The sequence below is a fragment of the Aquarana catesbeiana genome, linkage group LG06, assembly GCF_042186555.1.
Source record: "Aquarana catesbeiana isolate 2022-GZ linkage group LG06, ASM4218655v1, whole genome shotgun sequence".
NCBI classification, from domain to species: domain Eukaryota; kingdom Metazoa; phylum Chordata; class Amphibia; order Anura; family Ranidae; genus Aquarana; species Aquarana catesbeiana.
The window spans coordinates 13,624,348-13,696,436 of NC_133329.1; the positions used below are offsets into that span (position 1 = coordinate 13,624,348).

Sequence of the window (72,089 nt, forward strand, 5' to 3'; positions counted from 1 at the left end):
TGGCATTTGACGGGTACAGTGGCTGCATTTGATGGGCACAGTTGCTGCAATTGATGGCACAGTGGCTGCATTTGATGGCACAGGGGCTGAATTTGATGGCACAGTGGCTGCATTTGATGGGAACAGTGGCTGCATTTGATGGGAACAGTGGCTGCATTTGGTGAGCACAGTGGCTGCATTTGGTGGGCACAGTGACTGCAATTGATGGCACAGTGGCAGTGTTTGACTGGCACAGTGGCTGCAAAGGATGGGCACAGTGAGGCTGCAATTGATGATTTTTTTCAGTATTTTTCAGAATTTTTCAGTTTGTTTGCGCTCCCCCCAAAAATTTTGAGCACCAGCCGCGACTGGAATCGGCATGCCCCCTGCACACACCTATGTCAATCATATTATGCTGATAGAAGAGCTACAGGCTAGAGAGCTTGATAAATGGGACTACATTACTATATTGTGGTATATCTGGATGCAAGCTAAGCAACAGGCTCACACTACAAAATATATCCAAGTGTTAGTGTGTATTATCTCTTCTCTTAGGCCTCATCACCTCTTTTCTATTCTTCCCCCTCTGATCTTAAGTTTTTTTTCTTTTTCTATTTATCCTTTGTTTATTCTACTCACTAATGTTACTATGCACCTTTATCTTGGGGCAAAGGCTATTGCACTGATTGTATGCAAATCAAGGACCCCTCTGGGGACTTTGCTTCTACTGAGGAGAGGGAATTTTGTTTTTCTATCTACATCTTACAGTTGGATTGTATCCCCCTACTCCTAATAATTGTGCCCCTACTCATCATATTACTCTTCTAAGGGAAAAGATCCTCTATGAGAAGTTTCAGTGCACTGCTTTTACTAATTTCATATTGGTTTTCATCTACTTTTCACATTCAATACTTGGATTGTCTTTGTAGTTCATTGAAATGTGTTAATAAAAAATATATTCAACCTCACAGTGATAAGACATTGAATCGTTTATTGTTACTTATGGAGATGGGGTGGGGTTAGATACATTTTGTACTTCTTTCCACTCGTTTTTGGATGTAAACTAAATTATTCTTTATAGTTCTTTTTTTTTTTGTCTTCTCTTGTAACTAGTTGTTTTGTGATTGTCTACTACTGAATGATTACTTCTTTTTTTTGTATGTTTTTTTTTTTTTACATGTTCAAAATAAACTAACTAAAAAATATTGTTTTTTTTTTGTTTTGTTTTTTATATTTTTTATATAATAAAAACCCCAGGGGGGCGTGACCTGGCTGCACAGGAAGATGGCTGCTTGAGTGCTTAGCTCCCGCCGTTGCCATTCTTCTACCATCATCACAGGAGGAAAACTAACTCTAAATATCTTCAATCATAATCCTGAAGATGGGGACAGCATCCCGAAACTCTTCCTCGTCAAGGTCCTGCTCTCCCCGCGAACATACAGGGAGTATAGGCCAGAACATCCCGGAGATGTTCAGAACGCAGCGAAGCAACATGGCGCCTTCCCACCACAGTACCTCACAGACATCTGGAACACAAATGTCGGGACCCACACTAGCGCCGCTCCCATCACCTCCTGGGAAGCCGCCATGATGCCCGTGGAGAGCAGGGGAAGGGGAAGCCACCGTGATACCCGTGGAGAGCAGGGAAAGGGAAGCCGCCATGATGCCCGTGGAGAGCAGGGGAAGGGGAAGCCGCCATGATGCCCGTGGAGAGCAGGGGAAGGGGAAGCCGCCATGATGCCCGTGGAGAGCAGGGGAAGGGGAAGCCGCCATGATGCCTATGGAGAGCAGGGGAAGGGGAAGCCACCGTGATACCCATGGAGAGCAGGAAAAGGGAAGCCGCCATGATGCCCGTGGAGAGCAGGGGAAGGGGAAGCCACCGTGATACCCGTGGAGAGCAGGGAAAGGGAAGCCGCCATGATGCCCGTGGAGAGCAGGGGAAGGGGAAGCCGCCATGATGCCCGTGGAGAGCAGGGGAAGGGGAAGCCGCCATGATGCCCGTGGAGAGCAGGGGAAGGGGAAGCCGCCATGATGCCCGTGGAGAGCAGGGGAAGGGGAAGCCGCCATGATGCCTGTGGAGAGCAGGGGAAGGGGAAGCCACCGTGATACCCGTGGAGAGCAGGGAAAGGGAAGCCGCCATGATGCCCGTGGAGAGCAGGGGAAGGGGAAGCCACCGTGATACCCGTGGAGAGCAGGGAAAGGGAAGCCGCCATGATGCCCGTGGAGAGCAGGGGAAGCCGGAGTGATGCCCGGCAGGAGAGTAGGGGAAGTGGAAGCCGCCATGATGCCCGTGGAGAGCAGGGGTAGGGATGACAGCCATAGAGCAGTCGAGTTGTACCAGTGTGAAACCAGCCTTAAGCAGCGCAGATATACACCTTTTTCAATCAGCACTTATCATTGTGGGAACACAATTTGTATTTGCAGCCGTTTAGAGGTCTATTTAAATAAGGTCGCTGTATTTTATATACCACTTTGGCAGCACGCAGCACCATTTTTCATTATGTTAAAGATTTGAATGTTTGTACTTTTGACGTCAGGCAATGAGGAAGGAAAGTGCTGTAAATACAGTTAAAAATTAACAGAAAGCTCTTTGCTCAGATTGGAAAGCCACAAACTAGTAAGAACATTGGGATTTCCTTCTGCTGCAGAGAGAAAAAGGATATCATTCCGGGAGGTAGACATGGATATGGATGAGCTCAGACATGCCATCAATAATTTTAGCTTTGATAGATGTAAAGGGGGCAACCAGGGCTTCAACAGAATCCTCATCCAGCTGTTCGGGTGGCTGGGACATGGAATGTCCTCATTCATTAACACCTGTGTATATATCTGGCAAGATGGTGAATATCAGAGCTGGGCAAAAGCAGAAAGAAATTTTACATGGGAGAGAATAGAACATAAACTCACAAACAACATCACACTGGTGGATAATCGAGGACTGTCAACTATGGACTCCTATGAGATTGGAGAGATCTACGCTCAGCTCGGTAAGTGGGAATGATCTCGATGCTTTCAATGTCTGTGGAACTGAAGACTTGAATAGTTGAATTACAAATACTGAGGGCTGCTAGTTTATTTCCTGTGAAGCTGTACCGTGACTGATAGAAACAGTCACGATACACGGTCCACGGTCCACATGTAATTGATTGCTTACACCTCTAATAAACTCAGTTTCAAAGTATTTTCTATCAGTAATACTCAAGCTAGAAGCCTAAAGCCTAAAAAAAAACAAATAGACATCTGTAAGTATGAGTGTTACTGAAATCTTTCAGTAAATGGCTTGTTCATTCTGTAATCACCTTTGATAATTTGGCACCACTATTAGTATTGATCCAATTATTAGATATCAACATGCTACCTTGAGTGTGGTCCAGTAGCGGCTGGTGGTTTTTTTTGGGGGGGGCAGCACACAACCACCCATAAACCCTCACAACCCCCCCCCCAGAGTGGCACCCCCCCACTGTTTGCTTGTCAGTACAGCACTTACCCCATCTTCGGCGGGTGGAAGGCAGCGTGGTGCAACGGCTCTGTGTCCTCTCCTCCATGGCGGCTTCCAGCTCCTCCCTATCTCCACCTAGGCGTCCATAGGATCGCTTGTCCTTTCAGACAATTGCGTGACCGGTGTCAAAACTGGCTTCCTGATTAGCTGGGAGGAGGATGCCAGATGCATGAATTCCATGGGGGGGGGTTTGAAGCACCTCTAATAGGCTTCAAAATAGGGTGGGCTCGGGGCACAGAACATTGCACTATGAGCCCACCCAGGTGTGTTACAATAGCAAATCAATATTCCCTAGTGAAACACTGATCCTCCTCCGGCTAATCAGGAAGCGGGACTCAAGGAGTGTCCTCTCCTCCATGGCGGCTTCCAGCTCCTCCCTATCTCCACCTAGGCGTCCAATAGGATCGCTTGTCCTTTTAGACAATCGGATGACCGGTGTCAAAACCAGCTTCCTGATCGGCTGGGAGGAGGATCAGTGTTACAACAGTGAATATACATTCGCTGTTGTAACACACCTGGGTGGGATCAGAGCGCGCTCCCTGCTCCCCGAGCCCACCCTATATTGAAGCCTATCAGAGCCTCTGGCTCTAATCGGGGTTTCAAACAAACAGACCCTCTGTATTGGAGTCCATGTGCCGGTGTCCCGGAGGGGGCTGGACGCATGGGGTGGTGGCAATGGACAGGGGGGGGAGGCGCCCGTGTGCCCTTAATGGACGGGCTGCCCCTGGTGCGGTCATAGAAGGGGGAGTGCACTCTCTGCGCCCCGAGCCCACCCTATATTGAAGCCTATCAGAGCCTCTGGCTCTAATCGGGGTTTCAAACAAACAGCCCCTCTGTATTGGAGTCCATGTGCCGGTGTCCCGAAGGGGGATGGACACATGGGGGTGGCAATGGACGGGGGGGGCTCCCGTGCGCCCTTAATGGACGGGCCGCCCCTGGTGCGGTCATAAAAGGGGGAACCTAAAGATAATGAAGTTTAGTTTTTAGTAATCTATAGTAACCTATATTGCTAAAAGTCCACCGTAAGGGGATCTGTGGCATGTATTTTACCTGAGATGCTGAGTGCAGAGAAGATGTTATGTAGTGCCGAGATTCAAATTCAAATTCTATTTTAATCTAAATAAAAAGAGTTCAAATTTAATTTATTCAAATTTCCATCTGCATTAATGTCAATAGAGAAGCTTTCTTGATGGTCAATTACCCTTTGGATGGCTTCTAGTTAATGTGGTTGTACTCTCTCATTGAAGTGACTGGTCTCAGGTGATACACAGAGATGAAACAAAGTCTCCTACATAAGTTGTACCTGTTTATCTGCAGTCTTCTCTTCTTTACATCCATTCTAAGTGCTGAATTGATAACGCTTGTCTGAGAGTTAAGAAAAAAGGGTGCATCGAGCTGAAGTTACACTATGCAGAGCTCAGTGAGGAGAGCTCTGAGAGCTGATTGGAGGGAAGACAACCCCCTCCCCTTTCACACAGCACACAGGAACAGAGCTGAGACTGTCAATCTGCTGGAGGCCCCTCCCCTGTCACCACTTTTCTCATGGTGTCAGGAAAACTTGTAAGAAGTGACTCATACTGATAGCAGAGGAAGGAGGCAGCAGACAGAAATGACACTCTGGATTAAGACAAGTACACACTATAGAGGGATAAGCTTTTCAGATATTTCATGTCTGAGGTTTACAACCACTTTAAGGAATTGTTACCAAAATGGCATTGGGTGTTTTTTTTGCCATAGTTTCAGCAAATTATGGTTATTCAAGATTTTTTAGGCAACAGGACAAAGTGTTGCCTAAATGGTAAATTATAAAATTGAAATGTATTTTAATCTTACATTTATAAAAAAAATTGAATCATAGAAGAGCAATGGCAGAAAAACAAAAACAAGCATTCTATTGAATATGCCCATTTTTTTTAATTTATTCATTATTTTGTTTGTTTTTTTCTGATCATAGATCTACGTTTCTCTCAAGCATATTTACACAATTACTAAAAAAAATTTGTTTGCAAAAGTGCCTCCATACAAATAATTGTATCATAATCTAACATGACAATATATATATATTTTCCCATGCAAAAAAAAGGAGAAAGGCTGGTGCTATGAAAGTCAGCTAAAACATTGTTTTATTATTGCATGTGAACGGCAGTCAAAGAGAAATCCTAACGCATTTCGGCCGTCAGGCCTTAACCACTCCACGCAAATCGCCGTACCTGTACGTTGGTACTTTGATGCTAAATACCGGGGTTATAGCAGCAGCTAGCTTCCATAACCCCGGTATTTTCAGGAACGGCGTGCATTTCTCTTTAGTATAAAAGTGGTCTCTGCGGCGGATTCGCCACAAGATCACTTTTATCGGCGGCGGGAGAGGTGACCACCCCCCTCCCGCTACGCTCCGGTCATCTCTGCGGCTTACCAGAACTGCCGGTAGTGGCGGAGGCGATCACGTCCTCTCTCGTGGATGCCTGGCTGCCGACTAAGGGGAAGATGGCCCCCGCTCGGCTCCATAGCATGGGAGGGTGGAAGCGACGTCAAACGTCACTTTCACCCATAGCTCTTAAAGGAGAATTTTTTAATTTATTTTTTCAAGTGACATTTTTTTTATTGCATTTTAGTGTAAATATGAGATGTGAAGTCTTTTTGACCCCCCAGATCTCATATTTAAGAGGTCCTGTCATGCTTTTTTTCTATTACAAGGGATGTTTACATTCCTTGTAATAGGAATAAAAGTGACCCAATTTTTTTTTTTTTTAAAGACAGTGTCAAAATAAAAAAAAATGTAAAGTCAAATTAATAAGAAAAAAACAACAATAATTTTTTGAAGCGCCCCATCCCGACGGGCTCGCTCGCAGAAGCGAGCGCATACGTGAGTAGTGCCCGCATATGAAAACTGTTCAAACCACACATGTGAGGTATCACCGTGATGGTTAGAGCGAGAGCAATAATTCTAGCCCTAGACCTCCTCTGTGACTCAAAACTGGTAACCTGTAGAAACTTTTAAACATCGCCTATGGAGGGTAAAAGCTTGTCGCCATTCCACGAGCAGGCGCAATTTTGAAGCGTGACATGTTGGGTATGAATTTACTCAGCGTAACATCATCTTTCACCATATAAAAAATTTGGACTAACTTTACTGTTGTATTATTTTTTAATTCAAAAAATTGTATTTTTCCCCCCAAAAAAGTGCGGTTGTAAGACCGCTGCGCAAATATGGTGTGACAGAAAGTATTGCAACAACTGCCATTTTATTCTCTAGGGTGTTAGAATAAAAAATAAATATAAATATATATATATAATGTTTGTAATTTTCTAGCAAAAGAATGATTTTAACTTGTAAACAACAAGTGTAAAAAAGAGGCTCAGTCCTTAAGTGCTTAATCATGGCTCCTGACGGCCGAAACGCGTTGGATTTCTTTTTGACTGCCATTCACATGCAATAATAAAACAATGTTTTAGCTGACTTTCATAGCACCAGCTTTTTTCCTTTTTTTTTTTCATGGACTATATGGAGGTTTACAGAGACTTCACAGGCTGAGTGCTGTGTTCTTGAGGCATTGCACAGGAGGTAGTAGCACGGATGCACCTGTTCCAATATATATATATATATGTGATAGCTACCCTCATGGTATATTCCCATATGTAATATAAACCATTCAAACTAACATTGTGTTATGCCATCATTAGAGAGTGCATAAAATCATTGTAATAATCATACAATCAGGTGAATAAACATATGTGAAAGTAAAACAAAAAAATGGGAGGATGCAATGCAGGGACTAAAACCCATCACATCCCTTAGTAAAAGCACCATACAATAAACACAAACACTAGCTAGGCACACATTTAACCCTTTGATTGCCCCAGATGTTTAACCCCTTCCCTGCCAGTGTCATTAGTACAGTAACAGTGCATATTTTTTAGCACTGATCGCTAGCTATTAGTGTCACTGGTTCCCACAAAGTGTCAAAAAGTGTATGTCAGAACGTTCGCCGCAATATTGCAGTTCCGCTATAAGTCGCTGATCACCCGATCATCTATTACTAGTATAAAAACAAAATAAATAAAAATTCCAAAATCTATCCCAATAGTTCGTAGACACCATAACTTTTGCGCAAACCAATCAATATACGCTTATTGGGATTTTTTTTACCAACAATATCTAGCAGAATACATATTGGCCTAAATTTTATAAAGAAATTCAATTTTATAAATGTGATTTTATTTTTATTGGATTGGTTTTATAGCTATAGCTTTTATAGTTTTTTTATAGCTATAGTTCTTATAGTTTTATAGCTAGAAACTAAAACAAATATTGATTTTGTTTGTTTTTTTAAATTGTCGCTCTTTTTTTGTTTATAGCACAAAAAATAAAAACCCCAGAGGGGGATCAAATACCACTTAAAGAAAGCTCTATTTGTGGAGAAAAAAAGGACAATTTTATTTGGGTACAACGTCGCATGACTATGCAATTGTCAGTTAACCGATTCCACACTGCTGCACATACATTTACTGCAGCAGGGCGGCCCGACTGCGCAAAATCAGGTACAGTAATAAGAAGAGCCAACAAAACTGTAATCCTTGAAGTGTCTTTTATTGGTACATCAGAGTGACAATAAAACAATAAAGCTGACGCGTTTCGTCAATAGCTATTGGCTATTGCCGAAACGCGTCAGTTTTATTGTTTTATTGTCACTCTGATGTACCAATAAAAGACACTTCAAGGATTACAGTTTTGCCGGCTCTCCTTATTACTGTTGCATTGGAGTGTGTTGGGACACATCGAGCCGCGGCACCTGTGAGTGGACAATCAGCAGCCACAACCCGCCGATCGATCTGTGGAGAGACGGATCAGCGGTGTGCCGATGTAAACAAGGCAAACCGCTGATCTGTCAGGGAGGAAAGGAGAGAGCTGGATCACAATCTCTGCTTTGCTCCAGTGCATCCATCCCCCACACAGTTAGAAAGCACCTCCCTAGGAGCACACTTAACACTTTGATCACACCTAGCGTTAACCCCTTCCCTGCCAGTGTCATTTATACAGTGACAGTGCATTTTAGCAGACTGTATTGGTGTCACTGGTCCCCGCAAAGTGTCATTTAGTGTCAGATTTGTCCGCCACAATGTCGCAGTCCCGCTAAAAATCCCAGATCACTGCCAATATTAGTAAAAAATAAATTTAAAAAAATAAAAATGCCATCTCTATCCCCTATTTTGTAGACATGATAACTTTTGCGCAAATCAATCAATATAGGCTTATTGCATTTTTTCTTTAACCAAAAACATGTGGAAGAGTATATATTGGCCTCAATTTATGAATACATTTTTTGTTTTTGTTTTTGTTTTTTTTGGATATGTATTATAGCAGAAAGTAAAAAAAAAATGTATTTATTTTTTTCTAAATTGTTGGTCTTTTTTTGTTTATAGCGCAAAAAAAAAAAAAACGCAGCGGTGATCAAATACTACTAAAAGAAAGCTCCATTTGTGGGAAAAAAAAAGAACGTCAATTTTGTTTGGGTACAGCGTCACACGACCGCAATCGTCAGTTAAAGCGACGCAGTGCTGTATAATGAAAAATGGCCTGGTCAGGAAGGGGGGTAAATCTTTCGGAGGTCGAGTGGTTAAAAGATGCTTTGCTGAAATCAAGCTATGCGCTATGTCCATCAAACAACAGTAAAATATCTCCCCTCCCCACCTTTACATTTTCTAAGGTGATATTTCTTGACCTTTTTCGCATGTGTTGTCTCAAGCCGTGTACACACGGGCGGACTTTTCAGCATCAAACATCCGATGGTCTTTCCGACGGACTTTCGATGGAGTTATGACGGACTTTCGGACGACCGGATTTGCCCACACACGAACGGACTAAAGAGCGTTCGAAAGTCCATTGGTATGAACGTGATGACGTACGAAGGGACTAGAATAAGGAAGTTGATAGCCAGTAGCCAATAGCGGCCCTAGCGTCCTTTTTTGTTTGTCGGACTAGCATACAGACGAGCGGATTTCTCGACCGGACTCGAGTCTGTCGGAAAGATTTGAAACATGTTCCAAATCTAAAGTCCGTCTGATTTTCGACATAAAAAGTCAGCTGAAGGTCCGATGAAGCCCACACACGGTCGGATTGTCCGACTGATTTGTTCCGTCGGACCAGTCCGGCCGAAAAGTCTGACCGTGTGTACACGGCATAAAGCACTTCAAGTATCAAACACCTACACTCAATATAGACAATAGAACACTCATTGGAGGGAAGTGAGGGCAGTTCTATAATAGAGCCAGTAGTGACCATCACAAATGTTCATGAAATAATTTTATTCAAAAATCTAGTTTCTTTATTTTTAGTTTTTTGGATTAGCAAAAAAATAGGTTGCGCTGAAAAGTAAGTTGAACCTGATTTGCTAATCAATGATTTCAATTAATTTGTTCATTAGAATTTTTTTTTAGGACATTCTTTTATAGCTAGTTCTCAAGAGGCCTTACCCTTCCAGGTAATCTGCTCCCGCTGGGGCAAGCAGTGGAATGGACCAAGGGATTCAAACTTGTTAACAGAATTTTAAAGTCAGAGAAATTAGTGAAATACTCGGATTTCATAGTCCCGGTCTATGTGCACAGGTAAGTCAGAGACTCCTCTATTCTTGTTTTTTAGTTAAAATAAAAATAGGATATCTGCTTCCAAAACTTTAGAAAGCCTTACTTTCCAAGGTGTGGTGCGTAGGCGGTTCTTTGGTGGGTATGCTGGACGGACTCCTAGCTATGATGGCTTTGAGGGACTAATGAACCTGACCCAATATGTCTTCTATTGTCCAAGTCCATATCACCACCCCCCCTTCCTCTTCTAATCCTATTTTTGTCTCATTGAGTTTCCCCACCTGCTAATATTGTCAACAAAGGTGCTATTTGGCACTTTGAGCCACTGGCTTTCTGTTATGAACACCTAAGTACCTGAGATACTTTATAGGATAATACTTGAGGCTCAACGGGTGAGATTATCTTCCATGGACTCCTTTGCAAGATAGTGAGACCTGTTTTCTTCAAAAATCCCTGTGTGCGTCCTGATGAAGCTAGACAGCGAAACGCGTTGACGCACAGGGGCTCACTACTATGTATACTATGCATGTTCAATCTTGTCTTGTATTGTGTATAGAGTGTATCATATGCTTTTAACCCTTTATCTCTTTTTTTTTCTCTTCTGTAAAATATTTTGTTATAAATAAAATATATTTTTTATACTTACTACTGTCCATTGGGCTGGTTTATGCCCAATTTTTTCTTTTTGTTGTATCAACTTGTAGTGGTCAGAATGTGATAACCACTGGACTGCCCAGACACATTGCACAACTCATATAACAGGATAGTGAACGTACAATTACAAAAATGGAGGTTGTCTATATGAGGACTGTCTGTATTTCTTCTGTAGCACCCTGTGGTGTTTAGGCAAGGTTGCTAAGTAAATTTAGTTTGCCAGGCAGTAGTTGCCCTGGTTAATTGTTAGTAGATCCACCGATTCCTCTCTAGTTCTGGACTTGCTTCTCTCTTCTGTCGCTAGGTGGCATTATGCTGGTGACATTAAATAGACAAGGGCTTAGCAAGGTCAGGTTACAAATGGATGGGGTATCTCAGCCAATTGGCAGGGGTTTCTTTAGTCCCTTGGCCTGCTGGGAGAGCCTATTTATTTGGGTGGAGTCAGGTGATCAGGGTTTTGTGCCACCTGGACGGCTGTCTGGGTGGACGTGAGGTATGCTGCCCCGGGCCGTTAGGCTGTAAGCCTGAGGCCTGTCCCGGGGACATCTGGCTGCTAGGCTGTCTGAGGGCCTATCCAGAAGCTAGAGAGCAGCACAGGGTTGGGACTGCAGGAATGGAGTCCAACCGAGAGTAAGGGTTCAGCCGGACGGGGAACCAGCTGTGGTCAGAGGAAGAAGGGGAAGCTGTCGCCACTAGGGCCCCATCCACCTTGTTACCAGAGACTATTGTGCGTAAGCTGGAGCCAGTACCAGAGCAGTCTTCTCATCAGCTGGGGTGAAGAGGTGGGAAAACTTCAGCAAGTGACAAACAAGGGACCCAGCGGGACAGCAGAGGTGAGGCTTGAGAAGCATCAGTGAGTGCCAAGCCAGGGAATTAGCGGGTCAGCAGTGGTGACGCTTGAAGAGTATGTGTGAGTGCCAAGCCAGGGACCCAGCAAGGAAGCGGGGGTGATGCTTGAGGAGGATACTGAGTTATGGAAGTGGAAGAGCTCAGGGGATCTGGTGGCGATTGGGTCTGAGTGTCTAATGAGAGACTGGGAGCTCAGTGAGTGAAGACCTACAGTGAGAGACTGTAGCGTGCAAGGAGCACTATTTGTGTCGTCAATAGTTAAATACAAATACCGTTAGTGACTGTTACAAGATTTATTGCCATAGGAAACAGCAGTCCTACCTATACAGAAGTGGTGTCCAGCTGGAGGCCTTCGCCTGTATAGCTGTCTACCTATAGAAGTCTCGGAGTCGGCCAATTGTCATTGCATCTACTTAAGGATGTCCTTCAGGTACCGTTCCAACGACCAGGTCGTTAAACGAAGAGCCACAAGTAATCAATATTTTACGTATTCATAACTACTGTACTGTATTGTGAAAAAAGGTCTCAAAACAAAACTCCAGCTCAATAACATTGTTTTAATTTGCATAAGTGCAGAACAAAAATAGTAGAATACTATTAAGTATAGCGGGTCGTTAGGGTGGGGAGAGCTGGTTGTAAGTTTGAGTGGTCGTTAAATAGGTAATTTGTTAAACGAGGAGTATCTGTATTCTTCAGAAGGTGCTTCCAGTGACCAGCCACCAAGATTAAGTGAATTCAAAACTCACCAAAACAAATGGCTAACACTACAACAGCATATATGCCCAAGCAAACATAGAGGTCTCATAGGAACCACTGTGGCATTGATTTTTGACACCCTAGGCGAAACTTCATTTTGGCTCCACCCCAGACTCCACCCCCTCCACCCCTGCCCGCGTAGACCCCACCTTTTTACTGGAGTGCCCATCAAATGCAGCCTCACCAGCGCCCATCAAATGCAGCCTCACCAGCACCCATCAATGCAGCCTCACCAACGCCCATCAATGCAGCCTCACCAGTGCCCATCAATGCAGCCTCACCAGCGCCGATAAAATGCAGCCTCACCAGTGCCCATCAATACAGCCTCACCAGCGCCCATCAATGCAGCCTCATCAGCGCCCATCAAATGCAGCCTCACCAGCGCCCATCAATGCAGCCTCACCAGCGCCCATCAATGCAGCCTCACCAGCACCCATCAAATTCAGCCTCACCAGCAAACATAGAGGTCTCATAGGAACCACTGTGGCATTGATTTTTGACACCCTAGGCGAAACTTCATTTTGGCTCCACCCCAGACTCCACCCCCTCCACCCCTGCCCGCGTAGACCCCACCTTTTTACTGAAGTGCCCATCAAATGCAGCCTCACCAGCGCCCATCAAATGCAGCCTCACCAGCACCCATCAATGCAGCCTCACCAACGCCCATCAATGCAGCCTCACCAGCGCCCATCAATGCAGCCTCACCAGCGCCGATAAAATGCAGCCTCACCAGTGCCCATCAATGCAGCCTCACCAGCGCCCATCAATGCAGCCTCATCAGCGCCCATCAAATGCAGCCTCACCAGCGCCCATCAATGCAGCCTCACCAGCGCCCATCAATGCAGCCTCACCAGCACCCATCAAATTCAGCCTCACCAGTGCCCATCAAATGCAGCCTCACCAGCGCCCATCAAATGCAGACCTTACCAGCTCCCATCAAATGCAGCCTACCAGTGCCCATCAATGAATGTTTGTATGCTTCCATTCATTTGGGAGTCGGGACACAGACACTATGTGCGAATGGAGTGGCAGGTGCCTGCTGATGCTGAGACTTATGCCACGTACACACGGTCGGACTTTCCGGCATACTTGGTCCGGCGGACCAGAGTCAGCCGAACAATCCGACCATGTGTAGGCTCCGGCGGACTTTTCCGGCGGACTTTTTCCCAAAAGCCCGCTGGACCTAGATTTGAAACACGTTTTAAATCTTTCTGGCGTAAAGTCCGCTCATCTGTGTGCTGGTCCGACGGAAAGCCCGCTCGTGTGTATGCTGGTCCAATAGACCAGATACGACGCAAGGGCAGGGTATTGCATTTTCCTATTGCGGCGAGCGCGGGGCATACCAGGCCCTTAGGTCTGGTATGGATTATAAAGGAAAAACCCCTACACCGAAAAAACGGCGTGGGGTTCCCCCTGAAATCCATACCAGACCCCGATCTGAGCACGCAGCCCGGCCGGTCAGGAAAGGGGGTGGGGACGAGTGAGCGCCCCCCCTCCTGAACCGTACCAGGCCGCATGCCCTCAACATGGGGGGGGTGGGTGCTTTGGGGGAGGGGGCGCCCTGCAGGACTGGACTGGACACGACGCTCTCTCCGGCTGGACTGCTCTCTGAGGGCTCCGTTGTGACTTATATAGGCTGAGACCCCACCCCCTTATGATGTCACAGTCCCTGGGCATGCTGGGACTGTGACGTTTAGGGGGCGTGGTCAACATCACCTGGTGACCATGCCCCCTAAAACGTCACAGTCCCAGCATGCCCAGGGACTGTGACATCATAAGGGGGCGGGGTCTCAGCCTATATAAGTCACAACGGAGCCCTCAGAGAGCAGTACAGCCGGAGAGAGCGTAGTGTCAACATCTGGAGAAGAGAAGAGGGAAGAAGCCCAGAAGTCCGGACCTCCGCTGGCAAGAGAGCTGCCTGAAGACAGCGGAGGAGCCGGCCGAAGAACTGGAACACCGGGAGAAGAGGCCGGAGAAAGCGGAGAAGAACCAACCGGACGCCGGGAGAAGAGGAACCGGAGGGACCCCCAAAGTCAGAAGAAGACCCCCCCCGGAGCTGTTTAATAAATGATTTTAAAAACCTGTGTAGTGTGTTTTATTATTGACACTTTTTCCCTACCCCATACTCATTCACATAGGGTGGGGTGCCGGGATCTGGGGGCCCTCTTATTATAGGGGGCTCCCGGATTCTGATAAGCCCCCCGCCCGCAGACCCCGACAACCAATGGCCAGGGTTGTCGGAAAGAGGCCCTTGTCCTCATCAACATGGGGACAAGGTGCTTTGGGGTGGGGGGGTCCCGCAGGGTGCCCCCTCCCCCAAAGCACTCACCCCCCTTTCCTGACCGGCCGGCTGCGTGTTCGGATCGGGGTCTGGTATGGATTGTAGGGGGGACCCCACGCCGTTTTTTCAGCGTAGGAGCTACCCTTTATAATCCATACTAGACCTAAGGGCCTGGTATGACCCGCGACGGGGCTCGCAAGGTGTCAATCTCGCTGATAAAAGCGGCAAGATTGACTTCCTTTTCTAGCCCTGTTGTACCTGAGTCACGTTCAAAATGAACGGACTTGTCCATGTGTGGGCAAGTCCGTTCATTCTGAAAGTCCGCTGTAACTCCGGCGAAAGTTCGTCGGAAAGTACAGTGGTGTGTGGGCAAGTCCGTTCATTCTGAAAGTCCGCCGTAACTCCGGCGAAAGTTCGTCGGAAAGACGGGCGGACTTAGCCCGCCGGAAAGTACAGTGGTGTGTGGGCAAGTCCGTTCATTCTGAAAGTCCGCCGTAACTCCGGCGAAAGTTCGTCGGAAAGACGGGCGGACTTAGCCCGCCGGAAAGTCTGATCGTGTGTGGGCAAGTCCGTCCGTTTTAAAGTCCAGCGCACCTGGCGGACAAAGTCCGTCAGAAAGTGTGCCAGACCAAGTATGCCAGAAAGTCCGATCGTGTGTACGCGGCATTAGTTGCTTGCTGCAGAGAGAAGAGAGTAGAAACACCAGTGGCCGGGTGCCCTAGGCGGCTGCCTAGTTTGCCTAGTGGTAGCACCGGCCCTGTTGAAATCCCGTGGTGTAGTACGTTTATTATCAAACATATAAAAGCCACAATGCAGTAAAAGACTCTGTATGTGGAATATATGTGAATATATGTGTAATCTTGCTGCTGACCCAGAATCGTACTGCGGCGTGACATCAGCATCGGGGGGTGGAGATTCTACATACCAAGTGAGCGAATGATTTGAATTCTATGTATGAATGTCCTTTATCACTGCTAGCGGTGTCAACGTAAAATTCCAAATGAAAGAAATAGAATATACTGATTGTGGGTGACAGCATGGGCAGGATGTTGAATGTTTGGTCTCTATTGCTGTCGGAGCCCCTGCTGCGTATATTGACCACTCTCACTAGGGCAGAAAGTGATGGCAAATCCATATACAGTTTTCACCAAAACAGGAATAGAGGAGAAATCTTCCAATGTAATGGGGATAATAACAACAGCCATCCAAAGGGAATCCCCCTCACTTTTGAGAGATTTTCCCCTCAGTCCCCCCTATGTCCTCAGGACAGAATATGAAGGATAATCTCACCAATGGGACATAGACAGCAAAAAAAATTAATTTACAGGGAGTTTAACCCTTTCCTAATTTATTGCAAACATATACTTTAATTCATGTTTTGAGAAGGCAACATTGTATGAAAAAATTGTTTATTTCTTTCTCTTTTTCTCTAACCCAACTGTATATCCTATCATAGTGACTGTAGAAATGAATGTCTTCTCCTCTCTTGTTTAGTGCAAGGCGTACCATTTATCCCGAGGAAATGAATGAACTGGAGAATGTTTTTAAAGCAGCCAGAAGGCTGACCGGTAAGCCTAGAACTACAATTCATGGCAGAGTTTTATTCAACGGTCTTTTTTTATTTTAATGTTATATGTCCCTTGTGCTGATTCATCTTTTTTTTAGGGAAAATCTTCCCGGAGTCCATAGCTCCCAACTGTCCCTGATTTGGAGGGACTGTCCCTGATTTTGAGGGACTGTCCCTGATTTGGAGGGACTGTCCCTGATTTGGAGGGATTGTCCCTGATTTGGAGGGATTGTCCCTGATTTTGAGGGACTGTCTCTGATTTGGAGGTACTGTCCCTGATTTTGAGGGGCTGTCCCTGATTTGGAGGTACTGTCCCTGATTTGGAGGGATTGTCCCTGATTTGGAGGGACTGTCCCTGATTTGGAGGGACTGTCCCTGATTTGGAGGGATTGTCCCTGATTTGGAGGGATTGTCCCTGATTTGGAGGGACTGTCTCTGATTTGGAGGTACTGTCCCTGATTTTGAGGGACTGTCCCTGATTTGGAGGTACTGTCCCTGATTTGGAGGGACTGTCCCTGATTTGGAGGTACTGTCCCTGATTTGGAGGTACTGTCCCTGATTTTGAGGGACTGTCCCTGATTTGGAGGTACTGTCCCTGATTTGGTGCAATGTCTCTGATTTGGAGGGATTGTCCTTGATTTGGAGGGACTGTTCCTGATTTGGAGGGACTGTCCCTGATTTGGAGGTACTGTCCCTGATTTGGAGGGGCTGTCCCCGATTTGGAGGGATTGTCCCTGATTTGGAGGGACTGTCCCTGATTTGGAGCTACTGTCCCTGATATGGAGCAATGTCCCTGATTTTGAGGGACTGTCCCTGATTTGGAGGGATTGTCCCTGATTTGGAGGGACTGTCCCTGATATGGAGCAATGTCCCTGATTTTGAGGGATTGTCCCTGATTTGGAGGTACCGTCCCTGATTTGGAGGGGCTGTCCCTGATTTGGAGGGATTGTCCCTGATTTGGAGGGACTGTCCCTGATTTTGAGGGACTGCCCCTGATTTGGAGGGATTGTCCCTGATTTGGAGGGACCGTCCCTGATTTGGTCCCCCTGTCCCTCTTTCCTCCTCATTTGTCCCTCATTATGGTCTGATCTATATAGTTCAAAAACGATATATAGTGTTTTCCAGTGCTAAACCTTTCATCCAATTTCTAGATTGCTGCATTTTTAATTTTCAAAAGTCAATATAAAAGAATAGTAGTGGTAAAAAAAAATAAAATTGTGGGTTCAACTAATCATTTTTTTTGTACAATTCTCCTTTAAGGAGGCGTGGCAGGGGGTGTGTCCTAGGCCTACACACTTTTGCTAATAGGTGTCCCTCATTCCCATCTCAAAAAGTTGGGTGATGTGGTGTACATATGCAGAGCTTGAGCAGACAGTGTGCTAGAGTAGGCAGTGAGGCTGTAGATAGTTACCTACCATGAGCTCCACCAAATCCACCATGTTTAGCTTCTCTTCATGTCTCTCATTCAGGCCCGACATTGCAGTGGAAGTTATGCAACGCCTGACTCCACCCACAGGAGATTACCTTAAACAACCCTTAACCACGACACATGCGAATAAAAAAGTGGCATGAAATGGCTGGTGTTAGCGCTTCAATCATCACGGCACCATGGTTGTTGTGGTGTCAGGATGATTGAAGCTCATTATTACTATAATTACATTGTTATAAAAAATGAAATGGTTCAACTCACCATAATGCAGAATCATTGGGAGCCCCAAGTGTGTCACTTGCCACACATTGCGGATTGTCACTTGCCACTTCACCTGTCACCAAATGCAGATTTTCACTTGCCACGTCCCATGCCACACATTGCAGATTGTCACTTGCCACGTCCCATGCCACACGTTGCAGATTGTCACTTGCCACTTCACCTGTCACCAGATGCAGATTGTCACTTGCCACGTCCCATGCCACACATTGCAGATTGTAACTTGCCACTTCACCTGTCACCAGATGCAGATTGTCACTTGCCACGTCCCATGCCACATGTTGCAGATTGTTACTTGCCACGTCCCATGCCACACGTTGCAGATTGTCACTTGCCACACGTTGCGGATTGTCACTTGCCACGTCCCATGCCACATGTTGCGGATTGTCACTTGCCACGTCCCATGCCACACATTGCAGATTTTCACTTGCCACGCGTTGCGGATTGTCACTTGCCACACGTTGCGGATTGTCACTTGCCACATCCCATGCCACACGTTGCAGATTGTCACTTGCCACTTCACCTGTCACCAGATGCAGATTGTCACTTGCCACATCCCATGCCACACGTTGCAGGTTGTCACTTGCCACACGTTGCAGATTGTCACTTGCCACATCCCATGCCACACGTTGCAGATTGTCACTTGCCACGTCCCATGCCACACATTGCAGATTTTCACTTGCCACGCGTTGCGGATTGTCACTTGCCATACGTTGCGGATTGTCACTTGCCACATCCCATGCCACACGATGCAGATTGTCACTTGCCACGTCCCATGCCACAGGTTGCGGATTGTTACTTGCTATGTCCCATGCCACACATTGCGGATTGTCACTTGCCACGTCCCATGCCACACGTTGCGGATTGTCACTTGCCACGTCCCATGCCACAGGTTACGGATTGTCACTTGCTATGTCCCATGCCACACATTGCGGATTGTCACTTGCCACGTCCCATGCCACATGTTGCAGATTGTCACTTGCCACATCCCATGCCACAGGTTGCGGATTGTCACTTGCTATGTCCCATGCCACACATTGCGGATTGTCACTTGCCACGTCCCATGCCACACGTTGCAGATTGTCACTTGCCACATCCCATGCCACACGTTGCAGATTGTCACTTGCCACTTCACCTGTCACCAGATGCAGATTGTCACTTGCCACGTCCCATGCCACACGTTGCAGATTGTCACTTGCCACACGTTGCAGATTGTCACTTGCCACATCCCATGCCACACGTTGCAGATTGTCACTTGCCACATGTTGCAGATTGTCACTTGCCACGTCCCATGCCACACGTTACAGATTGTCACTTGCCACGTCCCATGCCACACATTGCAGATTTTCACTTGCCACGCGTTGCGGATTGTCACTTGCCATACGTTGCGGATTGTCACTTGCCACATCCCATGCCACACGTTGCAGATTGTCACTTGCCACGTCCCATGCCACAGGTTGCGGATTGTTACTTGCTATGTCCCATGCCACACATTGCGGATTGTCACTTGCCAAGTCCCATGCCACACGTTGCGGATTGTCACTTGCCACGTCCCATGCCACAGGTTACGGATTGTCACTTGCTATGTCCCATGCCACACATTGCGGATTGTCACTTGCCACGTCCCATGCCACACGTTGCAGATTGTCACTTGCCACATCCCATGCCACAGGTTGCGGATTGTCACTTGCTATGTCCCATGCAACACATTGCGGATTGTCACTTGCCACGTCCCATGCCACACGTTGCGGATTGTCACTTGCCACGTCCCATGCCATACATTGCGGATTGTCACTTGCCTGCTATAATTGTCTCTTGCTGTGTCCCAGGGTCAGGCAGCACATTACCAGTCAAGCTGCAGAGAGATGATGTAATCTCTCTGCTGCTGCGGCTGCCTGCACACTGCACAGTGAGGGCAGAACTGAAGGGCGGGTGCCGGGCGGTGAGGGGCTCCCTGATTGGCCAGCAGCCCACTCACACACTGTCACACAGCTGCTCACCAACCGAGCCGCCCGGCCCACCCGCGGAGCTGCCCGCTGTCTTTCAGCCGCCCCTACTCTCAGCCGCGGAGCCGCCCACCGGCTCTCTCACCTGCAGCAACGTCTGCCTGTCCACTCACTCACCTGCATTCTCGGAGGGGGTAATTGCCCCGTTGCCTCCCCCTGGTTTCGCCCCTGCGTCGAGTCCATGGTACCAGCAGATCAGCTTCCTCTGTGTATAATCACAGAAGTAGCGGGCCTCCAGTGGTGTGCATGCTCACCCTAGACCCCGGAAGTGCAGCATCATGTACTAGGTACAGGATCCTGTGCAACAGAGCCACTTTGCCGCAGTATATGTAAGTTATAAAGTAAGTTATAAGGTCAGCAAGTGGTTCAATTGACTTCATCTGCAGATCAAATCTCTTCCCTTTGATCTGTAGATGAAGAAACAGAAAGATACAAAAATAAACAATGTTTCTTTTTATCTTAGTGTTTCAGGGGCTGAGATACGTTGTTGATAAACATTGCCTGGCTGTTTTTTTTTTTGACAGATCCAATTCATGGGACTTCTTTAACACTTCAACTGTCAACAAGGGAACCCCATTCACAGCTGAAAGAGTCATCATTTGTTAAGAACGTGGCAGCCCCACTACTCACCAACCGATAATAGCCAGGCCTTTTTTTTTTTTTTTTACATTTCAGCTGTTAGTGGGGGAATCCCGCTGACAGCTAAAAGAACTGAGCCTGAAAGTATCGGCATCTGTATTGGTACAACCCCAATAACAACCATACTTGTTAGTACGGTAAATACAGTGTATGTACGCTGTAGCTTGAGCATGTGTCTCTACACATTGTCATGCGCACATACATTCTTGAAGGACATGATATGCTTGTATGGACGCAAGTAAATGACCAGTGTTCACGCATTTCATTTCAGGCCCACCGGGTGTACTCTCGTGTATAAAGATTAAAAAATTGTAATTTTAGCAACACTTAAAGAGGAAGTAAAGCCTGAAGAAAAAAAAAACATGCACCCTGCAAGACAAAGGCATAATGAGCTAGTATGCATAGCATACTAGCTCATTATGAATTACTTACCTGAGATCAAAGCCCCCGAAGCGACCCTCGTTCACCTCCTTCGTTGGCGCCATGATACCTGGAGGGACTTGACATGATACCCGGAGTGAGTGGCCGGAGCAGCGATAACGTCACTCAGGCGCATGCTCGCGGGAGCCATCAGTGACGGCGTGCTCGCCTTCACTAACGGCATGCTCAGTGCGCCTGCACCGTTGTCTACGGCGTGAATGCTCCGTAGACATCAGTACAGTCTTTTTTGCAAATATCTCCTAAACCGTGTAGGTTAAGGAGATATTGCAAGCACCTACAGGTAAGCCTTAATCTAGGCTTACCTGTAGGTGAAAGTTTTCCCAGAGGGTATAAAACCACTTTAATTGTATAGAAAACAACTCAAATCTAAATATGATCATTATTCTAAACAATTTGCTATCAATCTTACTGGGAATTCCCAGTCATGTAAACAAAGTAGCCTGGGGATAGATAAAAAGAAAACCATTCATAACCGGTCTGGTATATATTTTAAGGAGGAACTTCACACAAAAAAATGGGAGGTCTCCAAAAAACCCATACCAGACCCTCATCTGAGCATGCAACTGAGCAGGCCAGGAAAGGGGGTGACAAGCATGCGCCCCTCCTTCTGAACTGGCCATATACGGAGGGTTATCTTGCTAGGGGGACCCCCTGACAAAGCACCTTTTTCCTATGTTGATAAAGGGCAAGGACCTCTTCCCCCACAACCCTGACTGGGCAGTTGTGGGAATCTGTGGGCAGGGGGCTTTTTTGATAACATGGGGGTTTTGATAACAATATGGGGGTTACCCAGATAACAGTCTGCCCATGAATAAGGGGTACATAATACCCCCTACTCAATCTCAAAAAGTGAAAAAATAAAGAAGTATGTACACACAGTTTTTACCCATCAATCATGTGGTCTAGTTGTTCAAATCCATGTCAGTCATGATGTCCAAACACCTTGTGACATTTCATGAACATGGGAAAAAATCATATCTCTATGTTTGTTTTTTTCAGGTGTGTGCCCCATCGTTGTCCTCACCCACAAGAGCAGTGGGAATGTCACAGATACAGAGAAGATGTTCCGAGACATGGGTGTGGATAAAATTTTCTTATTTGAAAACTGCACAAGTGAAGATCACGTGAAGACCAGGGGGAGACACGAGGAGGTGCTGAAGTTTCTATATGAAGTCATTAAAGACGTTCAGTTTGCAGTGGAACATCAACCACAGGATCCAGTGAAAGAGTCCATTGAGAGGAAGAATTTTGTAATGAGTTACATAAACAAGTGTGAATTGCAAGCCAAACAGGAGGAGATTGAGGTTCAGAGAGCCTTGGAGAGAGTACGATTAGAGAAAAAAAAGGAGGAGGAGGAGGAGGAAGAGGAGATCAAAAGGCAGAAAGAGAGGGAGAGACAGGACCAGGCTATGGAGGAGGAACTGCAAGCTGAGCAAGAGAGACTTCGAAAGAAAGAGAAAAAAAAGTGGAAGCTTTTTCGGTAATTGTGGTAATTCTGGATTTATTTTGGTACATTGACTTCTTTCAAATGACAAAAAAAAAGCCTACTTCAATTAGCAAAGGAATTTTCCAAATAAAAAATTGTATACTTTTAATTTTTTTTCTAAAGAATGTAAAAAAGTGTAAAATATATGGAAAAATATACATCAAATCTATGTATAATCGAGAGAAATACTGTACGTAACAACAATTATTTAAGAACAATTTTAATGACATAATAATAACAAAATAAATGTAATTCTGAGCTTGTGCATGTGACGGACCCAGTACTCTTGAGGAGTATGTCCGCCGTATATGTGCTTCCCTTGCCCAGTACCAAGCACGGTCCAAGATCCTTCAACCCACCCAGTCACTTGTCGAGACAATAATGTAGGGTGAATAACGGCATAAAACTTTATTGAAGAACAAACACGAGTATATATCTCTGGAGACAATTCCCCCCTCCTTGTTGGCATAGAGACACAGGGAGGGGTAAACTTTACATCCAATAACATCAGGCACAGGTACATTTGAACTTATCAACACATCTATAAACAACATCTGGGCACACAGCCAACTTTGTTAGTGGGAAGGTTACTTGAGGAAACTCTTATGTCCAATGTTAGTGTTCTAAACATAGACAACCTGGCTGGTTCAGGGGTAAAAGGAAATTCTGAGTCCAGTGTGGGTGTATGGTGAGTCTGGTTAGATCAGGCCCGACTGGGTTTTTCAGGTCACCCTGTGCCCCTAATAGACACAGGGTGACTTACACATAAGAGGGGCCTGGGGAGCTCTCTAAGGTAATCGGGGTTCCGAGGGCCTCACCCCCCCACGCCCAAATTGACTTCCATCATGGGGCATATTATGAGGTTCATATCATTGTGTATCTGTGAGCAATATCCTTTTGGTGGCAATGGGATTGATTTACTAAAACTGGATGGTGCAAAATCTGGTGCAACTGTGCGTGGTAGCCAATCGGCTTCTAACTTCAGCTTGTTCAATCAACCACTTCACGTTGACCGTACGCAAACATGCAGCCTCACTGGACTGGGCTTTTATCCGTGGGGCCACATATTTACGTATCTCCCAGTACAGAGTGCGCGCTCCCGGTACAGAGACCGGGGACTCACTGAGAACCCCAGGCTAGAAGAGGAACAGGAACATGAAGAGGAACTTCACCTTTCAGCATGACAATGACCCAAAGCACACATCCAAATCAACAAAGGAATGGCTTCACCAGAAGAAGATTAACGTTTTGGAATGGCCCAGCTAGAGCCCAGACCTGAATCTGATTGAAAATCTGTGGGGTGATCTGAAGAGGGCTGTGCACAGGAGATGTCCTCACATTCTGACAGATTTGGAGTGTTTTTGCAAAGAAGCGTGGGGCAAATATTGTCAAGTCAAGATGTGCCATGCTGATAGACTCATACCGAAAAACACTGAGTGCTGTAATAAAAAGGTGCTTCAGCAAAGTATTAGTGTAAAGGTTTGCACACTTATTCAACCATATTATTATTATTATTATTATTTTTTTTTTTTACTTCCCTCCACCTAAAAGATTTCAGTTTGTTGTACAGTTTATAGGTCACATAAAAGGTGGAAAAAGTTCTGAAATTATTCATCTTTGTCTCCTTTCTTTTACATCACAGAAACCTGACATTTTAACAGGGGTGTGTAGACTTTTTATATCCTCTGTAGGTCAGCATCAGGGATAGTGTTTGGGTCAAGATCATGGTCAAAGGTAAAGGTCAGGGTCAAAGGTCAGTATTTTTCTGGACAGTTTTTTTTTTTTTATTGGTATCAGTGTCAGTGTGTTTTAGGTAGGATAAAAAAGCAAAATGTGCACTTTTGTTTCAGGGCTGTACTACGGGTACAAACAACAACTTTACACATACCCTGTTTCCCCGAAAATAAGACCTAGCGTGATTGTCGGTGATGGCTGCAATATAAGCCCTACTCCCCAAATAAGCCCTAGTTAAAGTCCTTGTAGGTTTTATTTTCAGGTTAGGGCTTATTTTTGGGGAAACAGGGTAGGGCTTATTTGGGGGGTAGGGCTTATATTGCAGCCATCACCGACAACCACGCTAGTGCCGCGTACACACGGTCGGACTTTCCGGCATACTTGGTCCGGCGGACCAGAGTGTGCCGGACAATCCGCCCGTGTGTGGGCGGCGGCGGACTTTTCCGGCGGACTTCTTCCCAAAAGCCCGCCGGACCTAGATTTGAAGAAAGTTTCAAATCTTTCCGTCGGACTCAGTTTCGGGCGGAAAGTCCGCTCGTGTGTGTGCTGGTCCGACGGAAAGCCCGCTCGTGTGTAGGCTGGTCCGACAGACCAAATACGACACGAGGGGATGGTATTGCATCTCGCGCTCGCTGCAATAGGAAAAACAAATCTTCCTATTGCGGCGAGCGCGGGGCATACCAGGCCCTTAGGTCTGGTATGGATTATAAAGGGGAACCCCGCTACGCCGAAAAAACGGCGTGGGGTCCCCCTAAAATCCATACCAGACCCCGATCCGAGCACGCAGCCTGGCCGGTCAGGAAAGAGGGTGGGGACGAGCGAGCGCCCCCCCCCTCCTGAACCGTACCAGGCCGCATGCCCTCAACATGGGGGGTGGGTGCTTTGGGGGAGGGGGGCGCCCTGCGCCCCCCCCCCAAAGCACCTTGTCCCCATGTTGATGAGGACAAGGGCCTCTTCCCGACAACCCTGGCCGTTGGTTGTCGGGGTCTGCGGGCGGGGGCTTATCGGAATCTGGGAGCCCCCTTTAAGATCCCGGCCCCCCACCCTATGTAAGTGAGTATGGGGTACATGGTACCCCTACCCATTTACCTAGGAAAAAAGTGTAAGTAATAAAACACACTACACAGGTTTTTAAAAGATTTTATTAAACAGCTCCGGGGGGGAGGGGATCTTCCTCCGGCTTCAGGGGTCTTCTTCCGGCTTCGGGGGTCCCTCCGCTTCATCTTCTCCCGGCGTCCGGTTGGTTCTTCTCCGCTCTCCGGCCTCTTCTCCCGGTGTCGCAGGTCTTCGGCCGGCCCCTCCACTGTCTTCATGTAGCTCTATTGCCAGCGGAGGTCCGGACTTCTGAGCTTCTTGGCTTCTTGGCTTCTCTTCTCTTCTCTTCCCCCAGATGTTGACACGACGCTCTCTCCGGCTGGACTGGTCTCTGAGGGCTGCGTTGTGACTTATATAGGCGGAGACCCCGCCCCCATATGATGTCACAGTCCCTGGGCATGCTGGGACTGTGACGTTTTAGGGGGCGTGGTCGACCACGCCCCCTAAAACGTCACAGTCCCAGCATGCCCAGGGACTGTGACATCATATGGGGGCGGGGTCTCCGCCTATATAAGTCACAACGCAGCCCTCAGAGACCAGTCCAGCCGGAGAGAGCGTCGTGTCAACATCTGGGGGAAGAGAAGAGAAGCCAAGAAGCCAAGAAGCCCAGAAGTCCGGACCTCCGCTCGCAATAGAGCTACATGAAGACAGCGGAGGGGCCGGCCGAAGACCTGCGACACCGGGAGAAGAGGCCGGAGAGCGGAGAAGAACCAACCGGACGCCGGGAGAAGATGAAGCGGAGGGACCCCCGAAGCCGGAAGAAGACCCCCCCCCCCCCCCGGAGCTGTTTAATAAAATCTTTTAAAAACCTGTGTAGTGTGTTTTATTACTTACACTTTTTTCCTAGGTAAATGGGTAGGGGTACCATGTACCCCATACTCATTTACATAGGGTGGGGGGCCGGGATCTGGGGGCCCCCTTATTAAAGGGGGCTCCCAGATTCCGATAAGCCCCCGCCCGCAGACCCCGACAACCAACGGCCAGGGTTGTCGGGAAGAGGCCCTTGTCCTCATCAACATGGGGACAAGGTGCTTTGGGGGGGGGGGCGCAGGGCGCCCCCCTCCCCCAAAGCACCCACCCCCCATGTTGAGGGCATGCGGCCTGGTACGGTTCAGGAGGGGGGGGGCGCTCGCTCGCCCCCCCCTTTCCTGACCGGCCAGGCTGCGTGCTCGGATCGGGGTCTGGTATGGATTTTAGGGGGACCCCACGCCGGTTTTTCGGCGTAGCGGGGTTCCCCTTTATAATCCATACCAGACCTAAGGGCCTGGTATGCCCCGCGACGGGGCTAGCAAGGTGTCAATCTCGCCGATAAAAGCGGCAAGATTGACATCCTTTTCTAGTCACGTTCAAAATGAACGGACTTGTCCGTGTGTGGGCAAGTCCGTTCATTCTGAAAGTCCGCCGGAACTCCGGCGAAAGTCCGTCGGAAAGACGGGCAGACTTAGCCCGCCGGAAAGTCCCGGCGTGTGTGGGCAAGTCCGTCCGTTTTAAAGTCCGGCGCACCTGGCGGACAAAGTCCGTCGGAAAGTGTGCCGGACCAAGTAGGATAGAAAGTCCGACCGTGTGTACGCGGCATTGGTCTTATTTTTTCGGGGAAACAGGGTATGTGTTATGACGGCGATTCTCAGGAGCAGGAGAAGTTATTTTGGGTTGTTCTTTGCTGGTAGGTTATGGTAGTAGCAAGAAATATCCAGTTAAATTTCAAAAAAATGTTTTTTTTTTTACTATTTTGGGCCAATTTTCTTTAAATAATTAAACAAAAAAAAAAGAAAGAAAACAGGAGATATCCATTACCATTTACCACCAAATGAAATCCTAATTCATCCTGAAAAAAACTCAGTATAATCCACCTGGATACACAAAGTAATTGTGATGATATGTACGGTTTTATTAACACATGTCAAAGTTGCAAAATTGGGGTTAGGCATGCCCTTTCATGCCTAAAGCCTCGTACACACGATCAGATTTTCCGACGGGAATTGTGTGATGACAGGCTGCTGGCAGAAAATCCGACCGTTTGTAGGCTCCATCAGACAATTGTTGGCCAACCTTCCGCGGACAAATGTTTGATGGCAGGCTTGAAAATTTTCTGCGGACAAATGTCTTTTGTCAGATTTTCCGATCGTGAGTACACAAATCCGTCATACAAAAGTCCAAAGTACAAACACGCATGCTCGGAACCAAGGATGAGCCGGAAGCGGTCGGTCTTGTAAACTCACATTCGTAATGCAGAATTAACATTCGTGACGCAAAAAATTATGAAATGTGGAAATGCAGCGCACAATTCTCTTCTTCTTTAATGGGATAATAAAGAAGCTGCTTTGCTGGTGATACTGATGGAGTTATTGCAAACAAAGTTTCAATGGCTTTTTTTCTAGTGATATCAAGAATAATATTATTATGTTTTATTTTTATTTTTTTGGCAAGTTACCACAACACCATTATTATCCCGTAGTTTTTAAGATTATAGATACAACTATGTTGGTGTCCCTTGTTAATTTTACATTGTATTTTTTTAAATGTAACTGCCGACTCCCAAACTGTCATTTGAAGTAAAACACATAGCCAAGTATTATTCTACACACATTTTTTATTGTGCATTAAAAAAAGAAAACAAATAAAATTAGACATGCTATCTGCCAATAGAACTTAACCAAAAAATGCATTCTATGCATCCAAAAATATAGAAAATACACCAAATCAAATCATTATTCAACCAAAAAAATAAAATAAAAGCCTCATGCATGTATGCTGCTTCTTATAGGGGGGCACCAATGCCAAGAGTTGGTGAAAGCACAGGGGTCCATCTGTGTTGCGTTTGTTAAAAATATGATTTTTTTATATTATTCAGACATAAGATACATGGGACAATATTACAATATTGAGTTGGTAAGATTACTTTCAGTTTTTTGGCTTGAGTAGATTTCTCAAACAAATGCTGTTGCATACAATGGGTACGTAGATACCATTGTTGTATTCAGTTGACAGTTTGAATAGGCTATTGTCTCTATTGCTACAGTAAACAAGTAAGAGAGGGTCTCTCAAACTGAAAGAATGACTGTTAGTCGGTTGTTATAGAAACAAGTTTGTAACCAATAACTTTTGTCAACAAACTTGTACAAATAAAAAGGGGTGAGTAGAGACTGGGACACACATCACCATGTTTTAAGATCAGAAGCCACTCATGATAGAAGAAAGGTGCCTGGTGTCCAAGAAGCATCATTGCCAATGGAGATCACAAACATACAGTAACAGAAGATAAGTAACCTTTAAGTGTATTTGTACTGTTATAGACCATAGGCTGTTCATTTGCTAGGCATTTTGCTTGTTATATTATGGGGTACTAGTCCTCCCACTGATACCAATGATGGGGTACTAGTCCTCCCACTGATACCAATGATGGGGTACTAGTCCTCCCACTGATACCAATGATGGGGTACTATTCCTCCCACTGATACCAAAGATGGGGTACTATTCCTCCCACTGATACCAATGATGGGGTACTTGTCCTCCCACTGATATCAATATTGGGGCACTATTCCTCCCACTGATACCAATGATGGGGTACTAGTCCTCCCATTGATACCAATAATGGGGTACTAGTCTTCCCACTGATACCAATGATGGGGTACTAGTCCTCCCACTGATACTAATGATGGGGCACTATTCCTCCCACTGATAACAATGATGGTGTATTATTTCTCCCACTGATACCAATGATGGGGTGCTATTCCTCCCACTGACACCAATGATGGGGTACTAGTTCCCCCACTGATACCAATGATGGGGTACTAGTCCTCCCACTGATACCAATATTGGGGCACTATTCCTCCCACTGATACCAATGATGGGGTACTAGTCCCCCCACTGATACTAATGACGGGGCACTATTCCTCCCACTGATAACAATGATGGTGTATTATTTCTCCCACTGATACCAATGATGGGGTACTAGTCCTACCACTGATACCAATGATGGGGTACTATTCCTCCCACTGATACCAATGATGGGGTACTAGTCCTCCCACTGATACCAATATTGGGGCACTATTCCTCCCACTGATACCAATGATGGGGTACTAGTCCTCCCACTGATAACAATGATGGGGTACTATTCCTTCCACTGATACCGATGATGGGGTACTATTCCTTCTCCTACTGGCCACCAACAACCGCAGCCTTATTTACTCTCACTGATGCTGGGCTTCAGACATTTTATACCCCAATTGAGCACAATCCAGCTCCCCCTAAAGTCTGTAGAACAGTAAACTGGCACTTTGTTTGAGAAGTTTGATGACCCCTGGTATAGGGACTCACTGGATACCCAGCAATAGCACAATGGAAGCAAAGGTATCAAGTGTGCCCTCACACCAGTTAACCAACAGTACAAACAAATGGCAACCACCCCAACCTATAACTGGCCTTTGCAATAAGGAGCACATGGAAGGGTGACGCATGTCAAAAAACAGCATACTTACAAGCTAGCCTTCAACAAACTGAAAAGATACACTTGTGGATTAGTGTTTATGATGCTCCCACTCTCTGAATTCCGGCAGATACGCTTGCTATCCTTCAGCTTTGATCAGTGCACCAATTCTTTACCTGATCACAGCTTTGACATTGTGATTGCAGATTAGCGGTGGGGGAGGGGTGTTTAGGCAAGTAAACATTTATACCTAATGTGGAACGTGGCACTCTGATTTTATAGAGGGTATGCTGGTCTGAAAAGAGCTTCAAGAAGACTAAAAAGGACCTTAACATACTGGGGTCCCCAACATGAGCGTCGCTATCACTGAGCACCAAGAGAACATGCCCGGAATATCTTGTGGGGTTCGTTGGATCCCAACTTTTTTTAATGCTGAAGTGTTAATGCACTGCAGTCACTAGTGCTGGATTCACACCTGAGCATCGCGTTTTAGCGTCAATTTGGCGCTTGACAGCCTATTAACTTTAATAAAAAGAGTTGAAGTTGAAGCTCCACGCCAACGCTAAGAGGTTCAGATACAACTTTATTTCGTTAAAGGTCAGGGGTACAATTCAAAAATTAGCCAACATGTTTTGTGGTCTCTAAGTGCTCCCTTCATCAGGGGTTGACTGAAAACAAAGTGAAAAAAAACAGAAGTGCACTCGGCCTCCAATGATATTTTTTTTTCTGGTGTGAATTCAAAGAACAGGCCTAGTCAGCAGCTTGTTTGGCTTCACTTTGTTGCCAGTCAAGCCCTGATGAATGGGGCACTTAGACTCCCCAAAACATGTTGGCTACTTTTTGATTTGTACCCCTGACCTTTAATGGAATAAAATTGTATTTGGACCTCTTAGCATTGGTGTGGCGCTTCCATTTCAACTCTTTTTACATCACACTACAAGCCATGGAGTCTGTGGAGATCCCCTGGGGTGTAGAAGCCACCTGCCCAGGAACCAGATAATTTACACTAACAGTAATACGTTAAATGGTATTAAAATTTTTTTTAAATACCACACATGTTATATTTACCTGCTCTGTGCAGTGGTTTTGCACAGAGCAGCTTTGATCCTTTTCTTTTTAGGACCCGGCACTCCTGGCTCCTCCCCCTCGAGCAGTGCCCCCAGAGAAAGCCGCTTGCCCTGGGGGACACCGCTGCATGCTCGCTGCCGAGCCGCTGCTCTATGCGTCCATAAAACACATAGAGCCTCGGCTCAGCCTTGCCCCCCCCCTCATTGGCCCACTGGCTGTGCTTGACAGCCTTTAGAACCACTTTAAGATAACAATACCAGTAAAATAAAGCTATGGGACCAGCGCTATCTGTCCACTTTTCTCAACCATTAACTTGAATAGGCAGCCTGTCCCTTTAGAAATGTGCCAAAGAAGCACAAACACCATTTTTTGGCACTGAGCCAAGCACGTTTGGTGATGCGTGTTTTTCACTCTTCTTTTTTTCATGCACAAAACTCACGACAAAATGCACAACTACTACCCATGTTTAGGGTGCCATTAAAAAATAACGGCAGCGTAAGTGTGAAGCACATTTTTGTGCGCTTTTTGCTGCCCGCATTTCCATGTCGCTTTAAGTGTGAATGCACCATAACTTGTTCCGTCTTTCAGATCTCAGATAAAGTAAGTGGGAGAGGAAGACTCCCCTAAGCTCCTCCTTGGATTTGATGTTCAGTGTCACATGACACAACCAAGGGGAGGACTTCCCCTCACTGAGCACTGCCACTGTATTTGATGGTTGTTTGGATTTTAGGGCGGAGCTAGAATATGGGAGTGGGGGTGGGGGGTTGTACTCAGTAGGTGTGGCCATCCACACTGTTACTAGTGAGGCTCTTAACCTGTCTAAAAGGGTTTGGCCCTTGTGATAGATTAAAACAAGATTTTCAGTCTTCACTGGTTAAAGAGGTGTGGTGCTGACACTGAGCCAAGGAACAGTGATAAACTAAAAGAGGGAAGTGCTCAGATGGCATAATAACCCAGTAAATTTGCTGGCATTAGAGGAAGTTTATATATGCGGAAAAGGATTGAAACCTTGATCAATCAATTAAAATTCCTTGAAACACTAGGTGCTGCTATATGGCAATGCCTCTTTTTCCTCTTTTTTGGCACAGACGTTCCCCATAAAACCTCTTGATGGGCCCAGGGGATCATTTGGAACCAAGACCATTTTGAAAGGTGGCGGATATTAAATAACAAGGTTCTACAAAAGCTCCAGAAGAAGCCACGTTTGTGGTGAAACATGTAGAGGCAATCACACTTTTGTACCTTGACCATTGGGTCGTTATGGCCTAAATTTTATAAATTGTTTTATAATGTCTATGTAATAAAATTTTCTTTTTTTTTTTGTAAATTTTGCTTTTGATTGATTTTTCTGCACCTTAAAACTCCAATTTAGTGCTCTTTAGGTATACATTGTTTTGTCATATTTAAAGGAGGTGGTGCATTTATTAGAGTCTCCCAGCTCCAATACCTATTTGATAAATTTCTGTATTTAGAAGGTGTTTACTGGGAGGAGGGGGCATTTTGGTTGTATTCTGCACACTGGTCTTTGTGTTGCATCCTTCTGACCCCTGCACTCTGCGTTATGTACTCCTGACCCCCAGCACAGCTATTATATTATGTAGGTACAAGGACTGTGGCATATTAGTGCCATGTATACAGTAACTTGAATGGGGAGGGAGGAGAGCCCAGCGTCCGGAATAATGCAACTCTAGATGGGAAAATACAATTGTTTATTGAAAGTATATAAAAAGTATAAAATAATTACAGATCAAGCCAACGCTTCTCAGGGGAATGGCCTCCTCCTCCTTTAGGGTTTTTAGTATGTTGTTAACGGAGATGGGTGGGCTCCATGTTGGTACAAGAATTTCTTTTTTATAAAATATATACTAAATATATATACTCGCGCTAATGGTGTAACAGAAATAACAAAAATAAATCGGATTGAAAATGATAGATAATAAAAAAAAAATAATAAATAAAAAATTGAAATAAGATTGCAGCTGCTATACACAAAGTGCTAATCACTTGAAAAACATGAAAAAAATTATTATAAATATAGCGCTCGCAAACAATAAATGTGGAATGAAAAGTAAAAAAATAAAACAGCACAAAGTCCAAAACAGGTGACTTCAAGGTGCTCCAATCCAAAATGAAGAGGAAAAAGGTGCTTCAAAAGATTCAGGTGCACAACACCCCCTTATGTGTCCCCACTCACTAGATCCATATAATCCTCAGCTTTTCAGTCTGGTGGGTCACTTAAGGCTTGGTATGGATGTCTCTAGGATGGTAGATAGGAGAACCGGTCATCCAATCCAGGGTTTACTTGGTGAAGGGTTTCAGCCAGGTACACACGTACACAGAAGTAAAAAAAATGAACTGATATTGAAGTACCATCAAAAAGGGTTTATTCAAAAAAATAGTACTTACAAAAAATAGGATTAAAACAAGCATCAAGCATGGAGCAGATCGTATAAAACCTCAGTTTCAGGCGTGCATTCCAAACGACCAGAACTGAAGTCAGAAATCCCGAAAATAGCGTCAACGTTTCGCCCTACCACAGGGCATCATCATGGACCTAATTTCCGGTTTAGTCAGCTTAAATAGAGGGTGGAGGAGTAAACGCCCCTAGAAACACCCAATCAACATTAGCGCAGTGGCCATATTGTTGGTGGGATAAAAGTGTCGCTCCTAAGGATAAAAAACATCCACAGGAGAGACAAAACATCATTTTTCTGGTTTGATAAAATCAAACAATTTCCAAGGACACCATAGACGTCAATTCTGGTAACTATTGGAACTGGTAAAATATAAACAAAAAATACATTAATGAAAAAAAATGATATACAAAGTATTACAATGAAAACAATAAAAAATAAAAAATAAAATAAAAATTAAAAAATGTTATTGACACTTGACTAAAAATTGGACAGGAAGCAATTGAGATCCAATTCAATGTTCAACCCCAGGGGGCTCATCGTTTTGAGACAATGGATCCACTGGGTCTCATTATGAGAGATGGCTCGCTTAAGATTACCACCTCTCCAATGTCCCTCCACTCTATCAATACCACAGAAAGTAAGGCCACTAGGGTCCCTTCCGTGAAAAAGTCTAAAATGATTGGACAAACTATGATGTTTGTAACCCTTTTTAATCCTATTAACATATTCTCTTAGTCTCACACCAAGTGCTCTAGTGGACCTCCCCACGTACTGCAACCCACATGGACAGGACAAAGGGTAGATGACGTGGGTAGTGCCACATGTGATGAACTTGTTAATTTTGGAGGACTCCCCAGAGGAACCGGATGTTTATTTGGTGGTTTTCCACTTCCTTGGAGGACCAACCACATTGGGTGCCAATTTAAGCCTTAGAGTGGGGGGTTTGGTATAAATGAACTGGGGTTTACTGGGTAGAATCCTGGATAAATCATTGTCTTTGAGCAAAAGGTGCCAGTATTTACAAATGATTTTTTCCACCTGTCTATATTGGCGAGTAAAGCCGGTTATGAAAGCAATCCCAAAATCTTTCTCATTGACCGCCTTTTTTTAAAAAAGATCATCTCGATTCAAGCTTCTAACAGCTGATAAGGTTTTATTCAGTTCATATGGGGTATAGCCTTTCTCAACAAATCTATTAAAGAGAACTTTAGCCTGTATGTCAAAGTCTTAGATTCTGGCGCAATTACACCTGACCTTCACAAATTGACTCTTGGGGATTGTACTAAGCCATCGAGGATGGTGACAACTTCCCAAAGGAATGTAATCATTTCTGTCCACCTCTTTAAAAAAAGTTTTAGTGGACAGTTGATGGTTATCTTTGAAGACTACTAGGTCTAAAAAGTTAATGCTCTGGTCATCAAAAACTGCTGAGAAGGATATTCCATATCTGTTCTCACCAATTTCTGACAAAAACTTTAAAAATGACTCTTTTGATCCTGCCCAAATGACAAAAATGTCATCAATATAACGCTTATAGAACTTGAGCTGAGGTATATTTCCGCTAAAGATGCCATCTTTAGTGGAAATATACCTCAGCTCAAGTTCTATAAGCGTTATATTGATGACATTTTTGTCATTTGGGCAGGATCAAAAGAGTCATTTTTAAAGTTTTTGTCAGAAATTGGTGAAAGCAGATATGGAATATCCTTCTCAGCAGTTTTTCCCAATGACTCATGAAGAGGTTGGCCACTGACGGGGCATATTTAGCCCCCATGGCCACTCCCCTCTTTTGCCCGAAAAACTGTTTATCGTGCCAAAAGAAATTGCGACTCATGGTCAAATCAAGGGCATGAACAAAAAAATCTTTTTGGTTATTTTTTATTTTGGTTTTGTTCAGAGACCATACCACAGCTTCTATAGCATGTTTTTGCTGAATGTTGGTGTACAAAGAATTGACATCAATACTGGCCAAAAGGCGGCCCTCATCCACCTGCACATGCTGTAATAGGATTGGAGCACTTTGAAGTCACCTGTTTTGGACTTTGTGTTGTTTTATTATTTACTTTTCATTCCACATTTATTTATTGTTTGCGAGAGCTATATTTATATTTTTTTTTATGTTTTTCAAGTGATTAGCACTTTGTGTATAGCAGCTGCAATCTTATTTCACCAATGTATTTCTGTTACACCATTTGTGCGAGTATATATGTATTTAGTATATGTTTTTTACATTTTTTCCCTTTTTTGAGTGCACTCAGCAGCTATGGATATTTGCAATTTTGTCACGAAAAGAGTTATTAATGCAGATTAATTTTTCTCATTCACCAATGTCAGCTCTGATCTTAGCCATGATTTAGAGGTTCTTAAAAATGCCTTTACTCTGACTCAGTATGTTAAGGATGGCATCACCCCCAGAAGACTAAGATGGGACTTAGCTCCCAATGACGGTATGATTGGAAAGGAATTAGAAGACGAATGGTTTTCTTTTTTCAATCTTACTGAAAAGAAACTATTAGAACTTTTCATTTCTTGCAAAGATAAGAAATTAAAAAATCTAGAGGCTAATATTAATGCTGTCAAGACTAAACTAGCACCATTTGAAGGGTCAGCAGAATTTAAAGAAAAAATTTAAAATTTACAGGATTTTGAAGTTAAAGTCGACCAAGAAACCCAGAAGAAAAAGTTGAAAAAATATGCGAGGGACACTAGTGATTATAAAGCCAATAAGGTTTACAAATGGCAGGATGTCATGTTGACTGAAGAGGCCACACCTCTGGCTTCAACAGATGACACGGTCACTGTCCCTGTAACACTTTATACTCCACATAATGGGCCAAACCAACAGGGTCAACAAGGTACTGGTATTACTAGACCTCAGGTTGATTATAATGCATATAGTGTGCCCACACATAACCAATATGAACCCCTACAACAGGATGAGTATTATGCTCCCGATACCTATGACCAGCAATATTATGGTAGCAACTGAGGTTGGAATAGCTCCAACTGGGCTCAGCCCCAATCGAGAGGTGGGCCACCTTTGAGATAACAAAGAGAACACCCCGGTGCTGACTATAGGGGGGATTTTCAGAAAAGGGGGTATGGTGGACCCCCAGGCAGGGGGTGAGGATCCGCACACCCCAGAGGGAGGGGCCAACATCCCCAGGTGAATGGAGGAGGAGAATGGAAACCTTGGTATCCCATAGCACCCCCCAGACCCCCAAAGAGGGGAACCATGCAGAGCTTACTGAGAGGTTGCAGAGGAGGTAAAAGGAAAAAGAAAGAGAGAGACCTAATGCAGGGCATTTTCAATTTAAGTGATGCCATTTTTACTTTGGATGAGTTGAAAGTTTTAGAGTTGGGTCTTAAATTTGCCCCGGATAAGGATCTTAATAAATTTGATATTTTTATCGATTTTCAGAAATTTATGAGGAAAGTAAACATCAAGAAACATTACAGTAAAGTTACACCTCATACAGGAAACGAAGCATCAACGTATAGCCATAACAATTTGAGGAATAACTCAGTTTTCAATCCTAGAAATCCCAATAGCCATTTTTTGGAGGTTTTTAAATCCCTGGTCCAACATGACCTAGAGGATTTATCTATCAAACCTAGTAGGTGGAAAACAGATATTGAAAGGGGTAATAAACTACTGGAGAAAAAATAAACAGATTGTCGTTAGAAGTGCAGATAAGGGGGGGGGGTCTTGTTATCCTCAATAAATCTGACTACTTAGCAGAACTTAACAGACTAGTTCATGATGCTGAAACTTATGAAAAATTGGGGGGTAATCCAACCAATAGGTTTAAAGCTAAGCTGAAATGTCTGGTTAAAAGCGCTCAGGATGAAGTATTGTCACTAAGAAGGAGGCAAGATATCTGGTGCCAGATGCTCAGCGGGTACCAGTTATCTACCAATTGCCCAAAATAAATAAGAACCCTGCTAAACCACTGGGTCGACCCACTGTAAGTGGGGTGGACTCTCTGTTTGCCAGAATTGGTGAATATTTGGACCACTTCCTTCAGCCGCTGGCACAGAGTTGTCCAGCCTACCTTAAAGATAGTAGAAACCTTATAGAACTTTTACAGCATGTGCAGGTGGATGAGGGCCACCTTTTGGCCAGTATTGATGTAAATTCTTTGTACACCAACATTCAGCATAAACATGCTATAGAAGCTGTGGTATGGGCTCTGAACAAGACCAAAATGAAAAATAAACAAAAAGATTTTCTTGTTCATGCCCTTGATTTGACCATGAGTCACAATTTCTTTTGGCATGATAAACAGTTTTTCAGGCAAAAGAGGGGAGTGGCCATGGGGGCTAAATATGCCCCGTCAGTGACCAACCTCTTCATGAGTCATTGGGAAAAGGATGCCATCTTTAGTGGAAATATACCTCAGCTCAAGTTCTATAAGCATTATATTGATGACATTTTTGTCATTTGGGCAGGATCAAAAGAGTCGTTTTTAAAGTATTTGTCAGAAATTGGTGAGAACAGATATGGAATATCCTTTTCAGCAGTTTCTGATGAACAGAGCATTCACTTTTTAGACCTAGTAGTCTTCTAAGATAACCATCAACTGTCCACTAAAACTTTTTTTAAAGAGGTGGACAGAAATGATTACATTCCTTTGGGAAGTTGTCACCATCCTCGATGGCTTAGCACAATCCCCAAGAGTCAATATGTGAGGGTCAGGCGCAATTGCGCCAGAATCAAAGACTTCGACATACAGGCTAAAGTTCTCTTTGATAGATTTGTTGAGAAAGGCTATACCTCATATGAACTGAATAAAACCTTATCAGCTGTTAGAAGCTTGAATCGAGATGATCTTTTTAAAAAAAAGGCGGTCAATGAGAAAGATTTTGGGATTGCTTTCATGACCGGCTTTACTCACCAATATAGACAGGTGGAAAAAAATCGTTTGTAAATATTGGCACCTTTTGCTCAAAGACAATGATTTATCCAGGATTCTACCCAGTAAACCCCAGTTCATTTATACCAAACCCCCCACTCTAAGGCTTAAATTGGCACCCAATGTGGTTGATCCTCCAAGGAAGTTGTGTACTTTTTTGGATCAGGTTGTTATTTTCAGCTGTGGGAGATGTGTCATGTGCAGAACATCTAAACACAGGGTAAGGGAAAACCACCAAATTCACAGCCTGTTCCTCTGGGGAGTCCTTCAAAATTAACAAGTTCATCACGTGTGGCACTACCCACGTCACCTACCTTTTTTCCTGTCCATGTGGGTTGCAGTAAGTGGGGAGGTCCACTAGAGCACTTGGTGTGAGTCCAGAGAAGAGAACATGTTAATAGGATTAAAAAGGGTTACAAACATCATAGTTTGTCCAATCATTTTAGACTTTTTCACGGAAGGGACCCTAGTGGCCTTACTTTCTGTGGTATTGATAGAGTGGAGGGACATTGGAGAGGTGGTAATCTTAAGTGAGCCATCTCTCGTAATGAGACCCAGTGCATCCATCGTCTCAAAACGATGAGCCCTCTGGGGTTGAACATTGAATTGGATTTCAATTGCTTCCTTTCCAATTTTTAGTCAAGTGTCAACAATATTTTTTAATTTTTATTTTATTCTTTATTGTTTTCATTGTAATACTTTGTATTTAATTTTTTTCATTATTGTATTTTTTGTTTATATTTTACCAGTTCCAATAGTTACCAGAATTGACGTCTATGGTGTCCTTGGAAATTGTTTGATTTTATCAAACCAGGAAAATGGCGTTTTGTCTCTCCTGTGGATGTTTTTTATCCTTAGGAGCAACACTTTTATACCACCAACAATATGGTCACTGTGCTAATGTTGATTGGGTGTTTCTAGGGGTGTTTACTCCTCCGCCCTCTATTTAAGCTGACTCAGCTAAACTGCAAATTAGGTCCGTGATGATGCCCTGTGGGAGGGCAAAACTTTGACTCTATTTCCGGGATTTCTGACATCAGTTCCGGACGTTTGGAATGCACACCTGAAATGGCGGTTTTATACGATCTGCTCCATGCTTGATACTTTTTTTAATCCTATTTTTTGTAAGTACCCATCTTTTGTTTGAATAAACCCTTTTTGATGGTGCTTCACTATCAGTTCGTTTTTTTACTTCTGGGTATGTGTGTTGTCTGGCTGAAACCCTTCACCTAATAAACCTGGATCTGATGACCAGTTCTCCTATCCACCAACCTAAAGACATCCATACCAAGCCTTAAGTGACCCACCAGACTGAAAAGCTGAGGGTCATGTGGATCTGGTGAGTGGGGACAAATAAGGGGGTGTTGTGCACCTGAATCTTTTGAAGCACCTTTTTCCTCTTCATTTTGGATTGGAGCACCTTGAAGTCACCTGTTTTGGACTTTGTGTTGTTTTATTATTTACTTTTCATTCCACATTTATTTATTGTTTACGAGCGCTATATTTATAATCATTTTTTCAAGAATTTCTGTTGGCACGTGCTAACGGAGATGGTTGAGCTGTGTGGTGGTACCAGAATTTCTTGTAATGGTAGAATGCCGACTTCTGTGATTCTGGTACTAAAAAGGAGCCCACCCACCTTTGTTAGCACATACCAACAGCCCTGAAGAAGGGGGAGGCAGTTCCCCTAAAAAGCATTGGCCCGATCTGTACTTTTTTTAATACTTTCAATAAATGACTGTATTCCTCCATGAAGAGTTGCATAATTTCAGACACTGGGCACTCCTCCCTCCCCATTCAAGTATTCTCTGCTGAAGAGATGGCAGTAAGGTAGCAGCCCAAACCTCAAAAAAAGTGGGACCAGCACCACCATCCACCCACAAAACCACCAAATGACTACTAAATCCGTCCAGCAGCTCAAACTAGTGTATACAGAATGTAAGGTCAGATTTTGTTAAACCATATCCCTTTAAGCCCCTCCCACTTTTGACACAATTTGACCACACCCACCACCGGGCCTTCCTCTCTTCTGGGGTGCCCCAGATATTTAAGAATCCTAGCAATGCCCATGTTCTCTAATTTGATCTGCATGCATCCATCAATGTTGTAGAAGAAATAAAACTCTTACAGATAACATAGTTTTATTTTATTCCATATAATTTCACCATTATACACGGCTTCAAATGTATATTAAATATTTTCATTTCATATTTGTATCTACAGTAAGTTGTGAGCAGAATTTAACCACTTTAAGACCGCCCACCACACATAATATACTGCGACAGGGCAGCTCTATTGTGCAAAATGTCGTACCTGTACCTTTAATGCAATAGATACTGTGGGCGTGCGCGTGCGACTAAATTGTGCCGCGATATTCGATATCCGCCAGCCAGCTGCGATCGCTCCACAGAGAGGCAGAATGGGGATCTGCCTATGTAAACAAGGCGGATTCCCGCTCTGACAGGGAACAACATGAAAATCAGGAACAGCGATCTCTGTGTTGTCTCAGTGAGCCCATCCCCCACACAGTTAGAACACGCAGAGGGAACACATTTAACCCTTTGATAGCCCACCTAGTGTTAACCCCTTCCCTGCCAGTGTCATTTATACATTGATCAGTGCATTTTTATAGCACCAATCAATGTAATAATGTTCACTGGTTCCCAAAAAGTGTCATCTGGGGTCAGATTTGTCCGCCGGAATGTCGCAGTCCCTCTAAAAATCGCAGATCGCCTCCATTACCAGTAAAAACATTAAAAAATAAATAAAAGTCCATAAATCTATCTCCTATTTTGTAGACGTTATAACTTTTGCACAAACCAATCAATATACACTTATTCCAAATTTTTTTACCAAAAATATGTAGCAGAAATTTTATTGGCCTAAACTGAGGAATACATTCATTTTTCTATATATTTTTTGGGGATATTTATTATAGCAGAAAGTAAAAAAAATTGTCGCTCTTTTTTTGTTTATAGCGTAAAAAATAAAAGCCACAGAGGTGATGAAATACCACCAAAAGAAAGCTCTATTTGTCGGAAAAAAAGGACATACATTTTGTCTAGGTACAACGTCGCACGACCGCGCAATTGTCAGTTAAAGCGACGCAGTGCCGTATCGCAAAAAATGGCCTGGTCATTAAAGGGGTAATTCCTTCCGGGGCTGAAGTAGTTAAAGTTGAAAACACAAATTAATTCAGCAGCGGGTTCATTATTATGATGTTAAATGTATTTTTTTTTAAATAAAATGAGTGTACCTGAATTTCACTTGACATCAGCCTCTTGGAAGTCCTGTACAGAAACACTCAGACTAAGAGAGGGAGGGGCAGGATTGAAAGCCAATCAAGGGTGGTGGATACAAATATGCTCACTAGTACACTGATAACAGGAGAGATCAGAGTGAGCAGGGAGATGACTTCAGCAGCCTGGTTCTGCTCTTTCACTGTCCCATCAGCAAGCTGCTTGGACATCAATGTTTTTATTAAGGCTCAAGTTTAGTGAATATTTTTAAAACAATCATGCTGGTGTCTGGTGTGTTAGGGTGAAATCAGCAGGCATTTGCCTCAGGATACCCCCGCAGCAGTGATCTTCCAGTGCCGTGAGGGGTATTATGAGCAGTTGAATTTATGACAGACACTCATCAGGTGATGACTATCCCCACCTTTTTCACCCCCCTGTGCTCCATTCATAGAAGCCCTACTATTGGAGCAGACAGTTCTTTGGAGATGTAGATGATTCCATGAATGTGTATAAGGTTCTGTGGCAATTTAGATGATTCCATGGAGGTGTAGAAGTTTCCATAGTGGTGTGAAAGATTCCATGGAGGTGTAGAAGTTTCCATAGTGGTGTGAAAGATTCCATGGAGGTGTAGAAGCTTCCATAGTGGTGTGAAAGATTCCATGGAGGTGTAGAAGCTTCCATAGTGGTGTGAAAGATTCCATGGAGGTGTAGAAGCTTCCATAGTGGTGTGAAAGATTCCATGGAGGTGTAGAAGCTTCCATAGTGGTGTGAAAGATTCCATGGAGGTGTAGAAGTTTCCATAGTGGTGTGAAAGATTCCATGGAGGTGTAGAAGCTTCCATAGTGGTGTGAAAGATTCCATGGAGGTGTAGACGATCCTATGGAGGTGTTCAGGATTCTGTGGAGGAGAAGATGGTTCTGTGTAGGTAAAAGAAAGGGGGGGGAGCAAAAGGAGCCCACAGGTCGGACTTTAAGGGCACAATGAACAGTGGAGAATGTTACAAAACTATTTCAATATTTATTCATAACAGTACAGATGCCATGACTACCACATTGCCGCCCTTGTCCGAGGGCTTGATCACTATACTGGAGTTCTTGCTAAGGTTGTCTAATGCAATCCTTTGGGCATGACTTAGATTCACATCGGCAGATCTAGAGAAAGCAACTCTCTCGATCTCCTGAGTGGTCTGAGTAAGAAATGCCCAGATATTTGAATTGGTATGCAAAGATGGAAATTGACGAGGAACATCTTGATCTTCTCTCTAACATATTACGTTGGTTTTGTTATATCGACAATGTTATGTTATGGACAGGATCAAATGAAGCTCTGCATCACTTTATATTGATGTTGGAAAACTAATAATTATAACCTTAGGTTCACAATGGAATCTAATGAGAACAGGATTGCATACTTCGACGTTACCCTGAGCATTGAAGATGATGGCACTATCAGTACGTCCCTATACCGTCCGTAAGCCTATGGCAGGGAATACGATTCTGCATACAACTAGTGCACATCCGCATTCATTAGTCCAAAGTATGCCCGTTAGCCAGTACCTACGCCTTAGGAGGAATTGCTCTAGTGAAGTTACCTTTAGGCATGAGGCCAATATTCTCTACAATAGGTTACTTGCCAGGGGCTACAGTAGATCTTGCCTTAAAAAGGCTTTAAAAAAAGCACAGGGTAAGTCTAGGGATACAGTTCTGCTCTCTGAACCTAAGAAAAAAGACTCTAACACGGTTAGATTTATAACCACCTATTCAGACCAACATGAACAAATAAGTCGAATTATGCAGAAACACTGGCACCTTTTGTCAGCTGACCCGATACTTACAAAATATCTAGGGGTCAATCCGGAGATAGCCTTCAGACGCTCGGGGTCTTTCGGGTATCCTCTGGTGCAGAGTCAGTACAAAAAGTCTCAAAATAAACAATGTGATAGACCGGGGCTCTTTCAATGTGGGGCACGTGACTATTGCCACTTGCTCATTGAGGGCCCCTCTGTCCCACTTCCCAATGGATGAATTCACACAATTCGTCATCACATAACCTGTCAAACCAAAGGAATATATATATATATATTATTCTTTGTGGAACCTTCTACATTGATAAAACCATCAGACCCTTCTGGAAAAGGATGAAAGACCACATGTACTATGCTACAGGTGGTCTGCTAAACGCGGCCATTGGTTATCATGTGGCCTTTAAACACAGATCTAACCCTCATGTGTTCAGATTTGCTGCCCTTGATCGGGTCTGTGAAGACCTACGAGGGGGTCATTTTGACCAAAAAGTTTTACAGGAAACCCAATGGGTATATAACCTACAGGCTACATCTTTTCAAGGCCTAAATGCTATGTTGAGTTTCAGACCTTTTCTATAGGCAGGTTTATATGTATTTCCCACATATGTTTTAGGAAACATGTTTTGTGATTTGTTTTGTGTTTTTTGATCAGTGTTTAACCGCCTTTTCATTTTTTTGCCCTTTCTGTCCTCTATAGTGAAATTGTCAAGATACCAACTCAGAATAGGGGTATTGTTTGCGTTTTTGAAAATTAATATATGAGAATTTTTTTTTGTAATACTTAGCTTACTAAGCTTTGTAACATACTGATTCATTTTATACTTTTGGTGATTAGACTTTCTATTTTTATCTTTTTGTTTTTTTGTATTTTTTGAATTGTTTGGTTGTCTTTTCTTTGAGTTTGATCTTGTCCTTTGTTCTCTGTTCTGGGGCATGATCGCTGGAGCTGTGGACGTCTATTTGGCTTTTGTGTGTGTCTGCGCGCCGTGGATGTGTGCCCACTCTATGGGATGGACGGGCTGGGATCTGGTGTTTTCTTCCCCTCTTTCACTGCACTGTATCCGTCTAACGCCCCCGATGGATGGCCTTGGCTGTTGCCGATCATGGTCCTTACTTCAGAGTGGGGCATGTTTTGCCACTGCATCATTGACTGACGTCACTCAGCGGCGCCGTTGTTCAGCGCAGGACCTGCACCACGTGCATCAGCATTTGGCGCGGTCCTCAACATGCCATTAGGGCTATAAATAACTCTCCTTTTCCCTACCTGGACATGCGTCTCTTTCTGGGGGGTAAGCTGGACGAACTTGTTAGTCACAGTAGGTACAGATAATACCATTACTCACTCTGCCTACATAGTTAATATCTATAATATATTCATTTATATTATACTATTTTTCCTTTCTCCTCTTTTTTTAGATGGCCTTAAGGGTCTATTTAAACCTGATTTGACTTTACATTTACTTTACTTTACTGTTTTTTGCTTGATCGCAGCCTGATTCTCCCTACTCTAATGCCGTGTACACACGACCGGACTTTTCGACAGCAAAGGTCCGACGGAACGAATCCGCCAGACAATTTGATCATGTGTGGGCTTCATCAGACCTTTGCTGTCGAAAAATCAGACGGACTTTGGAAATAGAACATGTATTAAATATTTCCAACGGACTCGAGTCCAGTCGAAAAATTCATTTGTCGATATGCTAGTCCGATGGACAAACATCGACGCAAGGGCAGCTATTGGCTACTGGCTGTGAACTTCGTTATTCTAGTCCGGTCGTACGTCATCACGTATGAATCAGTCGGACTTTGGTGTGATCGTGTGGAGGCAAGTCCGTTTCGTCGGAACTCCGTCGGAACCCTGTTGAAAGTCCATCAAAAAGTCCTCCGAAGTTCAGTCCGTGGAAAGTCCGATCCTGTGTACAAGGCATAACAGTCATGTATATGGATCTGACTGAAAAGGGGGTAAATATAATCTCAAATATATATCGGCCTTTGAATCAATTGTTTAAAGTCATACCACCCCCCCCTTTCATTCCCATATTCTCTGCATCATCCTTCTATGGCTCTTTAGCTAATAATATGAATAATGGAGCTTGATAAATGGCATCTTTGAGCCAGTAAATATTTCCTAATTTTAGCATATATAGACTATATTCTTTGTTTTTGGATGCTCGCAAGGTCTTTCTGGCTTTACTGACTGGTGTTATTATACTAATTATACTAATTGTTTTAGCTGGCTCCTATGAATATCCAGAATATTTACAATATTAGTGGATGTGAATTTTTAAATTTTATTGGGTGAGACTATCTTTCACGGACCCCTTTCTTTGCAAGGTATCTTCTTTTGTGTGCCATACATGTCGTTCAGATGCGATGATGATCCATTTTTAATACATGTGTTATTACTTTACGAAGTCTTAGCTATGTGTTTTATTCTAGATAGTGAGACCTGTTTCTCCCCAACAATCCCAGAGTGTGTCCTGATGAAGCTAGACAGCAAAACGCGTTGACACACACGGGCTCACTCTACTATACTATACTATTCTTTTCTGTCATGTATTTTATATATATGCTTTTTTAATTTTTTAAGTCTTATTGTGTACCATGTACTGTTATGAATAAATATTGAAATCATTTTGTTACATTCTCCACTCTTCATTGTGCCCTTAAAGTCTGACCTGTGGGCAACTCCCCCCCCATTTTTTCTTTTATACCAAACCTTCGTACGAATGTGGCCATAGGAGTGTTTTTTCTGTTTTTTCATGGTTCTGTGGAGGTGTAGAAGATTCCATGGAAGATTCTGCGGAGGTGTAGAGGATTCTGTGGAGGTGTGTAGAGGATTTGGTGAATGTGGAGAACAGTGCTCCAGACTGTACTGCTCAGTACTTCAGGACTTCACCCTAATGCTTACAGATATAGCACAAACATTTTTCTATGTTTGTATGTAATTCTGTTTATGATTTTTACTTCTTCTTACCAAATAATCCAAAAAATTTCTTGCCTTTTTTGTAATTGGCTTCCTGTTGTGCTCGCATTTCCGCTTCATATCTGGCTTGTTCAGCTGATCTCTGCCTCTCGAGCTCTTCTCTTCGTTTCTTCAGATTAGCATCATCAGCTTCTCTTCTCCTCTGCCTGTCTCTTTCTAAATCTTCCTCTTGTCTTTTTATTTCTTTTTCCTTCATTGCTTTTTCAAAGGCTTTCTTCCTCTCCAGACTTTCCAGCTCCATCATCTTCTCTCTCCGGTGAACGTAATTAATGACAAACTGTGTGCGGTCATGCATCTCCTTCACTGGATTCCGTGTCTGATGTTCTACCCGAAACTGAGCATCTTTAATGACTTCCTGTAGGAACTTCAGCACTTCCTCGTGTCTTCCTCTGGTTTTAAAGTGGTCTTCTTGGGTGTAATTTTCAAATGCAAAAATCCTTTCTATGCCCATGTCCCTGAATGAGGACTCAACGGTAGTTAAGTTCCCATAGGTCTTGTGGGTGAGAACCACAATGGGATAGATCCCTGGAAGGAGAAGAGAAAGGAATTACATTCAAATATAGAAGAGTTCAAATATTTTCTTGTCCATCCTGATATTGATCAGATGTAAGCAAGGATTCTCAAAACAGAAATGGTTTTCTTGGTTGGTTGCAACCCTAACTACTATGTCCCCAGTCCATTAATATAATAGCAACTTGTTGTCCTAAAAAAGGCTTTGCTGGAAAGTTTAGGAATCTGAGTCTACTGCTCAGAAAATGGAGCGCTGCCATTTTTGAGTTCCATGGTAGAACTTTGCCATGGAACTCCAATATACAGTATGTGTTTGTTATACACTAGGGAGAGTAGTGATTTCACAGAAATTGATTTTGCAGTAACATTTTAGGGTGATCAAATGACACCATGCAAGGTGAAAGTTGCCTAAAAAATTACATCGGAGGAGCTGCTCTAACCAGGAGGAGCCATTCAAAGCCCATGAAAACACTTAAAGTGGTTGTAAAGTCAGAAGTTTTTTTTTTTTAATCTTAATACATTCTATGCATTAAGATAAAACCTTCTGTGTGCAGCAGGCCCCTTAGCCCCCCTCATACTTACCTGAGCACCATCTCAATCCAACAATGTTGTACAAGAGGCTCGGCTGTCTGGGACTCTCCCTCCTCATTGGCTGAGACAGCAGCGGTAGACATTGGCTCCTGCTGCTGTCAATCAAAGCAAGTGAGCCAATCAGGAGAGGGAGGGGGCAGGACTTGGCTGTGGCTCTGTGTCTGAATGGACACACAGAGCTGCGGCTTGGCTCAGGTGCCCCCATAGCAAGCTGATTGCTGTGGGGGCACTTGGCAGGGGGGAGTTGCTAGGAGCTCCGGCGAGGGGCCCGAGAAGAGGAGGACCGGGGATGCTTTGTGCAAAACCATTACAGAGCAGGTAAATATGACTGAAGAGAATTTATAGGTACTTCAGGTGCATGACAGACCATCCATGGGTTAATACTGCAAACTACGGAGAGCCCCAGGTTCCGGGAGACAATTTCAATGAACAGAATAAGACAAGGAGTGAGTTCAAAAAAATGTCTGAGTTTTATTGGGCGGGTATACAGCTTATACTGTAGCAATGACAATGGGACAAACTGCAAAGCTGAGTATGGATCAAATACAAAAACATAAAATGCAAACATAGAGTCTGTTTGCGATGATATTCCCAACACCAAACAAGTTGCTCCTATATATAGGCAACTTCTAGTTCTTCCACCATGAGTGCTCAATGTAAAGGTGGCAACTCGCCAGAGGCTTCAAAATAAGGTGGGTGTGGGGCTCAGAGCACTGCGCTACGAGCCCACCCTGCTGTGTTACAATAGCAAATGAATATTCGCCATTAAAACACTGATCCTCCTCCCAGCCAAACAGGAAGTGAGTCTGAGACCCGTTTCCCAATTGGACGAAAGGACAAGTGTCCCAATTGGCTGCCGAGGAGGAGGGAGAAAACAGAAGCCGTCGTCGCCGTGATGCCCGCGGAGAGCAGGGGAAGCCTCCACCGTGATGACCGTGGAGAGCAGGGAAAGCCGCCAGTGAAGCCCGGGAGAAGTGCTGCCTGCCATAGATGGGGTAGGTGCTCCAGACCCGACCAACCAACCGACCAGACGGGGGGATGGTGGTGGCACTGTTTGCTGCCCCCCCCCCAAAAAAAAATTACCACCGCCACTGATACAGACTCCCGGCAGCCTCCAGGGCCCAGCTCCCTGGGATTGGCCAGGGCTGTTAAAAAAATATTCATACTGCTATTTGCATTGCTCCACACCTATGTTCCAGAGGATTCTACTGCTCTCTGGAATGCAGAGGAAACAATCAAACCAGCAGCAGCTGAAACTCTGAGCAGACCTAACTAATCACATGCAGCTGTACTATTTACAGTGAGCACAACTACATTTACCTAAGGCCCCTTCCACATGGGCGTTCCATTTGTTTAATCAGTTCAGGCATGTTTCTTCAAAGAAAATTGGATCTGTTTAAATCGTTTTTTTCCCACCACCAATGCAAAAATTGACCGTTTGTCCATTTACATCCATTTACATCTGTTTCTCCTTCCGTTTTTTTAAATACGGCTTTCTTCGATTTAAAAAAACAGATGTTAACAGAAGAGAATGTAAACAAATGTCAACGGATGATCATCCTCCTACATCAGCTTGTCCCTTTTTCATCTGTAAATGGATGGATAAGAAACGGACACACAGTATAGATGCCCGGGTGAAAGGGGCTTAACTCAGCCATTACAGACACGCTGCTTCCAGTGAGCCAGCACTAAATTTACCTAATCCCATCACCTATCTAGAAAGGTGCTACACATTTGTAAAAACTTGATAAATATGGTAATTCTTGCCCACAATTTTATTTCAGAAAAAGAAAGTCACAACTTACCAGTCAGATCTCTGGCTGTATGAAGAACGCTCTTCAATTCATTAATTTCCTCGGGGGGAATGATATGCTTCACACTAAACAAAAGGGATGAAGACATTCATTTCTAAAGCTGAATAGACAGTATATACAATTAGGTTAGAGCAAAGGGGCCATACGGTATAGTAAAGCCTTCAAAATCAAACTCCAGGCACCCAGCTAAATACAATGATAAAATACATATATGGAGATGTTTTACCAAAGATTTAAATTTCTGTCCACCCAGTCTTGGTTGCAGTGAGTGAACAATGAAGGAGAAGACCAATGAGTTAATATAATTATCACTTTGTTTTCTCCCCCTGTCAACATGACCTTGGACCGCAGACCAACTTCTGGGCCCTTATATGTTCCTGTCTCCTCCAGTCTGAGCTCTGTTGTACAGGAAGTTCCAGAGTTAAGAACATCCAACTTGCGAACGACTCCTACTTACGAATTTGACGGAACCTTTTCGACGGCGGGCACATTCGACTGACCCTTTTTCAACGGCGGGCACATTCAACGGAACATCGGAAAACTACATATCTGCCGTTCTGCCCATGCTGTTCCGACTTACGAACATATTCGACTTAAAGAGGAGGACCCATTAAAAAAAAATTAAAAAATTAAAGTCAGCAGCTACAAATACTGCAGCTGCTGACTTTTAATTGGACACTTACCTGTCCCAGGGTCCAGAGATGCGGGGATCGAAGTCCCGCTTGTCTCCCCCTCCGTTCGGCAGCACCGGCATTGCAACTGTGGGCGCCGGGCTGTGGCTTCACAGCCTGGCACCCACTGTGCATGCGTGAGTGGCGCCGCGCGCCGTGATTGGCTGCTCCGTCATCTGGGACCTGTAATGGGTCCCAGATGATTGACAAGTGGGAGGGAACAGAGCCGAGTCCTTCCTGTGCCGAGGGGGAGTGATGTCACCAGCCCAGGTACTGGAAGAGGCAGACTACGAGGGACCCCCTAGCAACAGGCATTTAGAGGTAAGTTAAAAAAAAAAGAATTCCATGTAATTTTTAATTTTTTTTTAGGCACAGTCATGCATTTTTTTTGTAGGGTGGAACACCACTTTAAGAACAAACCTACAGTCCCTAGCCCGTTCGTAACTCGAGGACTGCCTGTACAGGGACTGCAAGTGGCTGACACCAAGTCCTATTCAGATACTAAGCCTCCGTTCACACCAGTGAGATTTGTCATGCTCCAAATCGCATGACAAGTCGCACCCCATTGCTGGCAATGGAACCATTCATATTACCATATTACCACGACTAATGTTTCAGTAATTATGAATAAGGTTCTTGCACTACTTTTTACTGATTCCATTGCGACTTGCATTAACTTCTGTTAACCTGTTACCGACCGCTCCACATACATTTACTGCCGGCGGCGGCTCCTGTGTGTAGAATCACGTAGAGTTACGCCATTCTGCTTTACCAGGTCTGGGGCGCCGCCGGCGACCCCCTCCTGTCTTCCTGCAAAGCAGGAACATGGATAGCTGTCTACCTATAGTGTCTCGGAGTCTACTAATTATCATTGCATCTATTTAAGGGTATCCTGGTCCTAACCTGCTCTCATCTTGTGTACCAGATTCAGATTGCTCTCTCTTCCTGTGTGTCTCGCTGTGCTTACATGATATGTCGCTCCCAGTGTCAGTGTCAGTGTACACAGGCATGTGGGGTGTCCTGGTCCTACTCCGTTCTCCCACAGTTCTGTTAAGAGACAATAAATCTCTTGTTCACATTCAAAAAGTGGCTGGCACCCATCATTCCATCTTGTATTACACCCACCATGCCTGGTAACCCACTCTACAAAGAAGAATGTTGGCTATTCCTGGCTCTGGAGGTCACCATTATACCTCTGGTGGTCCGGGACCTTGCTACAGTTAAATAAGTAGTGGTCCAAGCATGAGGTATATAAGGAATGGAATAATAGTTGGCTCACTTTTGGATACCCCAAAAAGTTTTTTGGCATTCACTAAAAACCGCTACTAAAATACTACACAAGTTATTTTATGAAGCCATGCAGTATTTTAGTAGTAATAGTCTGCAAGCATTGTAAATAGCTGACTCTTAAGGAGTGGGTGGCCACCGTGTCCTTAACAACCGATGAGTCATCAGCTGTCAGCGGGTTTCCAGCCGAATGCAAAAAAGAGAGTTGCCGGCAATGAAAAATTAAGAAATAAAATGGCATGGGGTCCCTCCAAATCCTCCAAATCCATACCAGGCCCCTTGGATCTGGCATGGATTTTGACGGGAACTCCCATGCAAATTTATTTTTTTCTAATGGCGTGGGGCCCCCAAAATCTATACCAGACCCTTATTTGAGCATGCAGCGCCCCCCCCCCCGAACCATACCAGGCCACATGCCCTCAATACACGGGGGGGCAAGGGCTCTTCCCGGTGGTTGTTGGGGTCTGCGGGCAGGGGGCTTATCGGAATCTGGAAACCCTCTTTAACGAGGGGGGCCCCAGATCCCACCCTCCCATGTGAATGAATATAGGGTACATTGTACCCCTACCCATTCACCAAAAAAGTGTCAAAAAGTAATAAAAACATGGGGACAGTTTTTGACAATTCCTTTATTAAAAAATAAAAAAACAATGTCCCTCAATGTAAAACCATTGTCCATCCCGACCCGAAAAGGCAAACCGCTGAATGGCTGGCTTGCTGTTTGACAGTTCTTATATAGGTAAGACCTCCCATTGTGACATCACCAACTGGTGCATGCTGAGTCGGTGGCATCACAGGGGGGTGGCGAACACCCACCGAACGCTCTGCGAATTCGGGTGTTTACCAAACTGGGCAGACAGCCGATGTTTGGCCTGAACTCATGCTTGGTGCTGAACCATTCGTCCAACACTAGTCACCACTATTCCCGCTCCCCCTGTGGGCGGGGGGCTTATCGCAATCTGGAAGCCCCTGTTAACAAGGGGGCCCCCTGTTCCCGCCCCCCCAAGTGAATGAGTAGGGGTACATAGTACCCCTACTCATTCACCAAATAAAGACAGTAGGCAGTTTTGGATAAGTCCTTTATTAAAAAAAAACTGAAATAAAAAAATGCCCCTCTGTGTAGATCCTTCGTCTTAACACGATGCCTGCCGCCGCCGGTGCCTCGAAAAAATAAAACTAATCTCAGCTACCGATTCCAGCTCCCACTATCTGACAGCTCCGCTGCCTCCCACCGCTAAATAAACTAAGAGGCGGTGCTACCTGGTGGCATCACCAGGTGGCACCACTCCAATGGTGACGTCACCAACTCGGGAGCTACCATGCTTGGATAAGGGTCTGGTAGAGAGTGATAGGTGACCTGGGAGCCGCACATCAAGTCAAAGCCCGCTGTGTGATAATTGGCAGTCTCAGCCTGGACCCCCGCCAGGCCACACCCCTAATGTGTTTTACAAACGGTGAAAACGCATTGATTCCCCAGCTAATTAAGCCAATAATGCAAGGTATTCAAAAACGATATGTACTTAAATAGTTGCATTGGAGGGCGGGGGGAGACATTGGGGGTCTAATTGACCCCCAATGAGTACATAAAGAATATATATATATATATATATATATATATATATATATATATATATATATATATATATATATATATATATATATGTGTCACGCTGTATTTGCACAGCTGTCTTTCAAACGCATATTTTTATGGAAAAAATACACTTCAATGTACAAAAACCCCCCCAAAAAAACAGAAAAGTTGGTCCAATTTTTTTGTATAACGTGAAAGATGATGTCACACCGAGTGAAGATGTACCTAACATGTTACGCTTTAAAATTGCGTACACTCGTATATATAATGTTTGGGGGGTTCTTCTAAGTAATTTTCTAGCAAAAAAAAACTTGTAAGCAACAAATTAAAAAAAAAAGACCTGGTCTTCAAGTGGTTAATGTCTAGCCAAGAAGTAAAATGTAATTTTGTAGCCGCACAGATGTGCAACAATGATCTTATTTTTTATTATAAGTCAGAGCTTTAAAAGATAAGGAGGAGTCTTTTACCTGTGTACAAAGACGGGGACAATGAAATCTGAGGTTTTTACTAATTTCTCTGATTTAACAATTCTATCAACAAGTCCGAATCCCTTGTTAAAATTCACTTCTTTCTCCAGTGGAAGCAGATTACCTGGAAAGGGAAAGACTCTTAATTACTGACTATGAACAACACTTAATCAAGATGTCTAATCGAAATATTGGAATGAAAGCCAAACTGACCTTGAGATTAAAGCGGTATTAAACCCAAAAATGTATTATATGAGACGTGGCAATTTAATTCCCGGAATGCTTGTGGCGTAGCACTATAGTGGTGAGTCTGTGAGGTGAGGGGGAATGGTGCGGCGGCGATGATTCACACAGTCAGGTGCAATATAAAACGTATATTCAAGTAATACAGCAACAGTTCACAACAAACCCGGTGGGCAAAGGTGTGCACAGCTTACTGCATTAGGGTGTGCTCCCCAAAACTCAAACACACATACATGTGTGTGTATATATACTGTATATATAGTGCCTTGAAAAAGTATTCATACCCCTTGAAATTTTCCTTATTTTATCCTTATTTTGTCTTTTTACAACCAAAAACAAAAATGTATTTTTTTGGGGATTTTATGTGATAGACCAACACAAAGTGGCACATACTTGTGAAGTGGAAGGAAAATGATAAATGGTTTTCAAATTTTTTAACAAATAAATATGTAACGGGAAGGTGGTGGGCGGTAACGCATTTCGGAGCATGAACAGCTCCTTCGTCAGGAGTTGTGCATGCTCAGAAACGAGTTACTGCCCACCACCTTCACCTGCTGTCGCATCAACCGTGTTCTAGAACCTGGCCCGCCTCATCGCATCTTCACCTCCTCGCCAATCCACATCACCAGGGACTCTGACAGCTGCAGGACGGCTCTCTCTCTCCCCCAGACAGACAAGGATTATAGCGATCCGCATTAGGACAAATTATTATATGCCTATGACCTATGACTTACTATCTTGTGTTTTTAATCCCATTGTGCCTGTAATAAATCTTTTAACCACTTCACTTAGAGGTGCCTTTCTCTTTCCTAAATTAGTAAATAGAGTCCACCTGTGTATAATTTAATCTCAGTATAAATACAGCTGTTCTGTGAAGCCCTCAGAGGTTTGTTAGGGAACCTTAATAAACAAACAGCATCATGAAGGCCAAGGAACACACCAGACAGGTCAGGGATAAAGTTGTGGAGAAGTTTAAAGCAGGGTTTGGTTATAAAACATCTCCCCAGCTTTGAACATCTCACAGAGCTCTGTTCAATCCATCATTGGAAAATGGAAGGAGTACGGCACAACTGCAGACCTACCAAGAAATGGCCGTCCACCTACACCGACCGGCCGGGCAAGGAGAGCATTCAGAGAAGCAGCTAAGAGGTCCATGGTAAGTCTGGAGGAGCTACAGAGATCCACAGTTTAGGTGGGAGAATCTGTCCACAGGACAACTATTAGTCGTGCTCTCCACAAATCTGGCCTTTATGGAAGAGTGACAAGAAGAAAGCCATTGTTGAAAGAAAGCCACATGAAGTCCCATTTGCAGTTTTCGAGAAGTTATGTGGGGGACACAGCAAACATGTGGAAGAAGGTGCTCTGGTGAGATGAGACCAAAATTGAATTTTTTTGGCCTAAGCAAAACGCTATGTGTGGCGGAAAACTAACACTGCACATCACCCTGAACACACCATCCCCACTGTGAAACATGGTGGTGACAGCATACTGTTGTCAGAAAGCTTTTCTTCAGCAGGGACAGAGAAGCTGGTCAGAGTTAATGGGAAGATGGATCGAGCCAAATACAGGATAGCCTTAGAAATAAAATCTGTTAGAGTTTGCAAAAGATTTGAGATTGGGGTTGAGGTTCACCTTCCAGCAGGACAACGACCCTAAACATACAGCCAGAGCTACAATGGAATGGTTTAGATAAAAGCATATTCATGTGTTAGAATGGCCCAGTCAAATCCTTTGGAGAATCTATGGCAAGGGGTCATCTCCAAATTCTATACCAGACCCTTTCAGTCAAGAGAGAGTTAAAGGGGGAAACCCACCCAAAAAATGAGAAAAAAAAGCATGGGCTCCCACCTAAACTCCATGCCAGACCCTTGCAGACTGGCTGGGCATAAAAAGGGTTTGGAGGAGCAGGCATCAACCCCACCCCCCTTCTAAACCATACCAGAGTGTTACCTTGCCAGGGAGGTCCCCCCTTAGCAAAGCACCTTGTCCCCATGTTGATGAAGACCAGGGCCTCTTACCCACAACCCTGGTCTGGTGGTTGTGGGAGATCATGGGCAGGGGGCTTATCGGAATCTGGAAGCTCCATTTAACGGCAAGAGTTTGAAGAAGGAGATAAGCAGGTCAGAAAGAGGTCATCTGTAAGTCAGATATACCTGTCAATGAATTCCGAATAATCTCAAACTGATGTCAAACACAAGCCGAATGAACTTGAAATTATACCATATTTGCCCACACAATCCCTTATACTTATAGTTATCTATTAGATTTACATGTTGGATAACTTTTTACAAAATATGGGAGGTCTGAGTGTTGTTTTTAATAACTGAAACACACGTTTGGGAAATGCTGATTGAGATGATGCATTAAATTGTAATTTTGTTAAAGCATACTTTTTACCACAGCTACAAATCTGGATTTTTCTACCAACCCTTTTAGAACTTCACAGAAAACAAACTGGCTGCTATCGATGATCAGACAATTGTCCCCAACTTCAGTTTTTATAAGTTCCCATGTTATACTACAATTCCATGAAAAAAAATGAACTGTTTGATCTATTCACACTCACCGAGCTGAGCAAAGATCTCTCCACTCCCATAGGCATCCAATTTCGGCAAGCCTCGATTATCCACCACCATGATGTTACTTGTGATTGTGTGTGGAATTCTATGTTTTGTAAATCCTCCATCACCTTCATTTGCCTTTGCCCAGTTCTTGTATTCACCATCTTGCCAGACGTATATACAGGTATTAATGAACGATGACTTTCCATGGCCCAGCAACCCGAACAGCTGGATGAGGATTTGGTTGAAGCCCTGGTTGCCGTTTTTAAGTCTATCAAAGCTAAAATTATTAATGACACGTTTGAGCTCCTCCATATCCATGTCTACCTCCTGGAATTATGTCCTTCTTCTGCCTGCGGTGAATAGAAATCTCTATGTTCTTAGTTTTTTTGTCTTTATACGCAGAGCAAAAAACATTCTGCTAATTTTCAACTAAGAGGAATATCTAGAGGAATTATCTTAAGGTTGTTCCTTATTGCCTGATGTCAAAAGTACAAAGATTAAAGTAATTAAAGTTACAGCAATAAGAATACCTCCCAACTGTCCCTGATTTGGAACAAAGTTCCTCTGTCCATCTTTCCTCCTCATTTGTCCCTCATTTTGGTCTGATCTTTAAAGTTGTATATACTGTAAAATAAACGATTTATCTTCCAAAAATTGTTTCACAGTGCTAAACCTTTAATCATATATTTTTATTCCCATTATTTTTTGTTTTCTTACTCTTAATTTCTGCTCCTATTTTTTTTTTTTTAAGAACATTTGGGGTTGATTTACTAAAGTCAAATGGACTTTGCACTTTGCACAGTGCAGTTGCACCCTGCAAGTGCAGTTGCTCCAGAGCTTAGTAAATGAGGTAAGGCTTCACATTGCAAAGAATACCCAATCACGTGCAAGCAAAAATGCATTTCTTTTTTCATTTTCCTCGCACATGATTGGGTATTCTTTTTAAAGTGAAGGTTTACCTCATTTATATGCACAGTCTATTTGCCTTTAGTAAATCAACCCCAGAGTGTCTTGCCAGAGTTTCCCTTAAATTTATTAAATTCATTCATTCACAATTCTGTGTATACATTAGTAAATAAGTTATCTTTTTTTATTAGAAATTTTTAAGTAGATTGTCCACTAAAAAAATCTATGTTTTTTAAGAGATACATTAATAAAGATTTCTAATAGAGGAGGAGGGGGGTGGGGTAGAATATTTGCATTTTAGCCTTATCATCAAACTCCTGCACAGTTGTTTCTTTACATACACCTTGCAAGACGCTGGCCATTTAAAACTTCCTTGCAACCAGATCTTCTATGGTTGCTCTGTGTATGCACTTCTCTAAACACACAACCTCTATGACCAGCCCTTCACAACCACTTCACACACCTGATATTCATTCTTTCACTGAGTGGTGACCGATGATGCATTTAACTGCCTCCTTCCACCTGGAGACTCCACCCCCAGGAGTAATATCTGGTGGGCGGAGTAAAACACATTGGGGCATGGGCTGGCGGGAGTCCAGGCTTAGACTTCCATTTACTATCGTACAGCAGGTTTTTGTGCAGCTCCGGGACACCGACCATATCCTGGAGCATAGACAAGCTTCCTTCCCAGCCAGCACTCACAGCGGTGGGCACAGGACATCATACCCATACAGCCTGATTGGCTCCAACATATATGTTGGTTCACTGGTAAACCTGCTAATGACCCAGCAAATTACACACCCTTCTATTTGTTATAAATAGACACCAAGCTCTTCACAAATATTCTAGCAACCCACCTCTCTTCTATTATTCCCTACCTAGTTCATGTGGATCAGGTGGATGTGGTGGCTGGTAGACGGTACCAGACAGTTCATAGACTTACTGCAGTGAGTTCAGTGAAAAAAACACTCAATAATCCAAGGACTTTAACACATCAATGGGAGCACAATACTGCAGTAGGTTGAAGATCATTGAAAGCCACCTCTGCTCCTATCTTTGGATGCAGAGAAGGTATTCAACTGGGTACACTGGAAATACCTGGAAGGTGTCCTCATTAAGTTCAGCTTTTCAGGCACCATAATGCAATCTATATTGAGTTTATACTCTGCCCCTAATACCAGGGTATGGGCCTCCAGAATCCTTTTGGACCCTTTCAGTATTACAACTGGAACCCGTCAAGGCTGTCACTTATCTCCATTGGTTTTTGCATTGGTAATGGAGACACTAGCACAGGTCATACATTCTAACCTCCTTATTGACGGTGTAACGGTGGGCAACACTACCCACGAAATTGGTCTCTGTGCTGACGATATAATTGTCTCACTGACAGATCCTATACACTTCCTCTCTGAGCTTCAACATATGCTTTATCTCTTTAACAATGTTTCTCTTTAAAAAATGAACTATAATAAATCCTGCATGTTGGATATCTGCCTAGACAACACTACCAACAGTAGCATTGCATTCCACTACTCCTTCCTCTTGGGTCTCTAAAGCCTCGTACACATGATCGGATTGTTGGCCAACAAAACCGTGAACTTTTGTCCGAAGGGCGTTGGCCCAAACTTGTCTTGCATACACACAGCCACACAATTGTTGGCCAACAAACACGAACGTAGTGATGTACAACGTGGTTTTTCAGCTTTTTAGCACCACCCTTTGGGCTCCTTCTGCTAATTTCATATTAGTAGAAGTTTGGTGAGTGTTGATTTGTGCTTTTCATCTCGGGCTTTTCAGTTTGCGCTTTTCATTTCATGCTTTTCAGTTTCTGAGCGGCCGTTCGTCAACCAGCCATGTTGCGGAATCTGAGGAGATAACGTGTTATTTATTATTGGCCTTGGAGTTATTGCTTTGACCCAAAGTCCAGTCCAGGAACAGGAGGAGGAGGATTTATTGGATCAAAAATTGGTTGCTTTATTAATCGTGACCAATTATGTCATATGCCTTGGCTGCGGGAGCTCCAGGAGAATATTTTTCGGAATTATCTCTGGATGATGGAGCCCCTGCTTTCACCAACTCTTGGCATTGTTGACCCCCTATATTAAGAAGCAGGACACATGCATGAGGCTTTTATTTTATTTTTTGGTTGAATAATAATGATTTGATTTGTTATATTTTCTATATTTTTGGATGCATAGAATGCACTTTTTGGTTAAGTTCTATTGGCAGATTATCATAATCTAATTTTATTTGTTTTCTTTTTTAATGCACAATAAAAAAATTGTGGAGAATAATACTTGGCTGTGTGTTTTACTTCAAATGACAGTTTGGGAGTCGGCAGTTACATTTTAAAAAAATACAATGTAAAATTAACAAGGGACACCAACATAGTTGTATCTTTGATCTTACAAACTACGGGATAACTATGGTGTTGTGGTAACTTGCCCAAATAAAAAAAAAAAGCATAATAATATTATTCTTAATATCACTAGAAAAAAAAAGCCTTTGAAAATGTGTTTGTAATAACTCCATCAGTATCACCGGCAAAGCAGCTTTATTATTATCCCATTAAAGAAGAAGAGAATTGACACAACCAAGGGGAGGACTTCCCCTCACTGAGCACTGCCACTGTATTTTATGGTTGTTTGGATTTTAGGGAGGAGGTAGAATATGGGGGGGGGGGGATGTACTCGGACGGGGTCATTTCGTTTGTATTCTGCACACTGGTCTTTGTATTACATACTTTTGACCCCTGCACTCTGCGTTATGTACTCCTGACCCCCAGCACAGCTATTATAGTATATTTTGTAGGTACAAATAGAGAAAGGGGGGCACCCGGTACTAGTGTCCGGGTAAGGGGTTACCTTAGCAACACTTATATATTGTCAATCACAAAATGGGTGGGTTGCCAGAATTATTTAAAAAAATATTTCACTTTATTTAAGTTATTTAAAACACATTGAACAATGGGCAACACACTAAATTAAATTGTACGTCAATAAAGGGTCCTTGTGGCTGCGACTTGGTAGTTAATAGGCCTGACAAAACAAACAAAAAATGCACAAGGAATACAAAATACACAAAACAAAAAACGATAAACATACAACAGATGGCAGCGCCCGGACGCTGTAAGGATCCTGCCAGTAGCTGACAGGTAAAGAATTAATCAAATTAATGTGGCTATTGAGGTCAGTGGATATTACATTAATAAACACTATTGGCCGAAAGATACCTGTCAGCAGCAGGAAGGATCCTTTGGGAATAGGTGGGATTGGTGGTGGGAGAGGGGGTTTCGGTGGTGCTAACTACTGCCGACTTGGTTATTGGTACTAAGCAATGAACTTCAGGGCTATTATTGGTTGGAAAGCAGTAGAAAGCCACATTAATGATGACCAAATCCTGGATAAGTTCATGGATGGATCAAGGATGTTAATAGAGAGGATGCAATAAGGAAATGATGGTAAAAGTCACTGATTATAACATGATAATTATAAAAAGATTCTCAGATAAATGAGGATATAAAGCTTAATCAGACTTTGCTCCGATAACTATTGATATAGGACTTTACCATTGATGGCATCAATCATCCTCAAAAGTCCGCTCCGGGTTGATCGTTCATGATGTTGCCCTCTATATGGGAAGGAGAGTTGGTGAGAGGATACGGCTCCAAAGAAAGTGGCAGCAGCTGGAGGGACAGCGGGATGTGTGCACCGCGATCTCTACCTCCTGATTGAATCACTGCTGTTTATAACCGTCTACTAATGGAAGTCCTCCAGCTCCTGGTATTCCCCCTTGGGGCTTGGATCCACTGCCTGTTAGGGGGGGGGAGTCACGTTCGTGCTGGTGCCGGGTTGGTATTGATAAGATAGACCGGTCGGAGCCGTCAGCTGTCAGCCGCTACCTGTCACAGCATCTCATCGCATAGTCCCACACACACACAGTGCCCAGCGCCCGCGGCGTGTCAGCGTTGATGACGTCAACGCGTTTCGCTATTGCCGATAGCGTAGCTTCATCTCGGACAACTGCAGGGCCGGTAAGAGCGCTCCTCTTGTATCGTCGGCTGCGATCAGTCACCGCCCTGAAATGTTTGAGTTTTGACAAATGTAGATCTCAGCGGATTAATCACATTTGTGTGTTTCTGTCAGGAAGCTTGCGTTTGTTGTTTGTAAAGAGTAGTTAGGGGATAGTGGGTACAATAAATCATAGAAGTGAGAGTTTTTTTTGTGTTTTAATGGTCCTTAATTACCGCTCTCTTTTTCTCGCATTGAATAACAAATCACCTAGTATGATGAATAATAAGGAAGAATAACAAGAGGAAGGGTGGAACAACAAAATGAACATACAAATGAAATGAAAAATTAAGGATACTACATGTTAAGTATAAATGAAATTGAACACTGAAAATGAAGAAATAGAAAACTTCCTGAGAAATGGATGTATTGTAATGTTACCAACCATGTCGGTTTTTTATATATTTATACATAGTGTTGACTCGCTGGTGTAATTGGAGTGAAGCACCAAATATAGTCAAAAATCATTGTTTAAGTGGGTAGAAAAGGCTGGAAATTTAATTCGGTATTTAGCCCTACCGGAACCAGGGATTTAAGACGGTAGACCCACCATTTTTCTTTTTGAAGTAGTATGCGATCGAAGTCGCCACGTCTAGGTGGCAGTTTTAGAGCATAAATACCTTTGACCAACATCCCGCGCGAGCTACTTCCATGAAATTTAGCAAAGTGCTTTGCCAGAGGTTTCTCGGGAATTTTTGTTTTGTCATTAATTTCTCGCAGATGTTCTCCAATGCGGATTTTTAACTGTCTTTTTGTTTTGCCGATATAGATTTTGGGACATGGGCATGTAATCATGTAAATTAATCGGGATGTGGAGCAATTAATTAGATCATGAATTTTAAATGATTCCTTTCCATGCGCATCGGTGAATGTGGAAGTTCTGTGTACATAGGGGCAAATTTGACACCTATTACACGGGTACATACCAAGAGTTCGCGGATAATCAGACAGCCATGAACTTTCAGGTTTTCGGGTGAACTCTGACTGTATCAGAATATCCCCCAGATTTTTGGCCCGTCGGGCAACCAACTGCGGAGAGGTACCTACTATCATACCCAAGCCTGGTGAATTGGTGAGTAGACCCCAATGCTTCTCTAAAATGGATCGAATATCATTCCATTGAGATCCAAAAGTGGTAATTAGTCTAACTGGACCATCAGTTTTTGGTTTGAGTGGGTCCAGATTATGAGTTGGCTCGGTTACGAGTAAACTCTGGCGGTTCCGGTTTGCTGCCTTCCGCCTTGCTCGTTTAATTTGACGATGTGAGTAACCGCGCTCTCTAAAGCGTGTATAGAGATCCTGGCTTTCCTTTCGGTAATCGCTGGCTTTTGAGCAGTTTCTTTTGAGACGTAGGAATTGGCCCACCGGAATGCCATTTTTTACCCAATGGGGATGGTGGCTGGTGGCACTCAAAAAGGTGTTTGCCGCCGTTTCCTTACGGAAAGTCGAGGTATGTAATTGTCCATTCTCAAAATGGATTTGCAGATCAAGAAAGGACAATTTTGATTGGCTAAAAGAGTATGTCAAGTGTATATTGAGTGTATTATCATTCAGCTCATTAATGAACTCCAACATTTTGGTCTGAGTACCCCGCCAAATCATGAAAATATCATCGATGTACCGTAACCAGGCATGAACGTGGTCACGGTACACCGATGAAGAGAATACCATCATCTCCTCCCAAAAACTCAGATGAAGGCACGCGTATGAGGGTGCCCATGCAGCCCCCATAGACGTGCCGCGAATTTGCTGGTAATAAACCGCCAGAAATTGGAAGTAATTGTTGCCCAGCATGAATCTTAGGAGGTCCACCAGAAACTCATTTTGTGGTCCTGACTCGGGGTAAAGGGTATATTTTGTAGGTACAAGGACTGTGGCATATTAATGCCATGTATACAGTAACTTGAATGGGAAGGGAGGAGAGCCCAGTGTCCGGAATAATGCAACTCTTGATGGGAGAATACAATTGTTTATTGACAGTATATAAAAAGTATAAAATATGTACAGATCAAGCCAACGCATCTCAGGGGAATGGCCTCCCCCTCCTTTAGGGTTTTTAGTATGTTGCTAACGGAGATGGGCGGGCTCCATGCTGGTACAAGAATTTCTGTTGGCTCGTGATAACGGAGATGGTTGAGCTGTGTGGTGGTACCAGAATTTCTTGTAAAGGTAGAATGCCGACTTCTGTGATTCTGGTACCACAAAGGAGCCCACCCATCTTTGTTAGCGCATATCAACAGTCCTGAAGAAGGGGGAGGCAATTCCCCTGAAGAGCGTTGGCCCGATCTGTACTTTTTTTAATACTTTCAATAAACGACTGTTTTCCTCCATCAAGAGTTGCATAATTCCAGACACTGGGCACTCCTCCCTCCCCATTCAAGTATTCTCTGCTGAAGAGATGGCAGAAAAGTAGCAGCCCAAACCTCCAAAAAAAGTGGGACCAGCACCACCATCCACCCACAAAACCACCAAATGACTACTAAATCCATCCAGCAGCTCAAACTAGTGTACACAGCATGTAAGGTCAGATTTTATTAAACCATATCCATTTAAGCCCCTCCCACTTTTGACACAATTTGACAACACCCACCACATGGCATTCCTCTCTTCTGGGGTGCCCCAGACCTTTAACAATCCTAGCAATGCCCATGTTCTCCAATTTGATCTGCATGCATCCATCAATGTTAAAGAAGAAATAAAACTCTTACAGATAACATAGTTTTATTTTATTCCATATAATTTCACCATTATACACGGCTTCAAATGTATATTAAATATTTTCATTTCATATTCACATCTACAGTAAATTGTGAGCAGAATTTAACCACTTTAAGACCGCCCACCGCACATAATATACTGCGACAGGGCAGCTCTATTGTGCAAAATGTTGTACCTGTATGTCGCTCAATGCAATAGATACTGTGGGCGTGTGACTGATTTGTGCCATGGGAGCGCGCACGCGCGGGTCCAGCGGACTGGATATCTGCTGGCCAGCTGAGATCGCTCCACAGAGAGGCAGAACAGGGATCTGCCTATGTAAACAAGGCAGATTCCCGTTCTGACAGGGGACAACAGGGAGATCTGCTGTTCCTAATGATCAGGAACAGCGATCTCTGTGTTGTCTCAGTGAGCCCATCCCCCACACAGTTAGAAAACGCTGAGGGAACACATTTAACCCTTTGATCTCCTACTTAGTGTTAACCCCTTCCCTACCAGTGTAATTTATACATTGATCAGTGCATTTTTATAGCACCAATCAATGTAATAATGTTCACTGGTCATCAAAAAGTGTCACTTGGGGTCAGATTTGACCGCCACAATGTCGCAGTCCCGCTAAAAATCGCAGATCGCCTCCATTACCAGTAAAAATATTAAAAGATAAATAAAAGTCCATCAATCTATCCCCTATTTTGTAGACACTATAACTTTTGCACAAACCAATCAATATACGCTTATTGCAAAAAAAAAAAAAAAATTACCAAAAATATGTAGCAGAATAGATATCGGCCTAAACTGATGAATAAATTTGTTTTTCTATATATTTTTTGGGGATATTTATTATAGCAGAGAGTAAAAATAAATAGTTTTTTTTTTCAAAATTGTCGGTCTTTTTTTGTTTAGAGCGCAAAAAATAAAAACCGCAGAGGTGATCAAATACCACCAAAAGAAAGCTCTATTTGTGGAGAAAAAAGGACGTCAGTTTTGTTTGGGTACAACGTCGCACGACCGCGCAATTGTCAGTTAAAGCGACGCAGTGCCGAATCGCAAAAAATGGCCTGGTTATTAAGGGGGTAAATCCTTCCGGGGCTAAAGTGATTATTATGATGTTAAATGTATTTTTTTTTTTTTTTTTAAATAAAATGAGTGTACCTGAATTTCACTTGACATCAGCCTCTTGGAAGTCCTGTACAGAAACACTCAGACTAAGAGAGGGAGGGGCAGGATTGAAAGACAGTCAAGGGTGTTGGATACAAATATGTTCACTAGTACACTGATAACAGGAGAGATCAGAGTGAGCAGAGAGATGATTTCAGCAGCCTGGTTCTGCTCTTTCGCTGTCCCATCAGCAAGCTTGGGGGAGAGCGGACATCAATGTTTTTATTAAGGCTCAAGTTTAGTGAATATTTTTAAAACAATCATGCTGGTGTCCGGTGTGTTAGGATGAAATCAGCAGGCATTTGCCTCAGGATACCCCAACAGCAGTGATCTTCCAGTGCCGTGAGTGGTATTATGAGCAGTTGAATTTATGATAGACACTCGTCAGGTGATGACTATCCCCACCTTTTTCACCCCCCTGTGCTCCATTCATAGAAGCCCTACTGTTGGTTCCCACTGAATTGAGCATAGGCAGGGGGTGTGCCGGGTATTCCTGGGAACACCCTAATCACCCCATGAGGTGCAGATTCCCCCTCCTGATATTGCACCAATGTCCCCCAACTGGGGCTTCTAAAAAAAATTGTAAAAATAAAAAAATTTAATAATAAAAATAAAAAGCTACTGACACTGTCCACGGCCCTACTGACACCAACCTCTGCTCTACTGACAAAGTCCATGTTTTAATACATTTGGGGTGCACACCCTAATGCAATAGGCTGCGCACACCTATGAGCACATGGGGTACTCTTCGTTCATGGTAAGTACTGTCCCTGGTGCTCTTTTTTTTTATTTTACTAAACTGTACTAAACTTTAATTGTAAGTGGTGCCTTCCACTTGGCTGCACTGTGTGCCACTGCTTGGTAAATTTCAGGACTGGATAGATAGTAATACAAACCCTTTCGGCAGCTAAAACATCTCTCATATATGTATTGATTTTGCGAATTTAGCAGTGTACTTTACTTTAATACTTATAGCATACATTTCTTTAATTAGGTAAGTAGCAGTGTGCACAGATTGTACAAAATGCACAGTACAATAAAAAAAAAAAAAAAAAAAAAGCCCACCTGAAGAAAAAATGATGATGTTCATTTAGTATGAAATTCAGGCAGTTATATTTAGAGAAATATTCTTTGAAGTTCCCAGGCTTTAGTTGTTGCTTCAGTTATGCTAATAAAATATTGGAAAAACCATAAATGGATGAAGGCTAGAGGAGTAGAAGGTTCTTCAGAGGTGTAGACGACTATTTGGAGGTGTAGAAGGTTCTGCTGAGGTGTATAAGCTTCTGTGGAGGTATATAAGGTTCTGCTTAAGTGTGGATGGTTCTGTGGAGGTGTAGAAGGTTCTGCTGAGGTGTATAAGCTTCTGTGGGGGTATATAAGGTTCTGATGAGGTGTGGATGGTTCTGTGGAGGTGTAGAAGGTTCTGCTGAGGTGCAGATGATTATGTGGTAGTGTAGAAAATTTTGTGGAGGTGTAAAATATTCTGTAGAGGAGTAGACGGTTCTTTGGAGATGTAGATTATTCCATGAAGGTTTATAAGGTTCTGTGGCAGTTTAGAAGATTCCATGGAGGTGTAGAAGATTCCATAGTGGTGTGAAAGATTCCATGGAGGTGTAGATGATCCTATGGAGGTGTCCGAGATTCTGTGGAGGAGAAGATGGTTCTGTGGTGGTGGAGAAGATTCTGTGGAGGTGGAGAAGATTTGGTGAAAGTGGAGAACAGTGCTCCAGACTGTACTGCTCAATACTTCAGGACTTCACCCTGATGTTTACAGATATAGCACAAATATTTTTCTATAATGTTTGTATGTAATTCTGTTTATGATTTTTACTTCTTCTTACCAAAGATTCTAAAAAATTTCTTGCCTCTTTTGGCATTGACTTCCTGTTGTACCAAGATTTCTTCATATCTGGCTTGTTCAAATGATCTCTGCCTCTCCAACTCTTCTCTTCGTTTCCTCAGCTCTGCTTCTTCAGCTTCTCTTCTCCTCTGTCTCTCTCTTTCAAAATCTTCCTCTTGTCTTTTTATTTCTTTTTCCTGCTTTGCTTTTTCAAAGGCTTTCTTTTTCTCTAGATCTTCCTGCACCCTCTTCTTCTCTCTCTGGTGAACGTAATTAATGACAAACTGTTTGCGGTCATGCATCTCCTTCACTGGATTCCATGTCTGATGTTCTACCCTGAACTGAGCATCTCTAATGACTTCCTGTAGGAACTTCAGCACTTCCTCGTGTCTTCCTCTGGTTTTAAAATGGTCTTCTTGGGTGTAATTTTCAAAAGCAAAAATCCTTTCTATGCCCATGTCCCTGAATGAGGACTCAACGGTAGTTAAGTTTCCAAAGGTCTTGTGGGTGAGAACCACAATGGGATAGATCCCTGGAAGGAGAAGAGAAAGGAATTACATTCAAATATAGAAGAGTTCAAATATTTTCTTGTCCATTCAGATATTGGTCAAATGTAAGCAAGGCTTCTCAAAACAGAAATAATTGTCTTGGTTGGTTGCAATTCTAACTACTATGTCCCCAGTCCATTAATATGATAGCAACTTGTCCTAAAAAAGGCTTTGCTTGAAAGTTTAGGAATCTGAGTCTACTGCTCAGAAAATGGAGCGCTGCCATTTTTGAGTTCCATGGCAGAACTTTGCCATGGAACTCCAATATACAGTATGTGTTTGTTATACACTGGGGAGAGCAGTGATTTCACAGAAATTGATTTTGTAGTAACATTTTATTTTGATCAAATGACACCATGCAGACGGCTTAGGTGAAAGTTGCCTAAAAAATGACATGGGAGGAGCTGCTCTAACCATGAGGAGCCATTCAAAGCTAATGAAAACACTTAAAGTGGTTGTAAAGTCACAAGATGTTTTATCCTAATACATTATATGCATTAAGATAAAAAAAAAACTTCTGTGGGCAGCTTCCCCCTCAGCCCCCCTAATACTTACCTAAGCCCCAACTCTTTCCAGCGATGTTGTACAAATGGCTCAGCTGTCCTGGATTCTCCATCCTCATTGGCTGAGACAGCAGCGGGCACCATCGGCTCCTGCTGCTGTCAATTAAAGCAAGTGAGCCAATCAGGAGAGGGAGGGGGAAAGTCTTGGCTGTGGCTACATGTTGAAATGGACACACAGAGCAGCGGCTTGGCTCAGGTGCCCCCATAGCTAGCTGCTTGCTGTGGGGGCACTCGGCAGGAGGGAGGGGCTAGGAGAGCCGATGAGGGACCCGAAAAGAGGAGAATCTGAGCGGCTCTGTGCAAAACCACTGCACAGGGCAGGTAAGTATAACATGTTTGTTATTTTTAAGCAGAAAAACAAGCCTTTAGTATCACTTTAGTTTTAGCCTCCCCCCATGGATTTCAATGCAGTTCACCTAAATGGCAACATTTTGTTTAAATGTACTGATTTTTGCCAACATATCAATAAAGGTAAAAGTCCAAATTTTACTCATCACTACAAGACACCTATTTGTCCTTTTAACCATACAAAATGTTATAGGCAGTTAGTTGCGATAGATGTAGCACCCTCCTAGATAGGCTACTAAGATGTTTGGTTCTTTCTGTCCCCTATGTAACCATTGGTGCAGCTGTTGATTACTTTGGGCTGTTCTGGGTCTCACAGGCTGCAGGTTTGACCAGTTCCCCCTGCATTATAGATGCTTCTAGAACATAGTAAGCTGGAAAGTGATTAATGGCACTTGGCTGGACTCATCTTTAGTGGAGAAACAAAAAAAAAGATTCTGTCCTAACCCCATACTACAAAAATGTAACCCATGTAGAAAAACTGTGAAAACAGAGCTCAGCTGGTTAAAGAGGATACCTTAATTCCCCTAGTGCTTCGAACGATGCCACAATCTTCTCAATTTTGTTTATGGTGGTCTTGAAGGAGGTCAATGGACTTGGACTTACTTATTACCTATGTAGTGTTACCCCCATAGGGGATGCTGTAGTTTAACAGGTTCTTTCCCAAAGCATTGCAGAGGCAGCCAGGCACAGAGCAACGGTCCATACACTCTGGCTCAATAAACAGTCTAGGGGATGCCTTTTTTGTATTTATCGCTGGATAACCGCTGTAGCTCAGTATGGGATAATCTTTAGCACAAGAGGGGTGGCAGCAACCCAAAAATCTCTAAGATCTCCTAGCAGTTTGTACTCACAAATGTTCAGGGAAAGCTGGTTGCCTCCTTTCAACACCTATTCAACGCCTTTCTTCGGTGACACCAGACTAGAACTTCAGCAGACATCCCCTCAGTCAGCTCTCTGTAGCTTCAGCATCCAGGCCCTCAGGTCGCCCAACTGAGTTCTCATGAACAGCAAGCACATGGCACCACTGCCCAGAGGGCAACAAGCCCCCCAGACTGTGTTCCTCTCCTGAAGGAAAAGACCCAGAAGCTCAGTGTTTCTCTGAGCATTTATACAGGCTCCCAGCAGCCTCCAGGGCCCAACTCCCTGGGATTGGCCAGGGCTGTAAAAATATACATACTGCTATATGCATTGCCTTACACCTATGTTCCAGAGGATTCTACTGCTCTCTGGAATGCAGAGGAAACAATCAAACCAGCTGCAGCTGAAACGCTGAGCAGACCTAACGAATCACATGCAGCTGCACTATTTACAGTGAGCGCAACTAAATTTACCTAAGGCCCCTTCCACATGGGCGTTCCATTTGTTTAACCTTTTTCGCTGTCAGAGCCGTTTTTGTGTTTTATGCACACATGTTTAAAAAATAGTTTTTGCCCTAAAGATAATGTAAATCCCCCAAACATTATATATTTTCAGAAAGCAGACACCCTAGAGAATAAAATAGCAGTAGTTACAATTTTTTTTTTAATGTTTATTTGGTTTTCAAAGGGAAACAATTACATCAATAATAGCGCGGACGTGTCCATCTTGATAATAACATGAACATAGATAATGATATAAATGAAAACATAGTAAACGAGTAAATTCTTACTAATACTACAAATATTCCAAATATAGGAAATACAGAAAATGCATACACATAGAGAATACAGATATTGATATAGAAGGTAGTGGGTATGTTGTACAAGGCACTAACAGATTTATATCAGAGGAGGCTATTTGTGTCAGGTTAAGGCATAAATTGGAGTCACATGGTTATGACAGTTAGGTTCAAGATTCTAAGAACCTATGAGGGGTACCATAGGAACCAATGTTTCCATATAAGGTCAAAGGAGCGGAATGTTTTGTGTTGTAGGGTTAGAGATTTCTCCCATAGAAAGTGTTGGTGGGTGGTATTGATCATTTTGTATGGGTTGGGAGACAGATCTTGTTTCCAGTGCCTGGTAATATATAGTTTGGTAGATAGTAGGATGTTGGCTACTATACCACGGTACATGATCGGGAATTTGTCAATACCTAAATTAAGTAGGGCTAGAGCAGGGTCGATAAGGGTTAAGATAACTGTTATTTCGGATATAATTTGAAATGTTTTTTGACAAAAATGACGGATATTTTTGCAAGATCATAGTATATGCATGATATTGCCTGGGGAACCACAGCTGCGCCAACAGAGTTAGGAGCCCATGGGGAACATTTTGGCCAATTTGTATGGGGTAAGATACCACCTGAGATAGACCTTTAATGCCAGTACCCAATGGTTTACACAGTGTGTAATAGAATGTGAATATCGGATGGCTTGGATCCACTGGAAGTCCTGTAATATGTTGTATATGAGGGACATTCCTTTGCAAAATTTGCAAATAAATGCCATATTTTGGGGTGGAGTTTAATAGTGGGTGGTGGGGAGGTTTTGAGAAAGTGATAAGTATGATAACGTGTGAAGAAGGTGGAAGGTGGGAGAGCATATTTAGCAATAAGTGACTCCAGGTGGTGAATACAAAACTTTCTCAGGTTGACCAGTTTAATGTCAGGGATGAGGTGCTCTAGAGTTATAAGTGGAATTGTAGTGACTGTGTAAGTAGAGACTTGGGAAGGGGAGTTTACAATCTTTCTGCATGCATGGGTAGATGCTCTAGTATTGGGTAGATTTGCAGATGAGTTTAGTGCTCTCCAGGGGGGCGCATATAAGAGGGAACTGAGATTAGTGATTTTGTTAAATCCCTTTTCTATATCCAACCATAGTGGTTCTGCAGAGGGGTTAAACCAATGTTTCAAATGAGCCAGGTGGACTGCAATGAGATAGTCTTGTATATCTACCATTCCCATACCTACTCTTGATCTGTGTTTTGTCAAAGATGTATGGGAGAAACGTGTCCTCTTTCCCTTCCAAATAAAGCTTCTTAGTTGCAATGTGAGGGTTTTTATGTATAGTTGTTTAACCAGGATGTGTAGGGACCAAAATATGTATAGGATTTGGGGAAGAATCTGCATTTTATTAGCTGCCAGCCTGCCTACTAATGACAACTCTACTTGGGCTAGTTTCTTCAGCTGTGCCTCAGTATTGGCTATTAGAGGTTTGTAATTAGCTTCCTCTAGGGTAGAGTAGGAAGGGGTGACTACGATACCAAGGAATGAGATACTTGATTCGGACCATGTGTACAGTTCCTCTTTCAATTTAGCTATGATAAGTTTGGGGATATTGAGGTCCATTACTAGAGATTTAGAATGATTCACTTTGTAATAGGATAAATTGCTAAATTCTGTTAGAATTTTGTGAGCTTGTGGGAGTGAGATATGGGGTTTGTCAGCATTAAGATGATGTCATCTGCAAAGAGATTAATAAGGTCTTTACCTAAAGAGGAAGCCAGTTATCAATGAGTGGGATCAGATTTTCTCTGCTAGTGGTTTTATCATCAAGATCGAGAAAATCGATGGGGAGAGTGGACACCCCTGTCTTGTACCATTGGTTATGGCAAAGGGTTTGGAGAGAAAACTTGCAGTGTACACCTGGGCCGAAGGGGTGGAGTATAGTGCTAACACAGCAGAGAGTATCATCCCCTGGAAAGCAAAATTATTGAGAACTTGGGACATGTAGCCCCAATGAACCCGGTCAAACCCCTTCTCCGCATCAATAGAAAGCATCAGAGAAGGTGTTTGACTACACTTAGCAAAATGAACAACATTTATTACACGTCTTATGGCATCAGAAGTCTGTGTACAAGGAACAAATTCTGTTTGATCTGGCTGTATTAGGGAAGGTAGTACTTTATTCAACCGTTGTGCCAGAGTTTTAGCACACAACTTGATGTCTGCATTAAGCAGGGAAATCAGTCGGAAATTAGCCGGGCAATCAGGGTCCTTTCCCGGTTTGGGAATAGTGACGATGTGAGCTCTCAACATCTCCTTTGGAAAACTTTGCCGTTATCAGCAGCATTAAATAATTGGGCCAAGTAGGGGCTTAAGAGGGAGGAGAAGGTGTGGTAATATTTATTTATGAACCCATCAGGGCCAGGG

General features: G+C 43.6%; 2 protein-coding genes across 2 annotated transcripts; one reads left to right on the top strand and one right to left on the bottom strand.

Annotated features, from left to right (window-relative positions):
* Positions 1–2,559: 2,559 nt before the first annotated feature.
* Positions 2,560–23,967, top strand: LOC141147504 (uncharacterized). The gene is made up of 4 exons (XM_073634737.1): positions 2,560–2,966; positions 9,958–10,081; positions 16,092–16,165; positions 21,958–23,967. The coding sequence occupies exons 1-4, from the start codon at positions 2,660–2,662 to the stop codon at positions 22,440–22,442; spliced, it is 990 nt and encodes a 329-aa protein (XP_073490838.1). The 5' UTR covers positions 2,560–2,659; the 3' UTR covers positions 22,443–23,967.
* A 20,917-nt stretch (positions 23,968–44,884) lies between these two features.
* Positions 44,885–56,185, bottom strand: LOC141147858 (uncharacterized). Its single transcript, XM_073635025.1, has 4 exons — positions 55,870–56,185; positions 53,061–53,184; positions 49,036–49,109; positions 44,885–46,654 (listed from the first exon to the last, which is right to left on the bottom strand). The coding sequence occupies exons 1-4, from the start codon at positions 56,183–56,185 to the stop codon at positions 46,107–46,109; spliced, it is 1,062 nt and encodes a 353-aa protein (XP_073491126.1). The 3' UTR covers positions 44,885–46,106.
* Between the last annotated feature and the right edge of the window lie 15,904 nt (positions 56,186–72,089).

Excerpts from the sequence above, each read along its gene's own strand:
- LOC141147858 (XM_073635025.1), bottom strand. The coding sequence starts at position 56,185 with ATGGATATGGAGGAGCTCAAACGTGTCATTAATAATTTTAGCTTTGAT. Across the intron at positions 49,110-53,060 it reads GTCCCCGTCTTTGTACACAG|TGTGAAGCATATCATTCCCC; the intron begins GTAAAAGACTCC and ends CCTTTTGTTTAG. Across the intron at positions 46,655-49,035 it reads TACAGCCAGAGATCTGACTG|GGATCTATCCCATTGTGGTT; the intron begins GTAAGTTGTGAC and ends TTCTCCTTCCAG.
- LOC141147504 (XM_073634737.1), top strand. The coding sequence starts at position 2,660 with ATGGATATGGATGAGCTCAGACATGCCATCAATAATTTTAGCTTTGAT. Across the intron at positions 2,967-9,957 it reads AGAGATCTACGCTCAGCTCG|GTAATCTGCTCCCGCTGGGG; the intron begins GTAAGTGGGAAT and ends TTACCCTTCCAG. Across the intron at positions 10,082-16,091 it reads GTCCCGGTCTATGTGCACAG|TGCAAGGCGTACCATTTATC; the intron begins GTAAGTCAGAGA and ends TCTCTTGTTTAG.